Consider the following 72,089-nt stretch of genomic DNA (forward strand, 5'->3'; position numbering starts at 1 on the left):
TCAAATTATAGTACAAAGCGATAGTAATCAAAACAGCATGATACTGGCACAAACACAGACACTTAGACCAATGGAACAGAATACAGAAGTCAATCCATGTCTGTACAGCCATTTGATTTTCAACAAAGGAGCCAGGAACATTCACTGGGAAAAGGACAGTCTCTTCAATAAATGGTGCTTGGAAAACTGGAGATCCATATGCAGAAGAATAAAATTAGACCCCTATCCCTCACCATGTACAAAAATGAACTAAAAATGGATTAAAGACTTAAATGTAAGACCTGAAACTATAAAAGTTCTACAAGAAAATATAGGGGAAATGCTTCTGGACATAGGATTGGGCAAAAATTTTATGAATAAGAACTCAAAAGCATAGGCTACAAAACCAAAAATAGACAAATGAGATTATATAAAACTAAAAAGCCTCTGCACAGCAAAGGAAACAATCAACAGAACAAAAAGACAACATTCAGAGTGGGAGAAAATATTTGCAAACTATGCATTTGGCAAGGAATGAATATCCAGGATATACAAGGAACTCAAACAACTCAATAGTAAAAAGAAAGCCCAAATAATCCAATTAGAAAATGAGCAAAGGAGCTGACCAGACATTTCTCAATAGAAGACATATGAATGGCCCACAGATATATGAAAAAATGCTCAACATCATCAATCATCAGAGAAATGCAAATTGGAAAACAGTATGGAGGTTTCTCAAGCAACTACAGATAGAACTACCTTATGGTCCAGCAATCTTACTACTGGGCATATATCCAAAGAAATAGAAATAAACATGTTAAAGGGACACCTGCACTCTCATGTTTATCTTGGGTCTATTCATAATACCCAGGATTTGTAACCAACCTAAATGTCCATCAACGAATGACTGAATATATAAACAATGGAATACTACTCAGCAGTGAAAAAGTGTGAAATTCTGCCATTCATATCATGGATGAGCTTGGAGAAAATTGCGTTAAGTGAAATAAGCCAAATGCAGAAAGAGAAATACCACATGTCCTCCCCCATGTGGAAGCTAAAAAAGTTGGTCTCACAGAAATGGAGAGTAGAATAGTGGTTACTTGAGACTGGTAAGGGGACCAAGGAGACTGGGTGATCAGTGGATACAAAATTGTAGAGAGATAGGAAGAATAAGATCTAGTATTCTATAGCAACATTGGAAGATAGCAATCAACAACAAATTACTGTGTAACTGCAAGTAGATAATTGAGAGTATTTTGAATGTTCCCAACACAGAGTGACGGAAATGTTTGAGGTGATGGATATGGTAAGTACCTTTATATGATCATTGCACACTATATAAACATACCCAAATATCACACTGTATTCCATAAATATATACAATCATCATGAGTCAATTAACAAAGAAAAATTAAAAAGAAAAAAAGAGAGAGAGAGAATAGTGGTTACCAAAAGCTGGGGAGGGAAGGGAAGAGGGGGAAATCAGGAGAGGTTGGTAAAATGATACAAAGTTCCAGTTAGATAGGAAGAATAAGTTCTGGTGCTCTAGGGAGACCATAGCTAATAATATTGTATTGCGTATTTCAAGATAGCCAGAAAAAAAGATCTTGAATATTATAACCACAAAGAAATGATAAATGTTTAGGTGACAAATGTGCTAACTATTCTAATTTGATGATCATACAATATATGCATGTATTGAAACAGTGCTTTCTACCCTGTAAAAATGTACAATTTTAAAAAATTTTAGAATGGCCCCAAACTGGAAACAATCAAATGTTCATCAACAAGAAAATGTGTAAGAAAATTTTGGCATATGTACACAATGGAACACTCTTCAACAATAAAAAAGAATTTGCTATTCTGATACATGTAACAGAATAGATGAACCTCAGAAATATTATGCTGTGAGACAGAAGCCAGACACAAAAGAGAACATACTGTATGTCCCATTTATATGAAGTTCTAGTACAGGCCAAACTAATCAAAGACGATAGAAATCAGAACAGAGGTTGCCTCTAGGGGTTGGATGGAGTTGATTGAGAAGAGGCATGAAGGAATTTTCTAGGAGAATGGAAATGTTCTCTACGTTGATGGGGTGGGTGCTGCATGGTGTGGTGGGCAGAATAATGGCTTCCAAAGATGTTCATGTTCTAATGCTCTGGACCTGTCAACATTACTTTATATAGCAAAAAGGACTTTGCAGATGTGACTAAGGTTAAGGACCTTGAGCTTCAGAGATTATCTGCATGAGCCCAATTGAATTATATGAGCACTTAACAGCAGAGAACCTTTCTCGACTGTGGTCAGAGAGAGAGATTGACACTAGAAGAAAGGGCAGAGAGATGTAATTTTGCTGGCTTTGAAGATGGAGGAAGGGATCGTGAGTCTTAATTCCCAGTAGTTCAGAAAGACTTTATTTGGAAATAGGGTCCTTGCAGATATAATTAGTTAAGATGAGGCTGTACTAGAGTAGAATGAGCCCTTAATCCAAAATGACTAATGTGATTATAAGAAGAAGAGAAGGCAGAGAAACACAGTGAAAAGGCCATGTGATGGCAGAGGTAGAGACCGGAGTGACACAGCCACAAGACAAGGAATGCCAAGGATTGACAGTCACCACCAGAAGCTAGGAAGAGTCAAGAAAGGATTCCACCTAGTGTCTCACAAAGAAATGCCCTACTGACACCTCAGTTTCAGATTTTTGGCCTCCCAAACTGTGGGAGAAAAAAATTTCTATTGCTTAAAGCCACCCGGTTTGTGGTACTTTGTTATAGGGAGCAGCCCTAGGAAATTAATACATGCCTCAAATTTTAAAAAAAATCTGCACTAAGAAAAAGAAATAAAATCTTACAGATATAGTTGATGCCCCCTCCTTAATCCTCCCCACTAAATTTCCTTCCTCTCTCCACAGAGGTAACCACTATCCTTAATTACTTATTTATCTTTTCATTGTTTATTTTTATACATTTGCTATGTATTTATGAATCATAAGCTTTTCTTCATGTTTTTCCTTTTTTAAATTTATTGAGCCAAAAATGGAAACTTCTCTTTCTTTCTCTTTTTTTGATACATAAAAATTGTATGTATTTAAAGTGTACAGCATATGGTTTAATATACGTATACACTGTGAAATGATTACCACAATCAAGCTAATGAACATTTTCATCACCTCACATAGTTAGCCTTTTTGTGTGTGTGGTGTGAACTTTTAAGATCTACTCTCTTAGCAAATTTCAGGTATACAATACAGTTGATTAACTATAGTCACCATACTGTACATTAGACTCCTAGAACTTATCCATACTCTATCTGAAGATTTGTACCCTTTGACCAACAACTCCCCATTTCCCACAGCTCCCAGCCCTTAACAACCATCATTCAACTGTTTTTATGAGTTCTATTTTTTTACATTCCACATATAAGTTACATCATGCAGTATTTTTCTGTGTCTGGCTTATTACACTTAGCATAATGTCATCTAGTTTCATTCATGTTGTTGCAAATGGCAGGACTTCCTTCTTGTTTATGGATAAGTAATAGTCCATTGTGTGTATATACTACATTTTCTTTATCCATCTCTCCGTCAATGGATACTTGGGTAGTTCCCATATCTTGGCTATTGTCAATAATGCTGCTATGAACATGGGAGTGCAGATATCTCTTCAAGACACTGATTTAGTTTCTTTGGATATATACACAGATGTGATATTGTTGTAAATTGGTACAAAAATTATGGAAATTGGTACAGCTGTTATGGAATGTAAATTGGTACAGCCATTATAGGAAGTAGTATGGAGACTCCTATGTTAAAATATACCCCAAAGAACAGACAAAACAGAACTCTCTGTAGCTAAAGGAGACATTCATATTGTTAAACAGAACCAAAGGACTACAGCAGGGTAGAGGGGGCAGACACATATCTCTCATCTTGCAAATATATGTTGTTATGTTCCTGACTGCTGTGAAGTTTTCCTTTCCTTGTTACTGAGTAAAAGGCAACTCTCAGAAAATAACACCAGACTTCCGATCAAGATGGCAGAAGATATGGTCCCCAGCATCACTCTCTCCCACAATGAACCAATTTACAACTATGAAAAAGCATGATGGCTAAGATGGGGCCGCTAGAGCTCCGGGGAAGAGGAGGAGAGACCTGCAGAGCTCATGAAGGTGGGAAAAACCACGATGAGAGAGAACCACTCTGACTGTTTCGAGCTCCAGCTGCTTCAAAGCTGGCTCTGGTGAGCACACAGAGCAGGAGCTGGCAAAAGCCGCAGCTGTGCCCTTCACATGAAGTTGCTTGGAGGCAGCAGGGGAGAAGATGGCCTTGGTGGTTCCCATGCCAGCAAGACCACTAACAGGGTTCCTGTGGACCCACATAGGAGCAAAGGGCCACAGACAACTGAAAAGGAGGAACCACTCAGAGGCCAGTGAGTCATTGCAAGGGACCGACCCACAGCTCACCCCATGTGAAGCATTTGGAGTATGGGCAGTGGGGGAGATGGGCCCACCAGGGGAACATGGGCTCAGCACGGACAACTGATCTGCCCACCAATCAGCACAGGACCACTCAGTGGAGACTGGTCAGGAACATAGAACTTCAGGGGGTGCAGTTTGCTGAAGAGACTCAGGCCCAGACCAGAGATTCCACACAACCCAGGTGCACCACACCTCACAAGACCTGGAAGTAAGTACTTACAAGGTCAACAATTAAAACCTGAGCTGAGGGCCGGCCCGGTGGCGCACTGCTACAGTGCGCTGCTTGAGAGCGCGGCGGCGCTCCCGCCGAGGGTTTGGATCCCACATACAGACCGGTTCCCGCTCACTGGCTGAGCGAGGTGCGGGCGCAGCGCCGAGGGTTGCGATCCTGTTGCCAGTCCCAGTCCGGTACGGGCGCGACACTGAGGGTTGCGATCCGTTGCCGGACACGAAAAAGACAAAAAGGGAAAAAAATAAAAAAATAAATAAATAAAACCTGAGCTGCACAAAAAGCCTTCCCCAGGGAATCAGCAGCAAAGCAGCAATTTAGCTCAACCACAGGCTCAAGTGCTGGTTCCATTAGGAAGTTCACCCATTATAGAAGTAACCAAAGGGCAACAGATTAGTTCCAGTGCAGAGTTTAAGTGGTGGGGAGAGCAAATAATCCAACACAGAACTGAAAGAAAAAACAAAAACCCCACAGATCAGAGACAAAGTTTGATATTAACCAATAAAGGTCTAACACCACCAAAGAACACCTATAAACCTAGAAGGACTGGAAGCTCCCCAAGCCAGGGTGGGGGGACTGAGGGCCTCAGCCATGCCCCACCAATATCTGCATCCACCCCAGCCATGACTGACCCATCACTAGAAGCCTCCTGGGCTTCCCTGCCAGAATGAGAGGGGTGCCACGGGCCTCAACCATGCCCCTTCCTTCCTCTTCATCATACCCATCCTCCTCCCCTTTTGCCTCTCCCCCTCCCTCTCAACTGCTCCACAACATCTTAGAATGTAAAATAATAATTAATTAATTAATTAATTTAAAAAGAAGATAAGGCCAAATCAGCTACAGCTGGGAATTCTCCATTGACCTTCAACAAATCCACCTGGCACCAGTTATTGACCCCCTTTTTCTCACTCTTGGGGCCCACTATGACTTCAATTAAACAGATTTCATGGACAATCTTCTCTGGATAAGAGAGGCCATATCAAAACCAGCCACAGCCAGTCTACGGAGTCTATGTAGTAACACACCTTGGTGTCTTATAATTAAATATATGTTCACTCACTGCACACATGAGTAGCCTTCCCATAAATATTCATAGCATTCCTCTGTGCTCACTGAATATGCCTGTAAACCTGCTCCCAGGAGCATAAATACCAGTCTACTCCCCTCCCTTGGTGGAGCATATACTTTCAGTTTGTCCAGAGGTCGTATTTTCCCAATCTGCAGATTGTTTCTTTCCTGGAAAATAAAGTCTCCCTTTTTCTCTTTAGCTGATCCTGTGGTCCTTTTTGTCAAAAAATTAAAAATAGAACTACCGTGTGATCCAGCAATCCCACTCCTGTTTACTTTCTGTAAACAGAATCATATCGTATTTATCCTTTAACAAGTTGTTTTTTCACTCGATTTGTGTTTGTGGGATGAGTTCATGTTGTTATGTGATGTTCATCATTGTATGGAATTCCATTTTATGAACAAAGCATAATTTCTTTATCCTCTCTCCTGTTAATAGACATTTAGGAGATACACACACACACACACACACACACACACACACACACACACACACATTTTTTTTTTTTTTTTGACAGCTGGCCAGTACAGGAATCTGAATCCTTGACCTTGGTGTTATACCTTCAAGTATATTTGCTTCTGGCGTGTATGGGGACCCGAACACCTGACATTGGTGTTACCAGCACCACACTCTCTCAGGTGAGCTAAATGGCCAGCCCAGTGAACATTCTTGAATACATGTCAACATTCCTTAAGGATATATACTTAACAGTGGAATTGCCAGGTCTTAGAAGATGTGTCTCTTCAACTTGACAAGACAGTGCCAGTGTGCTCACAGAAATGATTGCCCCAATTTTAACTCACAGCAGTAACATAAGAGTTCCCATTGCTCCACATCCTCTGTGACCCTTAGCATTTTCAATTTTTACTACCTGATAAGCAAAAGCAGATTCAACATGAAGAAAATGAAGTTTAAGCTTCAGGACCCTTCATTTCAATGGACCCCTTTGAAGGCCCTGTAGCTAATTTTGTATTTAAAATTTGTGTTCTTTTTCTTAAAATGAGATTCACAAACTACATCAGTTTCAAGCCCCACCAAATCTAGTTATACACCGCTGATGATGGGTATAAAATGTATCTCATTGTGGTTTTAATTTACTTTTCCCTGATTACTAGTGAAATCGAAAATTTTTTCATATGTTAATGCACTTCAAGTTTTCCGTGAATTTTGCCTTTTGTCTTATTGATTTTTAGGCCTTCTTTGTATCTTGTGGATATAAGTTTGTTTTAAGACTTAATTGGGGGAAATATTTTATCCAGTCTGGATAAAATATTGTCTTCACTTTTGTGATAGTGTCTTTCATGTTTTAATTTTTTTTTTTTCCTTTTTGTCTTTTTTACTGACCGGTAACGGGATCGCAAACCTCGGTGTCACGCCCGTACCGGGGACCGGCAACGGGATCGCAACCCTCGGTGTTGCGCCCGCACCGCACTCAGCCAGTGAGCGGGAACCGGTCTCCACATGGGATCCGAACCCTCGGTGGGAGCACCACTGCACTCGGGATCGCAACCCTCGGTGTTGCGCCCGCACCGCACTCAGCCAGTGAGCGGGAACCGGTCTCCACATGGGATCCGAACCCTCGGTGGGAGCACCACTGCACTCCCAAACGGCGCACTCTCCAGTGCGCAACCGGGCCGGCCCTCATGTTTTAATTTTAATGAAGTTGGATTTATCAATCTTTTCCTTTATGAAATATACATTTTTGTGACTTGTTTAAGAAATACTTTTATTCCAAGGTTATAATGGTAATTTTTTTCATCTAAAAATTTAAAATTTTTGCTTTTTATATTTAGGTTTTTAGTCAACTTGAAAATTTTTTTCTGTGTATGACAAAATACAGATCTAAATTTTATTTGTTCTACATGGATGGCCATGTTGTCTTGGCACAATTTATTGAATAGTTCACCCTTTCTCTACTGCCTTGTAACCTCTATCATATGTCAAGTTTCAATACATGTTTCTGGGCCTTCTGTTCCATTGGTATATTTATCTCCCATGGCACAAACAGCACTGTCATAATTACTACAGCTTTACATCAGCAGAGAAAGTCTCCCCCTTTTTTCTTCAAAATTGTCTTGACTTTTCTTTGCCTTTTGTGCTTCCATACAAGTGTTAGGACAAATTCCATTTTATGAACAAAGCATAATTTCTTTATTTTAAAAAAAGCATTAAAAAAACCTTTAGATTTTTATTGCAATAGCCTTTAAGCAATAGATTAATTTGAACAAAACATTTTTAAGAGATTGAGCCTTTACATTCATGATGATATATAGCTTTATATTTTCTCAGATTCTCTTTTTGTCCTTTAATGATGTTTTGCAATTTTCTCCATAAAGTTCTTATGTATCTTTAGATAAGATTTATTCCTACTAATCTTTGTAGCTTTTGTTACTATTACCAATGGTGTCTTTCTATTACATTTCCTATTTGGTCATTGTTAGTATATAGGAATACTATTAATTTGTCTTTGTTTAACTTGTATCCATCAACCTTGCAAAACTCTTATTTGTCCTAAAATAAATCATTTTAAGTCTGATCAATTGTTCTGAGACTCTATCATTATGTGAAATATTTTCCAGTTCTTTTAGCAACCAAACCTACATGCATCATTTGACCAATGCACAGTGGCTCTGAATAAATGTACTGTACATTTGTTAAAATGATCAAAAGCAGTATTATATGGTAGCTAAAGACATAACAATTAAAGTTAGGCTTCTTGGGTTCTAACTGGCTCCACTACTTAGAGCAAATCTCAATATACTCATCTGTAAAATAGAAATAAATATACTATGCTGTATATGGTTCTTGTGAGGATTAAATAAACCCAGTAAAGTATGTTGCACAGTTCCCTGTCCATAGTAATTAAAGTTAGCTATTATTAATAAAAGCATGAGAAAAATGATACCACAGCTAATTCAATTACATAATTAATACATGTGTGAGCCAGATTAAAAAACACAGTTAGATTAATTTTGAATAAATGATAGTGACCTGTCCAAATTCTTTTGGAATTATATCTAATATAACTCATTCATTTAAGTCACTCAATCAATGTTTATTGAGTGGTTGTTTTGTGATAGATTTATTCTAGGTACTGGGGTTACAGTAATGAATAAGACAGTCAAGGACTCTGCCTGCATGGAGCTTTCATTCTAATGAAGAAGCAAAACATTACACAGCGTATAATTGTTTTTTTTTTTTCAATTTTTATTGAATCAAAATTGATTGTACATATTTTTGGGGTTCAACATTGAGATATGTTGATCAAATCAATATTATTAGCATATATATTGCTACAAATCATAATTATTCTTTATGCCCCTTGTCCAGTCTCTCCCCATCCTCCTCACCCTCCCCTCACCCCCCCTAATTACCCTAGACTGCTACTCTCCTTCTGAAAGAGTAATGGTTACTCTGTTAATTTGTTGCCTAGATGATCTGTCTGATGCTGAGAGGTGTGTTCAGGTCCCCCAATACTATCATAGAGCAGATGCTTCTTCTGTCACTCTGAAATGGGCTTTGTGGAGAGAGATGTCCTCTTCTTTTCTTTATCTCTGCTGGCAACTCTCCTTGTGTCAATGCACACCATCTGCGTGGTGGTTGCGGTGTCCAGCCACTTTTGCGGCAGCCAAGGTTATTGTGGTGGCTGTGGTGGGCTACCCACATACAGGTGATGTTTTTGGCATGCTCCTCTGTGCTGGCAGTGTGCCTGGTTGTGGGAGGGGGTCCAGTCCCCAGCCCCATACCCCAGGCCCCCATACAGGGCCCTGAGATGCTGGCAGTGTGCCTGGTTGTGGGCAGGGGGGTCTGGTCCCCTTCTCCATGCCTTGGGTCCCTGGGAAGGCCCTGAGGTGCTGGCGCAGTGTGCCTGGTTGTGGGAGGGAGGTCTGGTCCATTTCTCCATAACCTAGGTCCCCAAGTGGGCCCAAAGGTGCTGATGCTGTGTGCCTGGTTGTAGAAGGGGAGCCTGGTCCCCTTTTCCATGCCTTGGCTCCCCAGGTGGGTCCTGAGGCACTGGCACAGTGTGCCTGGTTGTGGGCAAGGGGTCTGGTCTCTGGCTGCATGCCCCAGGCCCCTGGGCAGGCCCCAAGGTGCTGGCGGTATGCCTGGTTCTGGGAGGGGGGTCCAGTCCACTGCTCCATGCCTCCTGTCTCCTGGCAGGCCCCAAGGCACTGGTGGTATGCCTGGGCTAGAACTAATTTTTTGTCCTTTGCTTACTTCTAACATGGGGGAACTTCCTGGGGGAACCAGTACTTGAGCTGTGTGGTTGAGGCTCACAAAATTGCTGCTTTGCTGCTGTTTCCCTAAGGAAGACTTTTTGTGCAGCTCAGGGTTTAGTGGTTGATCTTATAGGTACTTCCAACTCTCCAGGGACCTGGTGCACCAGGGTTGTATAGAAACTCTGATCTGGGCCTTAGTTTTTTCATCAAAGTGCACCCCATGCAATTCTGCATTCCCGACCAGTCTCCTCTGAGTGGTCCTGAGCTGATTGGGGGGTGGATCAGCTGTCCTTGCTGTTTCCCAGTGTTCTCCCAGTGGGCCCGACTCCCACTTCCATGCTCCAAACACTTCCCATGGGATGGGCCCTGTGCCAGTCCTTTGTGATGACTCACTGGCCTCTGAATGGCTCCCCTTTTTCAGCTGTTCTGGCTCCTCTCCTGCATGGGGTCCACGGGAACCCTATTAGTGGTCTTGCTGTCCTGGGAGCCACCAAGGCCCTCTTCTCCCCTGTCGCCTCCAACTAACTCCATCTGAAGGGCACAGCTGCAGCTTCTGCTGGTTCCTGCTCCCTGTGCTCAGCAGCTTGAGCCTTAAAGCAGCCATAGCCCAAAATGCTCAGAGCAGCTTTTTCTTTCTCTTGTTGTGGCTTCTCCCACCTTCATGAACTCCATAGGTCTCTCCTCCTCTTCCCCTGAGCTCCAGCTGCCCTGGCTTGGCTGATGTTACATTTTTATAGTCATAAATTGGTTGACTTGTGGGAGAGAGTGACTCTGGGGATGGCATATCCCACCATCTTGACTGGAAGCCTGTAATTGTGTATTTTTAAATTATGATGCTATCTTTTAAAGTACAGGATTCTATGACAGAATACCACAAGAGGGGCTGATGGAGATTGAGAAGTCAAAATGGAGTCTCTCTGAGGAAATGACATCGAAGCAAAGTGACAACCAAACAGAGGGGGAAGGAGAAATGCATTTAAGCAGAGGAATCAATGTCTAAAAGGGGCTGGCAAGCTCGGGGACAAAAAGAGGCCATTTGAGTGGGAGGAGAGCAATGGTGAGAGCAGGCCCAGATGAGGCTGGAGAGTTGGGCAGGGGTGTCATGCCAGGCATTGGAGTCCTCTTATCCTGAGTATAGTCACTGGCCCCACGAAGAGGACTAGCGTAAAAAGATCATTCCAACTCTTGGGTAATAAAGAGACTGGGAGGGTGAGGAGAGGAAGCTGGAAGCTCTTGTGAAGGGTGGTGTGGCTCAGGAGTGGAAGGTGAGAGTGGAGATGAAGAAAATGCACGGTCTGTGATATATTTTGGAAGCAGACTCATGGAACTTGGTGATGGATTGGCTGAGGGTGGGGAGAGTGTCTGCAAGAGGAAGTGGCAGGGATGGTTCCCCAGTTTCTGACAGGAGCAGAGGGGAGTGTTCTTAATGAAGTGGGGAAGACTAGAGATGGCACAGATTTAGGAGAAAAGATCAAGAGTTCGGATTTGTCTTGGTTTTGGTGGCCGGCCAGCATGGGGATCTGAACCGTTGACCTTGGTGTTATAACACTGCACTCTAACCAACTGAGCTCACCAGCCAGCCCAAGAGTTTGGATTTGGATGTGTCAGGTTTGAGATACCTACAAGGCATCCAAGCAGAGATTTTGAGTACACAGTTAAATATGTGGATCTAGAGGGCTGAAGTTAGAAATCCGAAGGTCACTGGGAGCCATGGGACTCTTATTTAGGGTAAGAGGGTTGTGACAGAGGAGAGAAGGGAGTTCAGGACATGAACCTTGGGGATTGCCAATGAAAGAGCTGGATAGAGGAGGAGTTAGCAAAGAAGTGTGAAGTAAAAAATAAAGTGTGGTTAAAAAAAATTTTTTTAACAGTTTAAAAAGAGGAGTTTTTAAGGAGGAGTAGTCAAGAGGGTCACATGCTAAGAGGTTAAGAAAGATGGAGACTGAATGTATTCACGGGCTTTAGCAACACTGGGTTTATTGCTCTCAGCAAGAGCAGTGGTGGGAGCAGACATTAAAGTGCACATAGAGACCTGCTGCCCAGAGTAGCAAGACCATTTCTAAGCAGGCACCTTTATCACAGTAGGAGTTAACCTGTACACCACTCTTTTGCAGCTCATGAAAGTTCCATGGAGTTATCCAGCCAAGAAACACACCTCTGAACACCTATCTGAACTGGTAGGTAAAATGTCAGGGAGATAACCCTTGCGAAGATTTTTTTTTTTTTTTTACTTTCACAAGCACATCTGCTGTGCAAATCTCTGCAAACCAATGAAATCCACACACTTGTAAGTACAATGGGTGGTTTAATCTCACAAGGAACTTGAGGAAACTGTTGTCATCATCGCTTCTGCTGATCGAAGTCTAAAAGGTCAAGATCACACTGGAGTCTTTCTATTGTTGTAAAAGTTAATGGAAGTTAATTATTAAAGCTGACAGAAAGGGCCCATTGCCTTATATAACTTATATATAGACATCCCTATACATATGGAGGTATGAAGAGCATATAGACCCCAGTTGATGGGCCCTGTGTCTTAGAACGGGGCTACTTTATCTTAAAATTTTCCCACTGTTGCTGAAGTTTCTTGCTGAGTATCAGGTAGGAACCAAATTTATAATCACTTTACTAAAACTGGTTTTCTATTTCTTAAAAATGGTATTTTTTCTGATCAAAGTCTATTTAGAAGTTACTGTTATATCCTCGAGTTTATTCCATGAGCATGAATATTTTAAATGATTTCACTAATAGGCTAAAAATGTGTGTCTGGAGCACTAGCAATGTGAATTGTATGCCTTGTTAAGACTTAAATAGTTTTTTAAAAGATAGCAGTGGTTTTTGTCTTAATTATTCAGATAATTCCTTTAATTCTCCACCCAAATCTGACTTTATAGGTAGATCATTTGTTAGGAAGGTTGGCAAATAAAGCAAGCTTTTAGAAAAGGGTTTCTCCAGGAGATAGAATCATCTGTTAGAAGAGATTTAGAAAGAACATCTGGTCCAGATATGAGAGATATATCTGCCAGAGAACCCAGAAAGAAGACCAGGATAAAGGAAAGTGGGAGAAGAGAAAAGGGAATTGAAGCAAGAGGAAAAGAGATTGACAAAGGGAGAGGGACAGAGAAAATAAATTGTCATTGGAGAGTAGCAGAGTGCCCTATGCCACAAGTAATATTATGCCATGCAGGGATACCTATCCCATAGATTACCAACCCCACCAAGATAAAATCTATTTCATTCTTTTAAATGTCAGGAAAAGATTACACAACATTCTTGAAATGTAAAGTGAGAAACAATTTATTAAATCATTGAACTAAATTCTCTTATCCTTAGTAAATTTGTCATTCAGAGAAACCATGTAATGAAAGTTGGACACATGTGGATTAGGAAACAACTATTTGATTTCAGAAACAAGTTGTTTATAACTGTGTCATACATCCTTTGCCTCCTCCCTCTGGATAAGTGAATAAGTATACAAATAAATGAACAAATGCATAAATACCTATTAAATAGTTCATTTTTGACTAAGAAACAGAAGAGTTTATAAAATGAAAATGGATATTTCTAAATTACTGGAATAAATAAATAGTAATGTAGTCTAGCTCATCTACACAATGAAGGTCTTTGGTTCTCCGAAGAGTAAAGAATCGCCTCTTCTAGCTTTTGTTTCACTTTGTTGAGAAATAAAGGGGAGAATAAACCTGGTCACTTGAAGGGGATTGAGCCCCAGGCTACCCAGGTTCACATTTTGTGTGCACAATGTTTAGAATACGGCTGTGGGGTGAGGGGCTCTCACTCTCAAGGGCAAAGGCACTGAGGATACCTCACCTGGAGCTCTATTTTCTTGCCTTGTCTCTCTTGGGCATAAGGGCTGACAGGCCCACCACATCCACATGTCAGAACATAGCTGAGAAGATTGTGTAATGGAGAGTTATTTATTCATTCACAAGATCTGGCTTTTTGTCCTGGCTCTGTCACTTGTTAGCTGAGACTTGTAAAAGTCATTTATATTCTGTCATTTCAATTTCCTCTTCCGTAAGTCGGTGATAATAATGCCTACCTTCTCTGCCTACTTCGCAGGGTAATGCTCAAGGAAGAAAAGTGAAAGAGTTTAGAAAACCTCAAAGCCTTATAGAAATGGCCAGGGCTTCTTTTTATTCTGTGAGCCTACTGCATCAGAAACTCCTTGCTATGGCGCCTCCCAATATTTCTCTAATGGTTTAGCCTTTTGGCTAACAAAGCCTTCTGTTACAGCTGTTGGGTCTCTCTCTGTCCTCCGAACATGATTTTTTCATTCCTCACTGCTTTCTCATCACCTCTCCCAAATTTATCTGTTCCTTAAGGTTTAACTCAAGACCCACATTTCCATCATGAAAACTTCTTCAACTTCAGCTCACATCCACACCCCTTCTTTCAATTTATCATCTGAACCAATCATTTTGGGCACTTCTCCTGTGAACGTAAACTTTGGAGTTCAGGACTACATCATTCGTATATCTTTGTTCACAGTTCAGTTTATCTCAACAAACCTTCATGCATACTTACTATGTAACAGGACTATGCAAAAGGGAAAAAAATGATTAATCTTTGGGCTGGTCAGTTAGCTCAGTTTGTTAGAAAATGGTGCTGATAACACCAAGGTCAAGGATTCGGATCCCCGTACCAGCCAGATGCCAAAACAAAAAAAAATGAAACACAACAAATCAAGATTTGGGTCTTGCCCTCGGGAAACTCAGTATTAGAGAGGAGAGAAACATAAGTAATGACAATACAGTACAATATGGAATAGAAATATGTACAAGGTGCTTACAAAAAGGAAATGATTAACTATCTGAGGGGTTCCGTGAAGGCTTTCCAGCATCTTCTTATATTATAGAACTGTGTAAGGAACTGAGTTCCTGACAAACAATAGGCCAGTAAATGCTTGTTGAAGAAATGAAGAAACAAACCAATGGTCAGGGACAGCTGAATATTTTTAAGGATGAATTGAAATTTACCAGGTGTTGGAGGACAAGAACACGGATAAAGGAAATAATGGGTGCAAAGACATGGAGATGTGAAATACCACAGTGTGTTAGAGACCTCCTATAACTGTGAAGATGCTTGTAAGACAGGCCGGAGCCAAAATATGAAGGACCTTGTAGGCCATACTGAGAAGCTTAGACAGGTAAATTCTTTTAAAATTATGTTAAAATAAACTGTAGTGAGAATGAAAAACTGCTATTTCTGGAGATAAGCTCAGGGCGAACGTGACATCAAAGAAAATCTGGCAGCACTAGCATTTTCCAACCGGGTCCAGTTGACGTTTGTCATGTAGTCACAGTTGTAAATTGGGTCTACAAGTCAATATTAAACTCAGTCCTAAGGCTGGAAATGAAGGCCGAGAAGTCTCTCTCTGTACACTTTACCTTCAGTCTTGACAACAGCCCTACGAGGAAGATCATGACCTCCTCTTTTGCCATTACAGAAACTGAGGCTTCGATCACTTGTCCACAGCAGATGCAGGGAAGCCACAGCAAAGCAAGGATTTGAAGCCAGGTCTACTTCGTTGGCACATTCCCACTCTTCTGCTGCATCTCCTAACCCCATCAGGGCTGACTTAGTTTTTCAGCATTATGGGCAATGTAGTGACTAAAAACAATAATGAGGTTAGTGCCTAAACTAAAGTTAAGCAAAAACTGAGCTAAGTTCCTAAAAGATGTTATAAATTAAATAAGACACATAAACAGACTTCTTGAATTAGCAACTCAAGTATATGTTATATTCTTGCCCACTATGGACACTGAACTAGAGTTGTGTGACTCACCCATGTAGTTTTGGGGAAAAAAAAAAAATCAAGAACATTTTCCTTTAGCCACCTTGTCTTGGACATCTGGAGGAACTGCCTCCACTTTGGCTACTGATTGGGATCCCTCTCAAGGTACTCATGGAGCAATTATTCTGTTTTTTCTCCCATCTCTCACTCCTCCCCCAAGTACAGTAATCAGATCTCTGCTGTATTTCCCATTGTCCAAGGACTAATTCATGACACAGGGCTGACTTACCTCTGGCTCTTCCTCTCTCAGGAGCTTCACCCCAATGCCTTCAGTGTCAGCTCATCCCTCCTCTCCAGGGAATGACTCTGGCTTCAAAAACAATCTGGAAGTGTTTTCAAAAAGCTAATAGCTTTCAAATGATCATCACTAAATGGCAGGAGAAAACAGGAGTGTTTTTTATGTTCTAAATGATAACGAACCCATTTATTTCTTCCAAAGAAATAGCTCAGGTGCACATCTATAGCATGGCTTAATTAATTAATTACCCTGTTGTGTTTCAAAAGTGACTGAAGCACACGAGAATCGCCACATTTAACTGAAAATTGTTGTCTGGCCCAGCTTCTGACCCCTTCTGACCTCTCTTCACCAACATCGGTTCTGAGACCTCCTCCCCACCAGTTGCTCCTAATCGCCACTCTGGCCCTCTCCAATTCTGATGCCATCATCTCCCTGCTTCCATCCAGCTTGACACCAACCAGAAGGTGGGGCTTTTTGTGCCCTCAATTTCTGGTTCTTCTTTGGCTACTGATTGGGATCCCTCTCAAGGTGCTCACTGGAGCAATTATTCTGCTTGTTCTCCCATCTCTCTCCCCTCTCCCAAGTACAGTAATCAGATCACTGTTGTATTTCCCATTGTCCCAGGACTAATTCATGAAATAGGGCTGACTTACCTTTGGCTTGTCCACTGAGTGGCACAGGGGTATTTTGATATCCATGAAAGGAGTAGAGTTTTCAGCGGATTTTATGCATGGTATGGTATTCTCAGTGATGTCTCCATGAAGACCCTCCTTAACTTGAATATCTATTGAGGGGAGGTGTTGTTAAGAGCTGCCTTGTGCAAGAGTAGAAGCATCTAATGTGACTGGGGACGGGCTGGGAAATGCCCTGCATACCTGCTTGCCTCCTGGTTTCAAATTACCACTAATTAAAGATAAATCCCAGCATTGCTAATGAGTATCTTGTTTCAAATTAATTGTTTCCCAACAGAAAGAGCAGATTCCTAAAATACTAGATGGATAAATGCTGAGCTGAGGAAATGTCAGGGCCATAAGATACTTCTCAGTGGAGTGGGGCAAGCAGAGTGGAGGTTCCCAGGTAAGTGGAGTCTAGAGGTGACACTCAGTGCTTAGGTTGCAGGTTGGAAATTAGTGGACCTTGGAGGGTTGGGGGAGAGGCATGTGCATGACGATCCCTAGAAATATCAAAAAGTCATTAACAAATCAGAAGAGTTAAATTGAGAAATTGAACTATAGAAATTAATGTCAGGAATCAATTTCTGCTCAAAATAAAAAAGCAGAGAATGCCAAATGGCATGACTGAGACATAGCATCAAGGTATGTAGGTATATGTATATATACATGTGTGTGTGTCTATGTATGTAATCTATATATCATAAAAGCAAAAAAATTAAAAAGAACACAACATAGGAGAGTAAATAAATGTGGAAATAGATACAAATAAGGCACAGAGTTCTAAAATTATTAGGAGAAAGGGCCATTGACACCCTAAGGAACCCGTAGAGAAATTGAGCCCCTGAAATAAAGCAAAACACAAAAAGGCATATATTAATATGGGTGTGATATTTGGAACTGCCAATTGTAATTCCAGGAACCAAAAAAAATGTTTTCCAAGAATTTCTGGGGGAAACAAAATTTGTTCTGATGGAAAAAAGTTAAGAAAATCACTTTTGAATTCCTAACTAAAGTAGGTCATTCTCAAGAATCTCAGAAATGATGAAATGGAGATTGACATTAATTTATGACTACCTGGAACATCTCTTCAGCAGAGGCATCAGCAGGGTTGGTTTGGGGACTCACATCATTACATGTGGAATGATAGGAGGCAGCAGCTTTTGGGAGCAGAGAAGGGAGGAAGAAAAAAAAAAGGGGGGCCGGCCCGGTGGCGCACTGCTACAGTGCACTGCTTGGGAGCACGGCGGCGCTCCCGCCGAGGGTTCGGATCCCACATACAGATCGGTTCCCGCTCACTGGCTGAGCGAGGTGCGGGAGCAACACCGAGGGTTGCAATCCCATTGCTGGTCCCGGTCTGGTACAGGCATGACACTGAGGGTTGCGATCCATTGCCGGACATGAAAAAAGACAAAAAGGGGAAAAAAAAAAAAAAAACCCACAAAAACCAAGACTGGAACGTGGCCCTTAAGGTCTCTCTGTAAATTCTGGAAAGATTTCTTAACCTGCCCTAATTCCTTGAGCACTCCCCATGTAGGCAGTGCTTGGGTGTGAGGAGTCTTTTCTAATCTGCAGCAGGATGGCTAGAGTTCAGGCTCTTGATCCAGTGGCAGATACGAAGAAGCCCATTAAAGAACCAGCCATGGTCATCCTCAGGAAAAGAAGCTGAATAGAAATGAAGTTATTCCTGCCATCATTGTCACTGGCAAAAAATAAATAAATAAAAAAGACTATAACTTAGCAGAGGGAAAATATACAACAGCCAAAAGAAGAAAAGAAATATCTTCAGGATATTTTTAAAAGAAGAGAACTACTGAGTTTCTGTAAACTCTTGGATGAAAACATGAGTAAAGCAACCAAAGAGCAGGATTTTTTTTTTCTGTCCATGGCAGCATCTGACAGAAGTAAAAATACACAGGGCTTGAGTCTTCTTTACCCCAAGGCTGACTAGGTTGGATCCCTCACAGGATTAAAGCTGTTCCCTAAAGACACTCCAGACAGCCTTTGTGAGAGATCCAAGATGTCAGAAATCGTTGGCCATCGATTAGATCTTACACATTAATGCCCCAGCCATACTGTTGGTAATTGGCAAAAAAGGACAAAAATCCATGCTATGCATAGCTATGAGCAGGCCAACTCCACTTTGTAGCAAGTTCTTCTGATAATGGGAAGTAGTGTATAGTTAGTGGGGTCTGACACTTGCAACAGCAGGTGAGGAGACGTAAGAGGAACAGAGACAAAAGACAGGAGGGAAGATAAGCAGCTTGGGAGTGGAGGGGTGAGGAGTCTCCAAGAGAATAGCAAAGGGGCACCTAAAAGTCATAGCCAAGTTAAAAGGGACTCACATCCAGGGGGGTCAGGCCAGAGGGTGGAGCAGAAGCACTGTACTGTGGCCGGAGAGAGGACGCTAGAAGAGGCTAGGGAATGGGATGGATGAGAGAAATGGGTGGTCAAAGAGAGATCACGCGAGGCCAGGAGCTGAGGTCAGCATCTGATTCCTGGTTATAAATCGAGTTCTGCAAACATGCTGGAAATCCCTTGAGGTATGAGAGTGCACCATGTAACAATTTACAATCTACTGAGATAATTTAATTCATCACTGTGATTGAAGTTAAGGAACAAAACTTGGGCATTATGGTAGTAATACAGAAACAAGACTAGGAGGGAAAACGGTAAGTTAGTTGGAATGTTCTTCAATTATATTTATATTGGACAATAAGGAAGCTGCATGTAATAGAAGAAATAGCCAAGAAATCTGGAAACGGAAGTCCCATTTTTGACACTCTACTAGCTGTATGACCTGAGAAAACGTACTTAGATTTTGGCTGGAGTCAGGAGTGTGTGTGATCATCTTATCATTTTAAGAAGAGAAGAAAAAGAAGAAGAAGATAATAGTAATAATAGTAAGTGCCTCAAAAATCGTGAGGGCTAACTTGGTAATGTGCATTAAAAGTTTCATAAAATTGGTCCTTTAAGTATAACAGAAACATAATTGAGAGAAGAATGAAAAATTTAAACATCTTGCACAGAAAATACTAATAGTTAAAATAACTATCATTTAGTGAAGACTTATGGTGTCCTGGGCACAATACTAGATGCTTCACGTTTAATCTCCACGATCACCTTGAAACTTAAGTATCATTATCCCAATTATACAGAAAAGGCTCAAAGAGGTTACCACCAAGATTTTCCTTAAAAAAGAGCTTATGACTCATAACTAAGTAACCTAGTTAATAGTTTGTGCCATGGACAATATCTTTGAATTTCACAAATTAAAAATACTTTATAAGGTATTATAAAAATTCTGATGGGTAAATTGGAACAGCCTTGACTGGAGTTAGGGGCAATAAATAAATTTTAAATATAATCTGTTCCAGTACTCTGATGCCATAACTTTGGAGACATTTCTAGGGAAAAGAAAACTGACAAGATCTCACTTTGCTAGTAAAACATGGACTCACTGATTAGTAAACCGAGTCAATTATTATTGCTTTCTGGCAATCTTTTTAAAAATTTTTTTAAAAAGCTCTTGTTTACTTATCCAAAGGAACCATGTCCAGCTCATTGGAGTAAAAAGTGGTATCACTGTCGCAAAACACAATCTAGGTCCCTTAATCTTGCTTCTTTTGATCTCAAAAGGTGGTAACATTCAGTTCGGAGCTCACTCATCTGTAAATTGCATCACATTATCTCTGAGTTATTTAAGAAGCAAGTTATGTTTGGTTTCAGGCATTTTAACCTGCTAAAGGCAAGAAGAAGCGTTCACCACACAGTCCCAAAGTCCTTCCACTTGTCACAGCCACCAGAGAAAGCAAAATGATCGAGCCCATCGGGAATCAGTATGTGGTGGCCAGGCAAGTGTATTCTTCCAGTGCTTTTGGGGAAGAACATAAGAAGAAATACAGACATCATAAGACATTTCTGGATCATCTCAAAGTGTGTTGTAGGTAAGATATTTTTTAAGGTGCTGGCATTGGGAGTAAATGAAGCAATTTCTTCTACATTTTCTAGCTTTCAAGCTCTCTTTTCTGGCTCTAGTTCATAGCTTACAGAGTCCTTTCATCTTTGGTCTCCAAACCTCCTACTCCCTGCCAGAGTTGGAAAGGTAGTGTCTAAAATGAACATCATCTCAGCTATCAGCACAGTCTTTCCAAATCAGACAACTAACACGTGGGGGCAGAGGCAAATTCTCAACTGAAATGTCACGCAGTTCAAGCTGAGGATGACAAATAAGTTCTACTATGACTAAAGAAAAGCAGTCACTTTTAAAAAAATAAAATCCTCTGGTGGTGACCAGGGAGCAGTTGATATGGGAAAAGAGGTGAATGCTAGTGGGAGTAAAATTGCTAGTTTAATCTTTAATATATTGTGATCTTTGCCAATTTTCCACCAACGATTAGATGCTAAACTTAAAATGTGATATTAATGGACTGACCTGTGGCTTTCATGTTTTCAGCTGTTCCACACAGAAGGCCAAGAGAATTGCCTTCTCTTTGTTCCCCATAGCATCTTGGTTACCAGCATACAAGCTAAGGAGATGGCTGCTCAGTGACATCTGTTCTGGTATCAGCACAGGGATAGTGGCTGTATTGCAAGGTAACTTTTTTTTAAGATATAATTCATATTTTATAAAATTCACCCTTTTAATATGTGTAATTCAGTGGTTATTAGGATATTCACTTGGTTGTGCATCTATCACCACTATTTAATACCAGAACATTTTCACCACCACCACCCCTCAAATATTCCTTACTTGTTAACAGTCACTTCACATTCCCTCCTTCACCTATCCCTGAGCAATGACTTTCTGTCTCTATGGATTTGCTTTTTCTGAATATTTCATATAAATGGACATATGTAGCATCCTAGTTACCAGCATAGGAGCTCCAGAAATGTACAATATGTAGCACTTTGTGTCTGGTTTCTTTCACTTAGCATAATGTTTTCAAGGTCCATCCATGTTGTAGCATGTGTCGGTACTTCATTCCATTCTATGGACAAATAATATTCTGTTGTATGGATATACCACATTCTGTTTATCCTTTCATCATTTGACGGACAGTTGAGTTGTTTTCCATTTTGAGACTGTTATGAATAATGCTATTATGAACATTTGTGTACAAGTTTTTGTGTGAACATATGTTTCAATTTTCTTGGGTATATACCTAAGAGTGTAATTGATGGGTCATACGGTAACTCTATGTTTAATCATTTGTGGAAGTGCCAAATCATTTTCTAAGGTAGCTGCACCATTTTCCATTCCCAATAGCAACATATGAGGGTTCAGATTTCTCCACATCCCTAGCACTTGTTATTGCCCGTCTTTTTGTTTTATGTATCCTAGTGGGTAGGAAGTGGCATTTCATTATGGTTTGATTTGCATTTCTCTAGTGACTAATTATGCTGAGTATCTTTTTGAGTGCATACTGGCCTTTTGTATATCTTTGGAGAAAATGTCTATTCAAATTCTTTGCCCATCTTTTGATTGGTTGTCTTTTTGTTGTGGAGTCACATGAGTTATTTATATATTCTGGATACTAGACCCTTATCTGGCAGTTTGCAAATAATCTCTTCCATTCTGTAGGTTGTCATTTCACTTTCTTGGTAGTATCCTTTGCAGTACACATTTTTAATTTCGATGAACTCCAATTTATCTGTTTTTTCTTTGGTTGCTTATGCTGTCAGTGTTATCTCTAAGAAATCATTGGGTAGTCCAAGGTCACAAAATTCATACCTATGTTTTCTTCTAAGAGTTTTATAGTTTTAGTTCTTACATTTACATACTTGATACATTTTGAGTTATTTTAAGGTCTAATCTTAAACACCAGAAGAAGCTAATGTGAGCTTCTATGGTTCCTCTTGCACAAAGTAAGGACCTTGCTGCTTGTGTGTTTACAGGTTTATCGTTTGCTCTGCTGGTCAACATCCCCGCAGGCTATGGGTTGTATGCAGCCTTTTTCCCAATCATAGTATACTTCTTCTTGGGCACTTCTAGACACATATCTGTAGGTAAGTCAGTTACTGGGTTGATTAATGCTCACATTTCTTTTTCTTTATGAAATCTATTAGACACATATTGTATCAATTCCAAATTAAGCACAATCCAGAAGAGTCATAGTTTCCTGTAAGAATAAGGACTGGAGTTTGGGAAGGAGGACAGTGCTACAGATGGCAGTCTTTTTATCTGCTACACTATGGTTGAAAGACAGTTATGCTTTAGGAAGGCACATAGTGACATAATTCACCCTCTGTTAATTAGGTCCATTTCCAGTTCTGAGCGCAATGTTGGGAGCAGTAGTTTCAAGAATAGTGTCAACTGCCAATACAAATTCTATGCAACTGTCTAATGATACCTCAGTGATTGATGATGATACGAAGGCAGTGTTGGCAGCTACAACAATTACAGTCCTTTCTGGAATCATACAGGTGAGCACTTTCTCATGGAATCAGTCTGCCCCAATCTGCTTATCTTTACTGGCACACATCTTTCAGGGGTTTTTCCCCTTCTGCTTACCTCTCCTCATCTTGCCTTTGGTTTGTATCCCTCTTTTGGTGGCCCACAGGAAATAATTTAAGAAGGTCATTTGCTACAACCAGAGGTAGAGCAAGAACAGATCCACATTGCAAAATAAGTGAATGTGGGTCTAGATAAAAGGAAAAATGGGAACAGGGAGGCATAAGTGGCAAGGAGTGGAATGTTTAATTCAATAAATACCTAGGAAGTGAACAACTATAGGCAAGTAATAGTGACCCTGGTGGCTTTGGAATTTTTTTTATAATTACTCAGTGACTATAATATTGTTGGAAGGGATGGGGGCTTTGTACTGTGAACTGTCCATTTAAAAGATTTTGGTAAAGCTGAAGAGGATTATGGTGGGGCCTAAAGTGTCAATCCCAAGACATATCCTATTAGGGATATGTGGTATACCATGGCGGTATAGTGAAAATGTCGTGGAATTTTCAAGATGTTGCGTAATTTTATGGTTAGTGATATTATTGGTTAAGACCATTTCTTAAAGAAAGAAAAAGTCAATTTCTACTGGAATATAACTGTGGATCCTATTGACAACATGGTCAGTTGTTTCTAATATATTTCTGAACCTAGTACAGAAATGGAAGCCAACTGACTTTGTGCACCCACCGCTCTGGCTACACTCTAGAGACATTAGTGGAAAGGCAGACCAAGTATCCAAGGGAAGTAGAATCCATCCAATTCACTTTATTGCAAAACACTGATCACTGATGCTTTGGGGCAGGGATATGGGGAGATTAACTTCCTTTATCCCCCAGCTAAAACTGAGCACTTCTGATGTCTAGTACACCATTATGTATTTCTTAAGCAAGTTGAGCAACTTGTTTGAGGGAATATGAATGGACACTAGCCCATGCATGCTACAGCAGCTAGAAAGTGAAACTTAAAGTCACATCAGCGAATTTATGAGAGCTAATGCTAGATGAGATGCTACTTAAAGGTGAATGGGTGAGTCTTCTAAAGACACTGCACCTAAAAATAAAGGGGTGGGTCAGGGAGAGGGAATAAGCCTGTTACTTCTTGGGAGCATGCTAGACTTACATCCTATTTAAACACTCTGTAGCTTTCAACCTGGGAGGTGCAGTAGGAGGGAAGGAGAGGGAGAAGCCCTGGATGGAATGTGTTCTAGGAGGCAGGGACATCTGCTTCTTCAAGGCATATACATGCAGGCTGAGCCTTTACATTTTGAATCATTTCAGTTGCCGGTCCTTTAGTTTGCTGAGGTGTACTCCTAGTCTACACTTAACAAAGCTCTCATCTTTCTCTTTCCAGCTTGCCTTGGGAGCTCTGCGGGTCGGATTTGTAGTGATATACCTATCTGAGCCCCTAATCAGTGGCTTCACCACTGCTGCCGCTGTTCATGTTTTGATTTCTCAACTCAAATTCCTTCTTCAGCTGACAGTCCCGTCATATACTGATCCATTTTCATTTTTCAAAGTAAGTACTTCTTTCACTTAAAAAATATTGAAATATATCAAACTCACTATTACGTTTCTTGGAAAACTTCCCCTTCATGCCTTTGCCATGGGGCTCACCTACAACTTCTAAGAAACTAATGAATTGTGAAATTTATTCACATTAAGAAAAAGTTAGTGGCAAAGAGAACAACACTGAAAATCAACCACATCTACCATACAGCTAATGTGAACAGCAGAGATTATGTAACACTTGTCTTGGATTTTACTCTAAGTATTTCCAAAAGAAAAAAAAATCAAAGTATATTATTCAAAGCTTTACTCTTTTGTTCTGGGTTTTAAAATTTTTCTCAAGGGCCGGCCTGTGGTTCACTTGGGAGAGTGTGGTGCTGACCACACCAAGTCAAGGGTTAAGATCCCCTGACTGATCATCTTTTTTTTTTTTTTCACTTTTTTGTGACCAGTAAGGGGATTGCAACCCTTGGCTTGGTGTCGCCCGCACCACGCTCAGCCAGTGAGCGCACTGGCCATCCCTATATAGGATCCGAACCCATGGCCGCGATGCTCCCAGCGCCGCACTCTCCCGAGTGAGCTATGGGGTCGGCCCCTGATCATCTTTTTTAAAAAAAATTCTCAAAATCTTATTTTGAAAGAATTTTGCTAGAGTTATGATGTCTTCCTATTTCTTTAAAAGCAGGTCTCATTCTTTTAGATTTGAAGTTCTTGAGTCTTTTATGCATTCCTGTTTATAAAGCAAAAGGAACTTGTCCAATATGTAGATATTCTTCCCTCCTCCAGAAGATGCAAGGTGGAACAGATAGTGTTGTTGGTACTTCTATCAAAACAGTCTTTGGGAGTCTGAAACAGAAACTGCTCCAAATCGGAACCAACACTCTCTCACTCCCCTCTGGAGCTACTCCTAAAGCAGAGTGTACTAAGAGTAATTTAGGATCCACTTTGGGCTCGTGGGTATGGAACCAAGATGGCTTCAAGAAGTAGAACTAGGCACTGTGCACAGTTAGCTAGGAAATTATTTTCCAAAAGTGACACTGAGGGTCAGCTATGAAATGAGAGGTCTGAACTTTAAAAAGGCCAGAAATTAAGGAGAGACATGCTAAGAAAAACTATCAGGGATTAGGAGTTATTCCCTGGACAGAACAGTAGTGATAACTATGAAACAAACAAACAAACAACAACAACAAAAAAATGATGTCCAAAGAGGCATCTAGGGGCAGAAGAGACCAGTTGTAAAAATGTGAAAAGTATCCAACAAAATTTGACACTAGCCAAAGAGATTCCCAGCAAAAATGCCAGAAGCATTCCTAAACTAGTGTTTTGCCTATACTGTGCTAACTTACCTTTCTCATGTCTCCATGCTAGTCTCTGTAATTTCACAGTCATTGTTAACACAAGCAGAACAAAGAATTGCTATCAATGTATGTCAGTCCTTTCACTTCAATGTTTATTTTTGTATTTGGAGATAAGTGTTGGATACAAATTATAAACTAATATAGAACTTTGATGTGTTTTGCTTGTTTGTTTTTATAATGCAGGTACTAATTTCCGTATTCTCACAAATACAGAAGACTAATATTGCAGACCTTGTGACATCTTTGATTGTTATAGTTATTGTATCTGTGTTTAAAGAAATAAATGACCACTTCAAAGCCAAACTTCCAGTGCCTATCCCAATCGAATTCATCGTGGTAACTGATCATCTTAAGACTTTTCTTCATAGTTAGTCTAGTGTTTTTATGTTGAAAGCCCTTCACCACCCGTAGAGCAGGACGTTTTAGTGGGGCATGTGCCATTTCTGTAGTTTCTTGGTGTAATATTTAGTAAGATTTGCTCTTCACCCAGAATTTAATAGCTTCCTCTTATTATTTTGGGCTTATTCCATCCATGTAAGACAAAGAGGGTGCAGAGAGCAAGGCCTCTAAGAAGACTTGGCAATAGACCCATCTGAATTAGAGCTGTGGCTCTCAACCCTGATGTCACGTTAGAATTGCCTCATGACTTTTTAGAATGTAACAGAGCCTGGGCTGGAGATTCTTATTAAACAGGTCTAGGGGTGGGTCCAGGCAATAGTATTTTTTTTTTTCAAAGCAATCATCTCACATTTCTAACTTGGGCAATTTGCAACTTTGCAGACTGTGATCGCAACAGGCCTGTCCTATGGCTTTGACTTCCAGAACAGGTTTAATGTGTCTGTGGTTGGGAGTATGCCAACTGGGTAAGTGCATCTTCTATAATGCCATCTCCAAGCACTAAACAGAGCATGCGGTGGTTACAGGAGACATACAATCTGAAATGCATCAACCGTTGTCAGAATCCTCCCTGCACCCCGCATCCGTGAGGAAGGCTCGCTACTCCTCTTCTAGGAAGGAGCCACAAAGAAAGCCAGGGTCCACAGTTCTTACTATCAGAAAGTTTCTCCTGTGGAAGAACTCACAAACCAGACCAGCAGGGACTCACATGAAAGTAAAAGTTAGCAAAGTAGTGAAAGTTGAAAAATTGGCAAAACAAACTACTTCTTCTCATAAAGAAGCAACGACTGAAACCAGCTTTCCTTGTTCATAAATTACTACAAACAACATGTGGTGCTTTGTTTGAGGTTACTGGAGCTAAGTTCTGAAAGTTCAAAAGAGACACTGAAGGAATACCGGCACACTGCTTGAACAATCCAGATAGGCACACGCTGTCCTTTCTCATGATCAAATTCAAAGTAAGGCCAGAGTGACTTTTACCATTGCAAAAGGATGAGAAGCCCAGTTTGTACAAAGAATTTGAAATTTTTTTTTTCCTTTTTGTCTTTTTTCGTGACCGGCAATGGATCGCAACCCTCCGTGTCACGCCTGTACCGGATCGGGACCAATAACGGGATCGCAACCCTCAGTGTTGCGCCCGCACCTCGCTCAGCCAGTGAGCGGGAACCGGTCTGTATGTGGGATCCGAACCCTCGGCAGGAGCGCCGCTGCGCTCCCAAGCGGTGCACTGTAGCAGTGCGCCACCGGACCAGCCAAAGAATTTGAAATTTTATTCCACTACATTTAGTGGGTTGAAAAGGGAGATCCAGTTTTGTACTCTCTTTCCTCTTTCTGCCCTCTGACCATAGCATTAGTTTCCTCCAACTTACCAAGGAAAGTTTTCCTGTTTTTTTAAAAAAGACCTCTCTCCTTCCCCATGCTTCCCAAGTATTTGAGAATTCCAGAAATCAGCATTTATATGTATCGTTGACTTAAAAATAGCCAAATTCTTTTAAAAGTAAATATATGTATATTTTTAAGGCAAAAACAATTATTACCAGATCTTCATGTGTTACACTTAATGAAACTCAAACATCACTTTGAATTTTTAAAGTTTTTAAGTAGAAATTAGGCTGAAGGACTATTTCTAAGGTTTCCCTTCACCCTGGAACTTTCAAGTCATTACACTTTATTTGTCTTGGGAGACATAAACCAAATAGAAAGATAAATAAGGAAATAAATAGAAAATCAAAGAGGACCTTGTTGGGAGAGTTTTGAAAATAAAAAGTAAAGTTAAGATCACTGAGTTACAATCTTAGAGACCTTATTTAGTAAATATATTTTAAATGTTAGTGGACCTCCCTCCACAAGGTGTGTTTTGTGGGGGAAGGGGGTAACTCACATTTATTAACCATTACACTCCACAGAGAGGCAGTGTAACTAGTAGGTAAGCTCAGGTGCTCTAGAGGCGGAGTGCCTGAGATTTACTTCTGGTTCACTTCTTGACCTTGGGGAAATCACCAAACTCTGTGCCTCAATGTCCTTGGCTGTAAAAATAGGGCTAAAAAATAATACCTATCACATAGGATTCTTCTAAGGATTAAGTGAGTTAATACATGTGACATGTGTAAGTGCCTGGCCTATATCCATGTTCAAACTACGTTACTACTATTACTAATTTAGCACCTCAGTTAAGTACTAGCCACTTGACATGCTCTTTAAATTCCAATTTTTTCTGGGTGGCGACTGACTGGGCTTTTTAAATTTCTGTTCATCACAAATAGAATATAATTGTAAGCAAATGATTATTAATTATTGCTAATCTGCTATTAATGAGTATGCCACCTTAATAGTTATTTTGTGAAGTCTCACACACTAAATGCAATAACTTGTCTGAAAGCAGGTGCTCATTGAAATAGTAAACGAAGCATAAAGGATATATTCAGATTCAGAGAGATCCTACAATAATAGCTAACCGGCACTTTGTATTTTACAGTGTGTAAATAGTATTTGCCTTTATTATTTTATTTGACCCTCCCACAAAACTACGAAGAATAGAGAATAAGTCTTATTATCCTCACTTTACAAATGAAGAAACCCTGGCTCAAGGAGGGTAAATGGCATAACTGGGAAATGAACCCATGCCTTTAGACTGTAAATCTTCATCACACTGCTCTATGGTGTCCAAAGTCCAGGACAAAAGAATAACAGTAGGGTCCTGGTTATTAAAAAACGAAACATTCCGGGCCGGCCCGGTGGCGCACTGCTACAGTGCGCCGCTTGGGAGTGTGGCGGCGCTCCCGCCGAGGGTTCGGATCCCACATACAGACTGGTTCCCGCTCACTGGCTGAGCAAGGTGCGGGTGCGACACTGAGGGTTGCGATCCCGTGGCCGGTCCCGGTCCGGTACGGGCGCGACACTGAGGGTTGCGATCCGTTGCCGGACACGAAAAAAGACAAAAAGGAAAAAAATAAAATAAAATAAAATAAAATAAAAAACGAAACATTCCAAGCTAATTTTCCAACTTATGGTGGTAGCACAGTATGGGATAATAGTACTTCATAATTATGCTGGAATGTATAATTACCATTTTACCTATTTTACCATAGATATTCGCAAAACATAGAACAAAACAGCAATTCCGAAAGAGTGGACTGGATCCAATTAATACACTTCCAAAAATTTTTAGGTCAGAAACAGATGTTTGTAGGAGCTAAGCATTTTAGTAAATAAATGCTGAGTTCGAGGTATGTATACTTCTTATAATACAGTTAGTAAGTATGATTTAACTGCTCTAAGTGTATGAGGCATAAGCACAGAAGTGTCCCCTCTGAGTTAATAGTTTATCTGATATTATATCACTTCAGCTGAAATCACTCTCCAGCAGGGCCATGGTTGGCTCCAGCATTCTATGGAGTGCAGGGCAGAGTCCAAGGCCCATCTCTTTGCCAGGGGGTTGAAAAGTTATTGTTATCAATGGAAAGAAGACTTTTTTGCTTTCCTTGTCTCAGAATTGTGTTTATTCAAAGAGCCTTCATCCATGGATAACTATCAGAGGCATTGTGGGTGATGCTTGAAACCCAGTGTAACAATATAAGTGGAATCTAAGAAGTTCAGCATGAAGCTTTAGGGATGTAAGTGTACATTATAATGTGGTTATACTGGCAAAATCATATCAAACTTACCACAATCATTGGACTGGATTTACAATGTTTTTATCAAATTCAGGGAGCATTGCTTTTCAATGATAAGATAGCAGATTCCGAAGTTTTCAGTGGAGCTAAATTCTTGTAAGCCGTGCTCTGAAGTGAGGCACTACCCAGCCTAGATTGCATTCATTAATTGATTTGCTCAAAAATTACATGAGTTTCTAAGCAAATTGGTGACATTCAAACTTGCCTAATTTCAATTTTAGATTCCAGCCTCCTACTACACCTGATGTGCAAATTCTTCAAGACACCATAGGAGATAGCTTCAGCATTGCAATTGTTGGCTTTGCAGTGGCCTTTTCAGTTGCCCGTTTCTATTCCCTCAAACATGATTATAAGATTGATGGCAATCAGGTAAGCATACACCTTATGCTGGGTCTGATTAGGCAACTTTACAAAATATTTTGTCCACATAATATCAATAGTACCACTTCTAAAAAAGATCCCTCCTTGTTCTCCTGTCAGGAGTTAATAGCCTTGGGATTGGGTAATATACTATGTGGATCATTCGGAGGATTTTCCGGGAGCACCGCCCTCTCCAGATCAGCAATTCAGGAGAGCACAGGAGGCAAAACACAGGTATTTGGAGATCTTTGCGGCAAGGGTCATCCTAGCATTAGTAACTGGGCAATCCAAGCCAGGGAGAAAGTCGTGTTCGAGCTGGAAATTTTTTTATCTTCACAGATTGCTGGGATTATCTCTGCTGTCATTGTGCTGATTGTCATAGTTGGCATTGGATTTCTTCTGGAGCCCCTGCAGAAGGTAACACGCCTCTCTCTGTGGATAACATCTCTCACTTCTGGTTCTTAAACTCTGAAAGCACAAACTAAGAAAACTGAAGTAACTACAAACTCTCCAGTACTCTTCTTAGACAATGCTCCATTAGCCAAAAATATTTATTTTCCCTAGCAGCATTTTATGAATGTGAGGAATGCAGATGCCCAAACTACCTTATCTATTCTACTTACTCTTTGCATGTGCGTACCCCAAATATAATTAATGTTTAGACAGGAAGGCACCCTGGCACTACAGCTTCAACATGGACTGATCAAAGTGAATATTTTCTTAAAGGCTGATGTAATCCGGCCCCCTATCTAACTCAGAGAACGGTGCTACCAGCCACACACCTGTTCTTAGGAATATGCCCAGCAGCTCCTAGAGATTTGTTTTGACTGCAAGACCAACACTGTCAGATCGCAGGAATGGACGGAACAGCCAGACACAGACCTCGCATCTTTACCCCCCTGCTCCTCTGTCTGTAATTTTGAGTGTTTAGTTTAATGCTTTCTAACCTGCTACAGCACCCGGATTTTAAAAATAACTTCAGACTCTGAAAAACACAGGATCTCTAGGGAACCAGACAATGGTGAATACATTGTTGTTTGTGATTTTTATATGATTTGAAGGTGGTAGGTGGAGCACTGTCTCTGGAGAATTGTACACTACTTCAAATCCTGGCTCTTCCACTTATTATCTGTGTGCATTGGAGCAAATTTCTTAACCTCTCTTAACTTCAATTCCCCATTTATTAAATAAGGAGGGGAATAATACCCACCACACAGAGTTGCTGCCAAAACTAAATGAGATAATGCACATGAAGTATTTAGCCCTGGGCCTCGCATATAAAAAGTATTTGATAAGTGATAGTCATTATTGTTAACATGACTATTGCAATTATTATTCTACAGACATTCTATTGCACTTCTGACTATACAGGACATAGAGACATGATACAGCCCACCAGTGTCTATTGTTTGTTATCTATGCTTTTTTTTCTTGTTGGTTGGTAGCAGAAATGTGAATTTGGTCCCAAGTTTCTGGACTTCCAGTGTGGTCATCCCAGAGAGCCTTACAGGCCAAATCTGTCTTAAAGCAGTGCAGAGTACTGCTTGCCAAAAATATGTGTTCTCCATACACTAAACTACTGATTTCAAAATGAATGGCATGAAATGAGTCAAAAAATCAACACTAAAAAAATGGAAGAATACATATCTCAACAAAAATACCTGCGCACACACTCATCCCAACACAAAGAAGAATTCTGCCCTACTGTACTTCTTCCCAGGTATAAACTTGGGTTCTACTTTGCCCACATCAAGTTGGAGATGACAAACAAACAATTACCTTTTAAAATCCTCTCTCTCCCAAATAAACCACATTCAAGAATATCGTTTTTCAGGATGTTAGTCGAAGTCCCTCCTAGAAAGGATCCATGCAATAAATTATCTTTAGACCATTGTGTCAGGAATCTTTGTTTCACCTGAATAGCTACTTTGGTTCTTTTTATTATACAAAGGCAAAATAACTCACAATAATAGCTGATAATGAATATTTGTTGAGTGCTTACTAAGCATCAGCAGAGTTCTAAGCATCTTATATGTATTTAATCCTTTATATCAAATGCAAGTTTGGATACCACGTTTCTAGTAAAATTATCCTTTTTTCCTTTCTATGATTTCTCAATACTCTGTAATCTTAATTTTAAAAAGTACTCTTTTGTGTATGTATTCCATTACAAATTATTTCAAATTGTTTTTCCATGGTGTACCTACCAGATGGGAAGTAATGCCTAATGAAAAAAAAAAGTCTGTTCTAAAAAGTGGCACTTGATATATTTTATACTCATACTAAAGTCCTGCAAAAGGGGGAAGCTTATTGTAGAGAGTCCTATGAACCCTTCACCCAGCTGCCACAATGGAAACTTCTACAGCTGCAGTACATTATCAAAACCAGTACATTACAAAACATTTGTACAGTACTGTTAAGTAGATTACAAACTTTATTCCGTTTTCACCATTTTTTTAACGCTCATTTATTTATGTGCTATTTCCTTTTTAAATTCACTAAAGACCATATTTCTGCTAAACAATGACCTCTGTTCTCACAGTGAGTAAAATTAACTGCTTAGATATTAAATTATAGAAGTTTCTTGTGAAAATTAAAATTATCTAGATCAGTTAAACGGTCTCCAAGATATGAAAATAAAAACTGTTTGGTTTTTCTTTGTACACTGTGCTTTCATGGTATGAAAGCAGTCAGTATACAAATTTCATACTCCCTTCAGAATAGAACAGCTGGAATGGGGAGAGGGGAAGGAAATGTTTTTATCATTGTGTTAAAATTCAAATAAAGAAGAGTGTATACTTAGTTATTTAGCATTTTTCACCCTAACTATCACAATTCTGGCAAGACAAGTGATTGCATTCTGGCATGTGAAGAATCAGAAGCCTGAAGCGTTGCTGTAGCAGGGCTGAGTTTATAGCCCGGAGCACTCAGTGAATCTGCCATTCAGTGGTGTCAACATCTCTTCAAAAGAGGCCGTGTTCAGGGTGGTTAGTACTGACTTGGGAAATACTAATTCATTAGCTCATTCACTCATTCATTAAATAATTATTAAGCCCCTCCTACAAGCATTTACCATAGTAGATTCTGGAAAAATAGCAGGAACAAGACAGATATGGGTCCTACTGTCCCAGTTTGCCTCAAGTCATTGCTAACTTTTTGTGATCTTTAGCCTTCTCTTACAAAATGGCATGATTCCTGGTCATCATCAAAGGTTTGAATTCTCATTCCAGGACCTCAAGCTCCCCAAGCTATTTTTTTTTTTTTTACAGAGAGCAACCTCTGTCTCCTAGACTCCAATAAACAGACACACGTTAGACTGTGTTTGCTTGTGAAGAAGTTATTCCAGTGCCATAGGTCTTAAGATCTGCCTTTCTCTATCCCAAGGTGCTGGCTAAGTGCCATCAGATCACTTATGACATAATTACAAAGAGAAGTTCATCCCTTGCAACTGTGGTGGGGACAAAGCCATGCTTGGGGCCATGTCAGAGTCCCAGTCTGGTGTGTCTTGCATGGCATTGCACACCAGAAAAGGGTAAATCCCTTTACATGCTTTGAGGCCCTTTAAAAGATTCACTTATCTCCAGCCTTCACCTTAGCTTCTATGTGGTTTATTTGATTAACTTAAAGTACATCTGGTGTTTATGTTTTTTACAGTCTGTCCTGTCGGCTTTAGCCCTTGGAAACTTAAAGGGAATGCTGATGCAGTTTACTGAAATAGGCAGATTATGGCGAAAGGATAAATATGATTGTGTAAGTAGAGGCAATGGTATTTGAAAGAGATAAAAAAAGGATGGGCTTTTAATGCTGATGTAAAAATGCATATTTATATTGTAAATTAAGTGAAATTTTGTTTCTATATATCTGTTCAAAATAACCTTAGTTTGTTTTATTTACTATCTAAATTGCATACTCTAATGATCATTCTCTGGGATTTTAATTTAAAAGCATGGGCTACTTGCAAGCAGGAAATGCTCCGTGAAACGCTAGTGCAGAACTTCCTTAGATCTATTCTAAAAGTTCTTGCAGTCATCCCAAATGCCACAGAAACTCTGAACTTTAGGGTATGCATTTCTTCTGTTCTTCATTACGTAATGTGTTGGTTTCCAGAAAAAAATCTGTGAAGAACTTAAATTCTCATCATTCCTTTTGGAAATATTTTCTATTTTGGAAAAGCTCTCCCTTGCTCTCAACATTCCCCACTAAGAGAAGCAGAGTCCATAATGTTATCAGGGTCAAAGTCTGTGGTGTAAAAATGCTTAACATACCCTATGGTATACTTATAGAGCATAAAGTAATAAGCTACACTTGGTTTACTTTTGGTTCTGATAGATAATTGGGGGGTATTTTAATACCCTTTGGCATGCTAAAATTCTTGTAGAGATAGTAGCCTTTAATTAAATAACAGACCAAAAGTAAGAGATTCGTTCTACCGGTTAATGGATTAATTTTAATGAACAGCAGCTGGTTCTGGGATTGTCGCTATGACAGACTCGATCCCATTTCCTTAACTGGTCCAGGGATGGGATTAGAAATGGATACACTCTCTTTGGATCTTCTTGTATTTTCTTGTGCTTCTGTGGCCCAACATGTGGGCCAGCAGAAATGACCTCTTGAGACAGGTGTCTTGTGTGCACTTTGCTCCCTTGGCCCAAGATGACAACTTCCAACCTCTGCCTTGGGCCCTAGATGTTTGTGCTTTTTCCATAGCTTAGGACTAAGGCACTGTTCTTTAATCAAAGTAAATTGTTTCTATATGTTGCTTTCTTTTTACAGTTAGTTTGGATCATGACCTTCACCTTGACCATTGTCCTGGGACTCGCGTTAGGCCTGGCAGCTAGTGTGGCGTTTGAGCTCCTGACCATCGTGTGGAGGACCCAATTGTGAGTGTTCATTGCACTGAGCATCCTGGCAGGACTTGTCACTGGTTAAGAGAAAAGTAGTTTGGTTGAGAGGCATGCATATCTATCAGGATTGGCCACTATATCCTTCTTCAGGTTGCTCACATCAAGGCCTGAAAGGCAAGAGAATGGCCCAGCTTTAGAGTGTCAGCCCAGGCAGAAGACCTGCTGTTGATATGCTCCTTGCTTTGATGCCAGTTCAAAGAAATCATAAAGCTTCTGAGTCTATTTGTCCAGCTGTAAACTAGAAGTAATTCTACTCTGAGTGGGTTTATTGTCTTTGCCTTAGATGTGTTAAACATGGGAATGTGTTACTGAGAAGAGTGTGAGATTCTCCGTGTCTAATGGAGGGCTCTCCCCTTCACAGGTTGTTAGATTGTACTCCCACCTTAAAAGCATGGAGCTGGCCCCTCTCATCCAAAAATTCCACAAAAGCCGCTCAGGATTTTTGATTCTTAATAGTCATCAAGTCCAAGTGTCTTTGATTTTTAAATCTCTGCCATATAATATGACTACCATGTGGTCACCCAGTCTGTGCTGGATTACATGGTATGATGGAGAAATAAGGCTCCTTGGGAACTAAGGAGCTCGAGAACAGAAGTTGTTAAAGTTAATCCCTGACTGATAGAACATACCATTATCAAAATGCTCCTACACTCTTTTATTTATTTATATTTTCATTCGATTCTTTACTGGGGAATAGAGTCAAACTGATTGGTCGTTGCCAAGTTATTATGCTTCTCCTATGTCCTCATCCATACAAGTCATAACTGCCTTACCTCGCTGAATAACTGTGATATTCAGAATCAGAATGGTAAATGTATATGGAAGTGCTCTGGAAACTAAAGTGGCAGATGGGAGACACTGTTTTAGGAGCTGTGGGAGGACACAAAAATAAGTAAAACAAGGTGTTTGCCCTCCAGGGCCTCTAATGGCATGATGATTCCTCAACCTTTAAAATTTTAAAAGGTGGACCGGCCCGGTGGCGCACTGCTACAGTGCGCCGCTTGGGAAGCGCTACGGCGCTCCCGCCAAGGGTTCAGATCCCACATACAGACCGGCCGCTCACTGGCTGAGCGAGATGCGGGAGCAACAATGAGGGTTGCGATCCCATTGCCGGTCCCGGTCCGGTACGGGCGCGACACTGAGGGTTGCGATCCGTTGCCGGTCACGAAAAAAGACAAAAAGGAAAAAAAAAATTTTTTTAAAGGTGAGCCTGCTTTGGTATGCTAGAAAAATAATCAGTTAGCCTTTTAGAGCTAACAAACATGAATAAATGATTTACTTGGTGTTGTTTTTCCCTACAGTCCAAAATGCAGCACACTGGCTAATGTCGGAAGGAGCAACATCTATAAGAATAGAAAAGATTATCCTGACGTAAGGGAGATTTTTCCTTTGACTTGCTAAATGATATTAATATGAATCTAATGGGCACCATCTAATATTTCTTCTCTGCCTTACAGATGTATGAGCCGGAAGGAGTGAAAATTTTCAGATGTCCATCGCCCATCTACTTTGCAAACATTAATTTCTTTAAGCAGAAAGTTATCAACGCTGTAAGGTTTGGGGTTATTTAACTTTTTTTTTTTTTAATTCTACTGAATTTCTGGGAATGAAATATTTGTTTTTTTAACAAGAAGGTCATTGACTTTACATGTACTGAGGCTGGGTTTTCAGTGTTTTTGTGTCTCAAGTCCCAGAACGGGTGAAACTACCTCACAAGCAGTCCATTAATATGTTGGGAAATAAGCCTTTTGGATGAGATCCAACATAGAATCATTTTATCAAATTCTGCTGTAAAGCAAAAAGATTTCCACAAGGTTTGGGGCTGCTGGTTTTTAATAGATATTATCGTACAGATTTTCTTTGGGCATCAACTTCAGAAACAACAAGGGAGCATTTAATATTTGACCACATCATTGAAGAGATTCAGGATAGCAGTTGTAAATGAATATTTAACACTAGCAGTAAATACTGGTGTCCCTGGTAAACTAGGGAGAAGATGATGAGGAAGCAGTCTTTAAGGTTAAAAAACAATTCAGTACTCAATCTTGAGACATGCCTTTTGGTCTACTCCGCACCTTGCATCGACCTTCTGCTTAAGCCCTCACTATTATTTTTAGTTTGCATCAGATATTTTTCTACCTAACTACTTTTTTTTTTTTTACAAAAATGGGACTATACTGTATACATGACTTTCTATACTGCCCTTTTCATTTAATCTATTATCTTTCCATTGTAATGTCTTTCCTTGACATTTTTTGTCAAGGATTTTTTTATTACATAATTTGATCCTCCTTTCTTATTACTCTGGAGCTAAGTATTGCAGCAATAGGAACACATTTGTGTTGAAAAGAGTGAAATAAAAGTTAGCCCCAAATCTAATACTAAAATTAAAAATAAAATCATGTTATAATACATATTATAAAATATAATCATATAAATTTTAATAGAATAAAAATCACATAGAAGAAGAATACTAATTAGGTGCCACCCATACTCAACAAATAGAAAATAAAATAAAATTCCCTAAGAGTTGTGTAGGCCCAAAATATAAACAGATTCAAAGAGGGTTTAGATCCATTTGTGAATAATTTTTGCATAAATCCTGGGCTGTACAGAGGTTTCTGAATGTTGATAACTGCATACAGGCTGAGCAGACCATAGGTCTGACACAGTGTTGTTGCTGATGTTGTTTAGACCACTTTTAAATTTTACTACAAATGTCTTTATTATGTGTCCCAATTCCTCAACCCATACCAGCTGAAGTTATAATTATGCTACATAAATAGCAGAATATTCAGTACTCTTGTAACACAGCAATGGTATTTTCAGATTGGCTTTAGTCCACTTCGAATTCTACGCAAACGCAACAAAGCTTTGAAGAAAATCCGAAAACTGCAGAAGGAAGGCCTGCTACAAGTGACACCAGTAAGTTTCTAGACCACAGTTCTGTGCATTATAGCTAAAAGCTTAGTAAAAATATAATTCAAGGTGTTAGTTCCAATTCTTTAAATAAACTGCCAGATAAACAAGGTATTTCTTGTGTCAATTAATGTCATATTTTTAAATGACATCTTTGAGAGGCTCCTTAAAATTTTCTCCTGGGAAAAATACCAAAGACAAGGGTCCATAATCCCATTGTTTGACTCAACTTTCAGAAACTCACTGGTTATCCTTAACATCCACAGTGTTTTTCTTGGTCAGGGTTAACATGCTTGTTATCTTTTCCTGCAGAAAGGATTCATATGTACCGTTGATAGCATAAGAGATTCTGAGGAAGAGGTGGACAACAATCAGATAGAAGAACTGGATCAGCCGGTCAACACTACAGATCTGCCCTTCCAGATAGACTGGAATGCTGATCTTCCTTTCAACATTGTAGTCCCCAAAATCAGCCTGCACAGCCTCATTCTCGATTTTTCAGCAGTGTCCTTTCTTGATGTTTCTTCAATGTCTGGTCTCAAAAAGGTAATTTCTTTTTTCTTAATGGAAACAACCAATCAGTAACTAAAGGTAAAAAAAAATTGTATTTGTGGGAGGATACTCCTTCAGATAACTACACTTAATTACAAGTAAATTATAACCTTAGAATATTCCATGGAATAATGTGGGGAGGAAGGTGGGAAGTGTTCAGTGGATTCTTTAAAAGTGCACTTCCCAGGAGACTGCATATAATTTTTAAGGCAATCAAACCTACAATTCTAATGTCTGCTGAACCTGCTGACAACTATGCTCACACTCTTATCGAATTTCAATTCTGTAGTGCTTTTAAAGCCTTGTGGGCATTGTATCTAAATTATCTTGAAATCAGAGAATATGTGGAAAGGTCCTGGGAAAAAGTGGAATAGTGGATCCTTTTGTTTTTATTCTCATCCATTATAAACGGGTGAAATTTCACTTGGCTATCTAAAAATACATCTAAAAAATAGATATATAAAACAAACATCATTTAAAATAAGGATTGAAACAATCAGGTTGCAGTCCATTTTGTTTCCATACTTTTGTTAGCATTTCTAAAACAAATCAGTTTCTAACAGAAATGCATAAGAAACACATAAAGAAAATTTAAGAAACTTTATATTTCCCTCCCTTTTTCTTGGATTTTCACAGAAATCTGCCTAGGAAAGTGCTGACCTAAGAAAAGATCTATTAAGTATGAGTGAACTGGTCACAAAATAAGAAAATGGAATCAATTTAGTTTCCTTCAAACTTAAAAAAAAATTTGTAACATCACAAAACTCTCAAGACTGCTTGCTTTTTCTTTTCTTTCTTGGCTTTTGTTTGTTTGTTAACTTTAGCTTAGGAGAAAAACAATACACACACATCTGCAGCATTTACTTTGATCCTAGCAGTATAGCACAAAAGACAGGGACTCTGACTTAGGTTTCTTTAAAGCCATAATTCTTAGTTCAGTGCCTACCAGAGGTTATAAAAGTGTTTATTGATGATGGTGATGATATTAATAACCTGATCAACAGTATAAGCTACTTTTCCTACCTTATAGCTGTTACTCATATCACTACTGGTATTTGTTCTTAGCCTAGAGACCAGGAAAATGGATGAAGATTTGTTGATACTAGAAACATCTAGTAACTGTGAACAGGAATAATGAACAACTTATGGGCCACAGGGCTTTTTTTGCTTTTTGTATTTTTGTTTTTGTTTTTTTACTTTTATGTTGATAGAAAGCTCTGGTCAAGATCATCACATATAAGTTACCATTTTAAAATTAAATCAGAGTTGATCTTGTGAGTTTGAAGCAGAACATTTTCCCATAATACTTCCTACAATAATGATCATTTGGAATTTCTTACTAAAGAGGAGGGCACTTTCCTTTGAGTTTATTTCTTTCTGTCATGGAGACTTATTTTTAACTTTAATATCTCTCTCTTTTTTTTTTTCTTTTTTTTTTTCTTTTTTACTGACTGGTAACGGGATCGCAACCCTCGGTGTCGCGCCCGTACCGGGGACCGGCAACGGGATCGCAACCCTTGGTGTTGCGTCCACACCGTGCTCAGCCAGTGAGCAGGAACCGGTCTCCACATGGGATCTGAACCCTCGTCGGGAGCGCCACCACACTCCCAAGCGGCGCACTCTCCAGTGCGCCACCGGGCCGGCCCATAACTTTAATATCTCTTTATACTGTTATCTCTTTGCAAAATGTAAGAGGTTCTGAAAGCAATAATCACCTGTAAGATATAATTACCGTAGTTTTATGTTTCTGACAAGTAAAACTCTTTCCTAAGGAAGACGTACTTTCTTTTTAACAGATGTTTCAAGAATTTATCAGGATCAAGGTAGATGTGTATATTGTTGGAACTGATGGTAAGTTGTTTTATTTTTATTTTATGTTAAGGCTCATTGCCAACTCTCAATCTATACAGCCTCTCCAAAGAACGGGTATTTATGTGATCATCAAGAAGGAAGCCTAACTTGTAACTGAGCCAATAGAAATCCCTATAGAAACAGCATCTTTACATTTAGTTGTGTTGATGTGCAATTAAATGAATTTTATGTGTTAAACCCTAATTTAACAGGCAGCAAAGAGGTAAATATGTTAGCCATCTTTTATTCTAAACTTTCTGAAAAAGTAGCCTTGTTTTCAGTCTCTCTTCTTCCCCTTCATGCATTCCTCAGCCCATAACAACTTGGTTTCTGCTTCACCTTGCTGATGAGGCTGTCCTTGCCAAGATTATCAATGATGTCCGGATTGTCAGATTAATTGCCTCTGTCTCAGCCTCCTTCAGCTGGAGTTTACTTTAGCATTTGGCCATTTCTTTAGCATTTGTCTTTGAAACTCTCTCCCCAATTGACTCCTGCAAGACCTTTCTTCTGATTCACCTCCTACCTCTCTAACAGCTCCTCAATTTCTGACATTGGCTTCTCTCCCACCCCTTAACAGTTGGTCTTCAAGCTTCAACCTTAAATTCTATAGCTCTAATTCCATGGACTCTTTCTAGTCAATCTCCCACATGCTTATGACTTCAAGTATATCTGCCTGTTAATGGATCCCCAAACTATGCCTCCAGCCCAGACCTTTCTTCTGAGCTGCAGACCCATGTAGTCAACTGTCTAGATGTCCCCCAGGCACCTCAGATACACACATTCCAAACTAAATAGATGACCCTCCCTCCCAAAACTACTTCTTCTTTCCTATCTCAGTTACTGAATCTCTACCAGTTGCCAAAAGTGGAAACCCCAGAACCATCTTTCATTTCTCTTTCTCTCCTTCCCTGTACAGTCAGTGAGCCACCAGATCCCATAAATATTTCCTCCTGAATCAGTCCCTTCCTCTCCATTTCCACAGCCTTAATCCAGACCCTTATCGTTTCTCACCTAGGCCTTTCTAGAAGAACTTTCTAAGGAGTGTCCTTGTCCATCCTGAGAATGCTCTTCCATCCCATTTTCTGACTAGAAAATTCCTTCAAGAATTTTTCCTCCAATAACTGTGAAAACTTCCTTGTTTCCCCAGGCAGAGCACTGAGTCTTCAGACTGTGTGCATCTGCAGAATATACACATATCACATTATTCTGTAGTTGTGTGTGTGTCCCCATTAGATTATATAATCTCTTCCAGGGCAGGTATTTGTCTTGTTTATCTTCTTATGCCCTGTTCCTTGCCTACTTCTTAGGACACAACAGACATTCAATAAAGACTTACTGAGCACCTGTTTGTCAGGTGCTGTTCTGGGTGCTGGGTACGCAGCAGTTTGACAAGCCCCTACCCTCATGAAGCTTATAGTTTCATAGGAAAGCCACATAATAAGCAAATAAAAACATATTTCAGGTAGTGATAAGTGGTGTGAAGAAAAAAACAGGGTTGAGAGACAGAGAGCGACAGCAAAGGTGCTATTTTAGACTGGCGATCAGGGATGTCCAGTCATGTGACACTTAAGCAGACCCTGGAATGAAGTGAGGGAGTCATCCTTGACAGTATCTTAAGGGACAGCATTTTAGGGAGAGAGGACAACTGGTAGACAGGTCCTCAGAGAGGCATGAAATTGGCATCTTTAATTTCTCCCTCTCTACTGGCTCCTATCCCTAAAATCTATAGATATATATATTCTAGTTTCAAGGCTTCCTTATAATTAAAGATATTCTCTTGATCCCAGCAACCCCTTAATCTACTAAATTATTTTACTCCGCCCCATCATCCCAGATCTTTTTGAAAATGTCTGTTCCTGCTGCCTCTACCGCCTGGCATCCCTCTCAGTGTTTAACTGAGATCATCACATTTCTTACCATCCCAGGTTCCACTGACCACAATGCCCTCCCCTCTCTCTCTCCCTTGGTCACTGGTAGGTCCTGTCTATGTTGACAGCTTGCCTGTGAACAGAATTTCCCGCCTGTGTGCTTCTGTACCTTCTCTTCCCCTGCCCTTCTCCAAATTCTAGGCAATTTTAAATGTTATCAGCTCAGTTAAGTTTTCACAGATGCCCACCAAGAGCAAACGATCTTTACCTCCTGTCTTAGAATTTCCATAGTATATGATTTATACCTCTCCTATTTATTGAACAATAAAATGTGAAGACCTACTAATGTACTGGGCATTATTTTAAAAACAAAGAAAACAATGAAGGAGAAAATTAGATTGCTCCTTGCCCTCATTATTGTACAATACTTTTCCTTTCAGTACTACAGTTATACTCATGGATAAATGTTCTATCTTCCTTGAGGGCAAGATTCAGGTCTAATTTATCTTTTGATCCTTCTTATTACTCAGCCAGAGCTTTGCACATAGTAGACATGAGGTAATATTTGGTTGAGTGATCTGTGCAAGCATTGTTGGTTAGTGCCTACAAGAATGGGATTTCTCAATGATTGGAGAGGTAATGTGGAATGCTAAGGAAGATGTTTTCTGATAAAATCCATCAGCTTCAGAAAAATGGGCTACAGTTAAGTAATCAAGAACCACAGCATATCGCTGGTCCATAAGCACATGCTCTATTTTGAAAAATCCCATTTTTAATAACAGGTCACACTTGATGTTCCAATCATTAAGTATGGAGATTAACTCATTAGGCTCCTGCCTAAATGAAAATGGATTAATTTTCTTCTAGGAATTACTCAAGTTTTTCTCATTTATATGTTTTCTTTCTTCCTTTTTACATTAGGGCATTAAATATATTTTTTTATTAGAAAGGTGTGCTTTAGTTCCAGAAGACAATGTACTAATGATACACCAGAATCGTACCATTGCAACCCACAAACAGCCAAACATCATTGAAACGTACATTTGCAAATGGAAGTTTAAATTACCAGCCTCAAGGGGAAACATATGGCCAAACAATTATTTCTTCCTAAGTGTTATTGCATCTTTTCTTTCTTCAGATGATTTCATTGAGAAGCTTGCTCAGTGTGAGTTTTTTGATGATGAAATCAAGGACTCAATGTTTTTCTTAACAATTCATGATGCTGTTTTGCATATTTTGATGAAGAAGGATTACAATACTTCAAAGTTTAATTCCAGTCAGGTATGGCTCTTTGATGACTTTCACATTTGTGTAACCAACCGTCAACACTAAAATTCCCTTTATTTTTAAACATTAAAAAAAAATTTGTCCCTAATCCATATTGCCATTCTCTCTTCCTCAGGAAAAAGAAATAAAATATGATTTTACCATAAACACAAATGGAAGTTTACGTAATCGGGAATGTCTGGTAAGGCTCTTCAACAGGTTTATCTTTATGTAGACATCACAGCAAATAAACCTTAAAAGTAGTGAGGCCTCTTCCAGCGTGCTGCAGAAAGTCCAGCACTTGCTTAAGCCTCTGTGCCTCATTCCTAGAAAACTGAAGCAATGCCAACCAATCTCATAAGGAATTTTGAGGAAAATAAACTCAGATCAGTACAAAAAAGGATGGAAAATAGTGGTAGCAGATCTCTATTAATGCAATATTGAGCATATATTTTTATTTTTCAAAATACTTACAGCCATGATCTTATTCTGGTCCTGTAGTAATCCTTGAGGCAGGGAAGGTATTGCTGTTTCCATTTACAGATGAATTAGTGATGGAGCTGAGAAGCTAATACACATCTCCCGACCTCCAGGTACACAGGAAGTTGCTAGCACAGTGCCTAGCTCAGCAATGAAAGTTGTTCTTTCCTTCCTTACTAGAATGAGTTGCCAATTCAATTCATCATTTAACGGGATAGTTCCATTTCATTCTAGAACACTCACGTCTACAACATTCAATCCTTTAAGACAATGTCTGTAGTTTGGGAAAGGCAGAATCACAAACCAAAACAGGTTTCTGCTGTAGGTGAGGAATGTGATAGGTGCATTACATTCATTATAACAATATACAAAGAAAATATCTTCATTTTACAAATGAGGAAATTAGGAAACAGGCTCCAAAAGCTTAACTAATTTGCTTAAGATTACACACCAAGTGACAGCATCAGGATCTGAATTAAGATCTGTCTGATGACAAGACCTGTGTTCTGTGCACTATAGTACACGACCTCTATATCTTGGTGGAAAACTAATAGATTGAGGGTCCTGACAAAGACTCTAATGATTGTTTTCAAGTATGGGAGGTGGCTGGTGGCATTTCACTTGTTGAAGAATGGTCTAAGAACAGCAAAAAGGAATTTAGATTAGAAATGAAGAAGAAATGTATGGCATAGGATAACCCTTGACCATTATCAAGAGTGCTATCAGGTAGCAAAGGTCAGATGAAAAAGACATTCCAGAGAACTAGATAGAACTGAGGTAAGAGGAGAGGTTAGATGACTACCATGATTGTTTCCCAGAATGATTCTGTTTCCCAGTGCTGGATTCCAGGGAAACCCAAGTCTAGCACCTTTCCTGAGTACCCTATAAGGAAAGCCTCATACCAGAAACCCTCTCCTCAGTAGTTGGATTCAAAATTGTCTCTAAGTATTAGGGGATAAAGCATAGGAACAGCATGTAAACCTGATGTCTGATCTAAGCTTTAGAACTACTTGTCTGACGGAATGTAGTCAGCACCATGTTGGACCTTGGCTTCCCCACATTAAAAAAAGAAACATTCAACACCAGCTCCTTGCCTTGCTTAGAGGAAGACAGATAAATCAGCAATTGAAAACAGGCTACCATTGGTGACTGGAGTGAAAGCCGAATGTGCCTGACCAGCACACATAGCCCTTGGAGCTTGTGTGGCCCCTGAAACAAATATGAAGAAATATATTGCTATAACACATTGTATCATTATTTTGATTAAGTTAAATTAGGCTGTTGAAAAACACACATATTACAACATGTAGATCTGTGTTAAACAAGTAGGAGTGAAAGGCATTTCATCATTAAAATTCAAAACAAAATTTGTTGATGACTCTGGTAAATTCTAGATCCTAAAATATGATTATTGAAAGGGTCAGAACTTAACAAATATTTTAAAACAAGAACTTTCTGTCTTCCAGATACCACTTGAAACGAAATTCTAATCAAAACCTAATTCAGAGGGATCCTCATCTGACTGTCACTTAAAGAACAACTTTACACCCAGAAAGTTACTGATAAGTTCATACATTGTATGAAGAATATTTTTATTTCACAGATTTATGTTTAAGACTTTGGAATGATATTGTTCTATCATGGTATATTTTTCACATGTCTACTATAAAATTATGTAAATACTCTTAATTTTATACTTTGTAAATTTATCAAAGGAAGAAAATTGCTTTGTTTATATGTATTTTTGTAGCACTGGCAGATTTCCATCCAAGTCACCATCTTCATGTGTATGTTTTACAGTATATTTACTTTGCTTTGAATCTCTTAATTTATACAGGTCACACTAATATATCTCCATTCAAAGAAATTCAGTTGTACAGTGGTTGTGTCTTGTTTTGTTCAATTTCTTGGTGGCTTTCTTTTTTCACTGGTAGTCATTATTTGTAACTCCCAGGGCAGAATAACAGCTCTAGAGTTCAATTTTAGCTGGACAATGAGATTCAGTACACATGCTTCTTGAGTTCCAGTCAAGAAGGCAGAATAGACGGTCCCCAGCGTCACTCTTTCTCACAAATCAACCAATTTACAACTATAAAAATGTAACATCAGCCAAGTTGAGGCTGCTGGAGCTCAGGGGAAGATGAGGAGAGACCTACAGGGTTAATGAAAGTGGGAGAAACCATGATGACAGAAAGAAAAAACTGCTCTGTGTTTCGGGCCATGCCCGCTTTAATGCTGAAACTGCTGAGTACATGGAGCAGGAGCCGGCAGAAGCCACAGCTGTGCCCTTCAGATGGAGTTACTTGGAGGGACAGGGGAGAAGAAGACCTTGGTGGCCCCCAGGACAGCAAGACCACTAATAGGGTTCCCGTGGACCAATGCAGGAGCAAGGAGCCAAAACAGCTGAAAAAGGGGAGCCATTCTGAGGCCAGTGAGTCAATGCAAGGGACCAGTGCAGGGCCCATCCCATGCAAAGTGTTTGGAGCATGGGTGGTGGGTGAGACAAGCCCACCAGGAGAACACTGGGACACAGCAAGGACAGCCAATCCACCCCCCAATCAGCACAGGACCACTCAGAGGACACTGGTCAGGAATGCAGAATTGCATGGGGTGCACTTTGATGAAAAAACTAAGGCCCAGATCAGAGTTTCTATACAACCCAGGTGCACTTAGTCTCTGGAGAGCCAGAAGTACCTATAAGGTCAACCATTAAACCCTGAGCTGCACAAAAAGCCTTCCCTAGGGAAACAGCAGCAAAGCAGCAATTTAGCTCAACAACACAGTTCAAGTACTGGTTCCCACAGGAAGTTCCCCCGTGTTAGAAGTAAGCAAAGGACAGAAAATTAGTTCCAGCCCAGGCACAACACCAGTACCTTGGGGTCTACCAGGAGACAGGAGGCATGGAGCCAGGGACAGGACCCCCACCCACAACCACTCAGACTGCCAGTGCCTTGGGGCCCATCCAGGGAACCCACAATGTGGAGAGGGGGACAAGACCCCCTCCCACAACCAGGCATACTGCACCAGTGCCTCAGGGCCCACCTGGGGACCTGAGGTATGGAGCCAGAGACTGTATACTCCCCACAACCAGGCACACTGACAGCACCAAGGAGTGTGCCAAAAACATCACCTCCATGCGGCTGGCCCACCACAGCCATCACAATAACCATGGCTGCCGCAAAAGCAGCTAGATGCCACAACCACCATGCAGATGGTCCACCAGCCACTGGAGTGCGTTGATGCAAGGAGAGTCACAAGTAAAGAAAAGAAGAGGACGTCTCTCTCCACAAAGCCCATTTCAGAGTGACAGAAGAAGCATCTGCTCTATGATAATATTGGGGGACCTGATCACACCTTTCAGCATTGGACAGGTCATCTAGGCAACAACCCAACAGAGTAACCATTACTCTTTCAGAAGGAGAAATCTAGGGTAATTAGAGGGGGGAGGGGGGAGGGAGAGGGGGATGGGAAGAGATTGGACAAGGGGCATAAAGAATAATTACGATTTGTAAAAATATATATGCTAGTAATGATTTAAGATAGCTCAATGTTGAACCCCCAAAATATGTATAATAAATTTTGATTCAATAAAATTTTTTTTAAAAAAAGGATACACAGGTTAGCTCCCCCCTGCCCCACAGAGCATCTTCTGAGATGCAAAGCCTGAGCATATTTCACTCATTAATTCATTTCAACTAGTATTTACTGGGTTATGTTACATTAATGTGCTATTCTATGTGTTGGGGAAAAAGATGAATGAAACTAGGCCTCTGTAGTGAAGTAGTTCACGGTCCAATAAACCAATAATCATGGTTCCACACAGTAAGCTTTTGAGTGCACTATGGCAATCCTGCAGTTTGAAGTAAGAAAAGTGCCTGGAGATAAAGGGGCCCCATCTATGCTTCTGTGAATACCTGCCCAAAAAGGATGTGGCAATCTCTGAAATTCCAATCACTCTAAAATTCAGATGTGCAGAAAAATGTTGTCTCTTAGATTATTATCAATCTGGCCTTTCCATCAGCATTGAGCAAATGAAAAATAATTAAATGTCTGATTCAGTTTAAATTTTAGTCCAACCCCCAAATGTAAATATTCCATGTAAGTAAAGTTCAGTCGTTCCAAAAAAAAAAAAAAAAAGGACACATGCTTCTCTTCTTCACTGGCATTGTTCTTGGTATAAATTTGTATTTTCTCATGTAATAGAAATTAAACAATAGCACCAACAAAAAAAGATCCAGTGCCTCTATTAAACATCCATCCATTTTGTCAATGGGAAAAGCTGTCCTAATTGTTTTAGATCTTGCCTCTAAATGTTATTGTCAAAGTTCCCTTCCATCCTTTGTTAGTGTCTTTACTGAAAGAGCTTGTCTACTGTATTTACTTAAAACCAAGTATAGAAAAGTAGAATAAAGGTTGTTTACATAGCTAATCTTTAACCCTAGAATATCAGCACTCTTTATAGCAATATTTCTTAAGCTTTTTGAGTCATGGGCACCTTACAGAGTCTTACACACCCTATGGACTTTAGGGGGAAAAAAACATACACACACACATTATACACGATGCCCAAGTCTCAGGTTAAGTAAGAGCTTTTCCTTTACAGAAGGTAGTGAGTAGAAACTGAAAATAGGAGTCTATTTAATTGACCATTTAACTTCAGATTGGGGCAAAACCTTCATATAAGATTGTTGCTGCTGTCTGCATCTCCTTGAGCAAAGGTGCCCTTTACATTCTTCTCGCCAACCAAAATAACAGGGAAGAGGCACAAGCAATTCCTGTGCCCACATTACATTCAACCTTAACATCTTAGAGGTTCACTTATCCTCATCCCTAAATGTTTTTTTTCTCCTAGGTCTCTAAAGTAGATATGCTTTGAGTAATGGAATACATGGGGCTGGGCCTTTACTTGGCTGCCTCAGAGCAAATATTGGAAATTGACTTGTATAAAAATCTGATCCCTGATATGGAAGAGATCAAGAGACCATGTTGGAAGATAAAAATAAACTTATATAAACCAAAGCAAGATTGGAGGGGAGAAGATGCAACTGGGAGACAGAATAACTTAGGAAGAGACAAAATACCTTACTGAAATTACGAAAGTTTGAAGCTAATACATATTGAGCAGCTGATCTTTAAAATCATTTTATAGTAATTATTTAAGCATTTGATACATATTCTTGTCTAAACACAGTAATTTACCTCTTAGAAATGTAAATAAAATACTTTAAACACAAGCCTGACTCCACGCACAAGAAAAAGTGTAAAGAAGGATATTTAATTCATTTTTCTGGCATCTCCATCTGGATTTCAACATGTCAGAACTGATCTATTGATCTTCTCCCCTTAATCTATTCTAGCAGCATCTTTTCCACCTCATTAATGACAACTCTGTTCTTCCTCTGTTCTTCAAGCTACTCACACTGAAAAATCTGTCAGGAAATCCTACTGACTCTACCTTTAAAATATAGAATCTTATAATTCTCAAAATGGCCCCTATAAGGTAGGTACTATCACTACCCCCATTTCTTACAAAAGCAAAGTAAACCAAGGATCCAAGAGGATAAGGAACTAGTCTAAGTTATACAGTTGCAAGTGGTAGAGCTAGAAATCCATCTAGACTCCAGAGCCCAGGCTTCTAATTATCAGGAAATATTATTTCCAAAAAGAAATTAAAACCTGTCTAAAAACTGCTCTATTACAAGGCAGGACAAAACTCAGCAATAATATAGATGCATTCTACAGATTTGTTCCAAAGTCACAATTCAGCATTATACAATATATCCAGAAAATGTATTAGGAGATATATTAATGTTCAGGATGAAGTACAATTAATATTTCTCTCTCATTATGGTTTTGTGTGTATGTGTTTTTACCAACTGAGCTAAACAGCCTGTGTGTGTGTACTTTGATAATACATTTTTAAACATAAAAATTTTTTCCTGGCCACCATACTCTGAAAAAGAATGCAGGAAAAATTTTTGAGGAAAATTTAGGGATGACTATCAAGCACAATTCCTAGATAAGTTAGAATGTAAGCTCCTAAAAAGCAGGGACCATATGTAGTTTGTTCATTATTATATACCCACATCTAACATATAGCAGGTGTTTAATTTTATAAATATATATATATTTATATTGATATGCGTGTGTATACGTCCTTCCACAAATCACCCACTTCTTGATACCAATGTTACCACTATCTTCTGTATAAATTATTAAAATACCCACCTGACTGGTCTGCTTCCATCTGTCTCCCTTTGCATCTTTGCTCAACACACAGCCAGAATAATCCTTTTACAAGGAGCCAGATCAGTCCGTTCCTTTGCCCAGAATGCCACGATGGTTTGCCAAGTCTATCAGAGCAAGGTCAGTCTTCATGACCTAGAAGGCCTGTGATCTCCCTTTGTTATTACCTCTCTGACCTCTTACTACTTGTTTCATTCATTCCACTCCAGTCTCTGCTATTCCTCAGATATTCCAGGTGCAATCTTCAGACCTTTGCAGACTGTGCTTTCTGCTTGGAAAGCTGTCCCACATTATCAACATGGCTTTCATCTATTTCATACCTTTGCTCAAACGTCATCTTTCCTATGAGTTTTACCCTGACCACTCTATTTTAAGTTTCAAACCTACTACTACCCCAGTTATCCTTAGTTTTCCTTCTTTCTATAGGACTTTACCACTATATCAATTGTACAACATGGTATATCCTTTAATGTTTATGAATATCCTTTCTCTAAAGACTGGTGCATCCCAAGTGCTTAGAACTGTGTCTAGCATATAAATAATTGAATAAATCTTTATATCCCACATAATAGGTACCCATTATATAATTATTGTACATAGGGTCACTAAACACTACACTTAGAATGGATTAGGATGCTTACCAGAGCACGGAGCCTATTTAGTTATCAGATATGTAATTAAAATGATTAGCTATACACACCAAAGTTACAACAGTACTTATCCCCAAGTAGGAGACAGTTCATTGGGATAGTGAATGAGAGGAACCATTGTTTGTAATATTAAATTTTTCCCTACAACATTTAATGCCTGTGTTAATAAAAAGGAGTACAAATTTAGAAACAAAAAAGTAAAGGTTTTCAAAGTAAGAGGAAGAAGTAAAAGGGAGCAGGATTTTTCAATCTAAAGGAAGGCAAAAGGAGAACAATTTTAAAGGCAGAGTAATAGGAAAAGGGCTTCTTACAAATACTTAGCATAGAAATGGGACATATTCAGGTCACAGAATAGTTTAACATTTTAGAATGAATGAATGGTTTTTTTTAAAAGATGGTCTTGCTCAAGTGTGAGAATTAAACCCATGGTTTATCATTATTCGTTTCAATCCTGTGATTTGGCAATGCCTAAAAATTCATAACTTTTAAAGATAGGGAGATGGAAAATTAAACTTTAACACTAAAGTGTTATTTTTGGAAATCCAGATCAGTATTTACTGATAACACTACTAAGTATTTTATCTGGCTTACCCCCACTTCCCTTTGAGCCTAGTACATCCAACACTGCTTTATTAGATTGTGGATATAGTATAATAAGCAAGTTCTTTTTGGTTTCTATGCCATAATTTAACAAATTAGTTACAAACCAGTGAAGAAAAACAGATCCACTTCAATCAGAATATAGTGTGCTTGAGTATGATTATGTCAAACTTCTTTTAACATCAATACACTAATTTAAAGACTAATCTAATAAAGAAATGTTTTGTTTTAGGTACTCATGAATTTTTTCATATACTTATAATATAGGGCTTTAAAAAAAAAAAAAAGTTAAGATGGGACTGTAAGATTTTCCAAAAAGATGTATAAAAGATATTCTTCCAATATACTAATCAGAACAAAGCCCAAAGTGGTTCTGTATAACTCACAGTAAACAGCCACTTACTTGAGTTTTAAAAATATGTTCAAATATCTTTTCCGTTTATATTTCAGTGGTATCTAAATAGTATTTACACAATAATTTTGAACAAGTGGTTTCTATAGGGCAAAATGGATATAAAGTAGTATAGTCTTTGTTACCTATCTTTCCCCAAGAACTATATTACACTCTGAACCTTCCCCCAAGTACTATATTACACTCTGAACACACATACCACTGAAGATATGTAACATTCAACTTGCTATTTTTAATCTTTAAAAAAGTGAACCTAATTTTAGTGTAGAACATTGTATCAACATAAGCATGGAAAATTCTGCATTCTCTCAATGTGTCATCATTAGGTAAAAATTCACCTAGGCAAAATAGTATTTATGCTTCCATTTTATTGTTTTTAAGAATTAAACTGCCACCTCAGTAGTCTTAAGAGCAATATAATGAAACATACATACATTTAATTAGACTTATGTCCATCATAGCTTCAAAGGTTTCCCTGAAATAAGGCTGGAATTCACATCTTTTTCCTTAAGGAAAGAAACACTAACAATAATTTTGTAATCCTTCTACCCACCTGCCCTCATTCAATCAACTGATGAATTCAAGTCTAACACCATTTAAAAATTTTGTCTGTTACAACACATTCATCTGATCTGCCTCCCTGCACAACATACATTTCTTAAACCAAACTGAAATGAAATCATTTTTTTAAAAGTCTACAATTCTCTTAACATGTGGAATTTTATCATGATACCAATTTTTTTGTCCAATACTCAGGCTAAGCGGTTTCTTATCACATTCAACTAGTGAATTTCAATAAAAGCAGGAGAGCTCTTCATAAATAGTTCAGAAACTCTAAAGTAATTTGGCTATTTTCTTATTACATGAAATAATGGTTTGGATTTGTAACAGCAATATTTTAACAGCTCCTAAACAGGGGCATGAAAAGGAATCAAGTTCGCACCAGTCCAAGTACCTACAGTAATATGATAGAAGTACTCACCAACATTTCATACTATTTCACTCCCATGCTTCTAATAACAAGCATTTCCCACTAGAAATATTGCATTAACAATGGACTCTCAGACTGCTAAGAGTGAAAAATCACTTGCTTAACTTAAAGGAAAAAGTGTTTTATTTATTTTTGGCCAGTCAAGGTTGAATGGCCATTATTTCTAACTTCTGTGCTAAGTTCAGAAATGGTTTTGCATCTGATCATCCAGGATGAGAATTTGTTTTGCCTGTACCTGACATATTAAAATGGTAAATTAGCAATCAGTTCACCCTTTGTCAAAAAGAAATATGTTCTAAATGTATACACTACAAACTATCTGATAAATGATATCTGCATACTACACATTTCATGTTTATATTATGCACCATTTTAGGAGGGAAGAAAAAACTTCACAGGGGTTTATTCAAAGGATATATGATAATATCCCAAGAATGTTGATTTATACATATGAGTTCTATATAAACTGTAAGTGGTCATCTTAGCTGGACTGTAACAAGCCCCTATAATGCAAAAGCTGACTCTAAAGGCACCTTATAAAGCACTGAAATTCACAATTTAGTCATTACTTTTCTCTTTTCCAATACAAAATTATCTGGTAGTCTTCACTATTGACTCCATGCTAATATGTTACAAGTTTAGACTGCTTTATCAACAAAAGGAATAGGAAATAATAGTTTTTAAATTTCAAGTTAGAGGAAAAACACTTATCACATAGCCATGAAACCTGAGCAAATGCAAGTTTGTGATTACAAAAAAAAGTCCTTCATTAATACATTATCCAAATTCCTCCGCAGCATTCAAATTGTAGTTTAAAATCCAATAAACAAGAACCCACTGAAGCACAGGATCAAACTCTACCATGAAATGAGGAATTAAATAAAGACTATTCAGCCCTCAATATTTAGTTTAAGACAGTAAACAGAGTAGAACACACTTCATCTAAATAACACCATTTAAACAGTTCTATAAAATAATGTTACTTAAGATTAGTAAGTGTGGTGCAACATGTGACTCCAACCATTCAGTAAAAAAGCATTAACGAGTAACAGCATCCCCCCACCAGCCTGGAGCCTGCAGAGTCGATTACTTTGGCCATATCTTTCCAAATAATCAGTAATACCTTTTAATATTACAAATATAAATATATCTTAGTACTGGAATTCCAATGTATTTTGGTGCTCCTGAGGCTGCCTAAAAATGAAAAGGCATCCAAGTGAAGTGCATTATATACCTCAAATTTTCAGTGCCTGAAGTGTGAAATAATTCTCTATCATTTAACAGTCTGCCTTACAGCAAATTCTAGTAGATTTTTACTTTTAGGATTTTATTGTAACTTTGGGAAATTAGTGGTAAAACATATGGTTTAAAAAACAGTATGTGGCTGCCCTTAAATTCACATAAAAATAGCATTTTACAACCATATTGAAATTTAATTCATTTACACAGGTTAACAAAATGTATCACAAGAAAAACTAAACATCGGGTTTAACAAAAGCAATACTTTTAAAAGTGGAACAATGAAAAATCTTTCCAAATTCTTTACAAATGGTCACCTCTGGGTCAATTTACCATACTAGGGGAACAAAATTATTAAAATATAACCATGCTCAACTGAGCCACTTATCTGCACTACAGTATAGTACTTGAAATCCATCCTAAGGTCAAGATTTAAAACCATTTTAAGAGACAAGACCCTCTGTGTTTTATAGCCACCTCGGTAAGAGGTACTTTTCTTTCCCCAGTCAAAGGTCTATTAAAAGACTGACTATACATAAGCTTTTTTCCTCATCAAATCTTCAGTTCAAAACACTATTATCATTGGTAATACGGTCTATATCTTGTCTGATCTGGATGATGTGGTCCAGGAAGTGGGGTTTGAGAAGGCGGACCCTGCATTCGTGGAGGAGGAGGTGGCCCTCTTGGTGCAGGCCATATACCAGGACTCATTCCCCCTGGTTGTGTAAATGGAGGGCTCAGAGTTCCTTGATCTTCAGTGAACTGGGGTAAAGAGTTAGGATTATAATGGTGAGGAGGGGGTGCAGTTACAGGTGGACCACCATGTTGAGGTGGGGGAGGTCCTGGAGGAGGATGATTCATGTAAGGTGGCATCTGGGCAATAATATGTCCAGGGGGAGGGGTTATTGGTGGTGGAGCTGAGGTCATTGGTGGAGGTGGAGCTTGGCTGTATACCAAGTGAGGAGTACCTGCAGCCTGGGGAGGATGTGGCATTGGATGGCTTATTGGTGGTGGAGGAGGTGGGGGTGGTGCATAATGTTGCTGTGGAGGCATAATATGATGAGGGTGCGATACCACTGGTTGACCCTGATATTCAGGATGATGGTGAGCAGGTGCTGGGGCAGGAGGTGGTGGTTCTCTAGCACCTGAATTTGAGTCATCCTGAATGGGGACAGTTATTAAATTGCTGTGTTTTCTTGTTGATATACGAAAGGTTTCCTGACTGACCGAACGAGGTGGAGGTGGAGCCATGGACAATTCTGCAGGAGGAGCACGAATATCCTCATGTGGCTGATTATAGTGCTCATGTGGCACATGTTGCAAAGGAGGTGGTGGCATCATGATGTGCTGCTTTGGCGGAATATGGCTCATATGATGCTTGTCTGGTGGCATTATAAAACGATCAGGAATTTCAGTTGGTGGTGGGGCAATAGGAGGATGAACATTTTCAAGTGAAGCACGGGTAACAGGTTTCCCAGCTCTCATATGGCGATGGTTGATATGAGCCTGTAAGTCTCTCTGAGACAAATATGTTCTCTTGCAGCCTTGAACAATGCTACACATGAAGAGAGAGCCTCGTGTACACTGCTCAATTCGCTGTACAGGATCATTACAGCTATATTAGAAGGGAAAAAATGTGATTTACTCAAAAGAACATAAAAATAATGTACTTGTTTTCAAAAATATGCCTATTTTAAAAATTTGATTGTTACATAAAATATAGCAAAAGTTCATAATTAAAATTTACAGTTACTCTAAGTGAACCTTCAACCTTGTTCGTTTTGTTGTCTATACTATTAAACACCAGCATTTCTCTCAACATTAGAACTCAAATCTAACAATAATTAAAAGCATTTATCAAACAGAATGTTTTAAGAAGAGACTTATTCTTTGCAAGACCTAGAATTTATCAAATTTTCTCAAACAATTCTTTTTTTGGCATTCATTTGCAAAAAAAATTCAGGAAGGACAAACCAAAAAATCTATCACTTACAATCATGGAATTCAAACTTGTATAATATTATTGAACAATAAGTATTTGTTGAGCAAATAATACTAAGTGGAAGATGCTGCAAACACTACAACAATGAGTAAGGCCTTCCAAATCATCAGGGTTCTTAACATTCAACAACATAAACTATTTAAATTCAATCCCTGACTATCAAGAGTCTGTGACGGCAGGGGTTTTTCTAAATTGTCAGACAAATTTACTACTAAAAGTAGCATACTTTCCATGGTATTACTAAAAAGCAGCACACTTTCCAACTTAGAAAGGTTGTGAACTCTAACTTAATATTTTCTTAATGCCTCAGGGTCAAAATTATAACTATTCTTCATTTCACTATATTTAACCCATTCTCGCCTTTAAAGTCTTCTTGATGTAGTAGAAAAAGGACTGAACTAGGAATCCAAAGTTCTGGGATCTAGTATTGACTCTGTAATTGGGAGAAGTCATTTAATTGTTTTGTTTCTTCATTTGTAAAATGAGGTTAAAATACGACTCTACCTAACTCACAATGTTTTTACATCTATTTCACCTCACTCAAAAGAGTATTCTTAAGATCAAATGAAACAAGGAAAGTGACAGTATTTAATCATTAGTTAAGGACTATGTATGTTTAGATATAAGCTACTGTCATTGAATGTGTGTGTTAGGCCATTTGATACTAATATTAAATGGCTCTATACTGTTGATTTTAAGTTGTGTCTGTTTTTCCATCTTTGCTATAGGCTGGAACTCTTTGTTGATGCTAATATACTTCCTTTTAGTGGCCATTTGGTATCCTTCTCATTTTTTGCTTCTAAGTTGCTGCAAACTCAGAAATATCTCCACATTAATAAGAATGTGAGGCACTTTCTTTTGGGTGGTGCTTAAAACAGTAGTATATAATATTCATATTAACTCTGGTTGCCATTTCTTCACTTCCTGATCTGTGTCTGTTAATCCAGATAGCCTTCTATCCTAAAATAGCTAAGGATCACACAAGTGAGGTGCTTTCTGGAGTTTCATTTAGTACCAGGAAATTAAATTACCTATTAAACATTAACATTAGAACACTTCTAGAAAAGATAAAGCCTCTTAATGTCCTCTTCATAGTGTTTCATCACATCTGAAATCCTTTATCCCAATGTAGCAATCAAATTTACTGTATAAAGTTAAAGTGATTATACACCGTGTTGGAAAATTAGGCAGTAGAGAAAATGCCCAAAACAAGTGATATACACTACTAAGTTCCTCACTCCTCTCACTTTCTTCTTCTACAGAAAAAAATAGTCTTTAAATTCACATTACAGATTTTATAATCTTACTTTAAAAAGCTAGTAAAAACATGCTAAGAGAATTAGTTGTCACTGGATTATCAATGAATCATCCCTTTCTCTCCCAGTGATGCCAATTTTCCAACACCATAAAAACAAATAAGGAATCTAGGAAGCCTATGGCTGTTCCACTGAAGTTTCTCTCACAGCCTTTCTCAAGCTTTATCAGGTGTTCTAAATTGATATCAAAATTCCTAGTTTATTCTGGTTCCATCAAGACCATTCCAAAATGAATCTAGACCCTCATAACTTGTTTGAGTCTATGTCATGATGATGTTCTAAGATATACTCAAAACATAATAATCAGATTTGAAGGTAATAAATAAGAGCTTATACTTACACAGTGCTTACTATATGCCAGGTACTATATATATCACACAAGTGAGATGCTTATATACTTATTTAATACATATACTAATATATACACTCATTTAATCCTAAAAATAAATACACTCATTTAATCCTAAAAATAACCCAGGGAAGTAGGTACCATTATCAGTCTCATTGTATAGACAAAGAAACAGCCTATGTCACATAGCTAATAAGCAGCAGCAGAAGGATTTGAACCCAGGAATTCTAATTCCAAGTCTTTGCTCTCCATTACTACACCATACTAATTCCCATCAAAAAAAGGAAATAACTGTTTTTGGTTTATAATACTAATTTTATGATGGCAAATAGATGTCATCATTTTGACCAACCTAAAGGGACTGATAGTGGCTACCTACACCTATCTTAAAGAGAAAGCTAAAAACAACTTTGGGCTTACAGAGAAAGATTAGCAGTGTCTACACATTTGATCTCCTGCCTGGTTTGCATCACACCCTGATCTTTAACCTAGTTTACAAATCATTACACTATAAACTTTATTATTTAAAAATGTAAGGATGATCTTATCTTACCCTGGACACATCTTATCTCCCTTTTTTTCATGTAAAATAGCACAATCATAGCAAAAAACATGCTTGCATGGAATCTGTAAACAAAGACATATTATAGTTAAGCATATTAGAACAGAAAATATTTCTGTAACAGTAAGCATAGTGACCTACACACAGAAGGCACTTGAGAACTATCTGTTAAAATGAACATTTATTAAGTACTAATTGTATAAAAGCAATAGTTTACCTGTTTCAATCACAAAGCCCTTTGAAAATGTGATGAAAACTTTGTCCATTTTGCCAATAAATGTATACATGCACATTTGCTTATACTTTCTGGAAGTGTACACCCTATAAATTTCACCCATGGTCTCTGCAAGTTAAAAGTGCCTGAAGAACACTATATCCATATTTTATCTCACCCAGTTTCTCCTGAAACTATTCCAAAGCAATAAACCAAATATCTCCTACATTTAATGTGAGTAGCATATTCCCCTGGTAGTCTTAGGGTAATGAACTCATAAAAATCTAAAAATAAATCAGAAGGACACAGTAAAATGATGTTAGAATGATATTTTTAAATTCATAGCCTTTTACTATTACTTTGCTATAAAACAAAGCAAAGCAACAGTGCATAATCCATGCCCTCTACCATCACAGATAGATTACTGAATTTAATTTTTTTCAAACACAAATACAAAACTATCTGTTTTTGAAGGAATATTAAAATGATTATAAAATTACCATTAGGCTGTAAAAAAAATTTTTTTTGGGGGGGGCAACTGGCCAGAATGGGGATCTGAACCTTTGACCTTGGTGCTATAAACACCACGCTCTACCCAATTGAGCTAACCAACTTGCCCCATAAATTTTTTTTTAATGATTAGAATTTAATTTTTAGAAATTATAAATATTACTTATGAATTCAGTTTTACATATAAAATTGTGGCCTTCAGAAAGAAAGAACTCATTTTATTCTGTATCAAGAAAAAATTTTCTTTAATAAACTAGAATAAATGAAACTAGTATGAAACAATCCAAAGAAATTTAGTTTTCAGAAGTTAGTGTCCTTAATTAGTAAATTAATGTTTTATAAGAATTCAAGAATTTGTCAAGATAATTATATTAAATTCATAGTATTCCAAAACTTCCCTTAGCTATTTAAAACTTACTTAAAATGTTTCAAACTTAGCCATTAAACAATAATAAACCTATCTACTTAAATTTCAGAATCCTACCTTTACATAAATGCTTATGTTTACAAAAACATGATTTTACTTACCATTCGCCCATAGATTTTAATAGGCAATCCACATTTGTCACAGAAATGAACTGGTGTATCATCCTTTTCACCTAAGATGTTTATCTGTTGAAATGATATAATTAAAATTCCCTTCTTAAGCAATTCTAAAAATAGTATCTATAATTTAAATTATAATTGTATCTATAATTTATAATGAATTGATTACTATTTCATAAAAGTTGTTAAAACAATCAGAAATAGAGGTTTCTTGGTATAATCCCAACATATTCCCCACCACTAACTATGCCACCATTATTTTGTTTTTCTTCTTAAATAGTGTTAATGATTGTTGATTTTATTTGTCTTTACTGAAAATTACTTCAAATTATTTTTGGAAACAGTTGGAAATACAGCATTAATAAACAAGCGATCTTTGTGTGCTGAAAGTCATAGCTATAATAAAAGTGTATACTAGACATTATGTATTATGCATTGCTCTTATAAAACATTTTAAACATTTAATGCTTAAAATATTTTATTGTTCTAATAAAATTTTTCATTTTTATTTATACCTGAAAGTCCCAAAAAAGGTGTCCAGGAAATCTTCGCTGATTTCCAAACAGTTCACCCCCTTTACAGTCATACCGTTCTTCTTCATTATAATCAAATCCTTCTGAGAAAAAAAAGTGTTACCCATTAACTTTTCAAATCTCAAAATTCATTTTGTAAATACATGTACATGGCAAAATAGGCCTATTTACTGAAAAGCTCATCTGTAAGAGCCTTTCAAAGCTCTTCTAACAACAAGATAATGAAGACTAGTTTAAGACATCAGCTAGAAGAGATCCTGGTGATCATCTAGTCTGACTCTTACTACTTCATTATTGAGAATATTACAGTATGGATACCCACAATAACTCAACACATAAATTAGTGACAGAGCCGGCAACAGACCTCAGATCTCTTGACTCCCATTCAAGTGCTCTTATCAATTCACCAGATTATCTCTAGTATAAAACTTCACTGATTAACATAATCATGCTTGTTGCACAAGTTTTTAAGATGCTGGTCACCATTTATTCTAGTCTATCCACAAAAATGGTATCATGCTGCGAGACTAAATTTATTGACAAAAGAATATAACAAAAACAAAGAATTCTGCAGATTTTCTTCTTATGACTTAGTAAATCATGTATCCTCTTTGTCAGCCCTAAACTGAGTGTGATTTTAGAAACATCTACATATTCCTACTTCATCCTTTCAATTAAAACCTCTCCCTGGTTAATCACCCAAACAACAGGAGCCATATCATATCTTCTTACAAGTATCCTCTCCTACACTGCATATATCAATACCAATAAACTCAAGACAATATGAAGATCACTGGGCTCAATTTCTCTGGTCTAATTAAAAAGTTGATGGCGATCCTCTATCTTATATGAAAATACAGAAAACCAATGAACAGTCTGATGAGAATTCTAGATAGAATCCAATTACCTAATGTAAAGCTGAGAACACAATTATATCCTTCCAAGGTGTCAGGCTTCTCATGACTCTTTTGGCCCTAGAACTCGTATAGAGTAGCCAAAGCACACAAGTTTTAACTTTACCCACATCACTAAATTACAGCATCTGTTTACAAACACAGACAGAGACACACACAGGCACGCGCGCACACACACACACACACACAAACGGTGATGCAAGAATTTTCTGAAGCTGATACAGACACTTTGGTGTACTTCTATTTTATTACCTCCAATACAAATGTATAGTTCAAAGTCAAGGTGTTCTTATAAGTTACACTGAGTGTCCCTAGGCTCTTATATGGCCCATTTATACCTTATAAAAACTGGTGTGATTTAAAATTCAAAATAAGAAAAATCAACTTTTCAAACCCAGAAAATAACTGAGATCTACAGTCAGGGACATTAGAAGCACATGATCTTTATTCAGAGTAGTTCATCCTGTATTCCCATCATTAAACTTTTATATAGATACCATACTGGCACTGAAAACTCTACATTTTGATCAATGCCTAGAAAAAAACCAATCAATTTTTTAAAAATTCAAATAGGTGAATCTAAAGCATCCAATTATTATCTTCAGCCTCAGTTTGCTCTACTGAGAGAGAAACTAGTAACAGTAATTCCCTCTAGAAAGGTTTGTGGGCTTGGGGGCAAGGGAAGGGAATATCTGAGGGGAAAGGGGTAGAAGGGGGATTTTAGCCTTTTTGCGTTGTTTGAATTATTACAACAAGAATATATTTGTACATTACTGTGTAGTTTTAAAAAATTAGTTTTAAAAAAAAAAGGCAAAGCGGGTAGAATGACTCTAGATTACAGATAGTGCAGCAGCAGCCTTAGGTAGCTACTACCACCATTTATAACATTTTGACTTCAAATATACTTGTTTAGATGGGGAGAGAAACCTTACAATAAAAGAAACCATAGTATAAGGTATAATTAAAGCAATCTGTTTCTGAAAAAGAAATATAGACAGATTGCTGGAATAGAACAGTCTAAAAATAAACACAGATACATGTTAAAACTTTAATATACGTTAATGGTAGGATTTCTATTCAGCAAGGAAAACGATTACTCAGTAGTTGGGACAATGGCTAGCCGATTTGGAGAAAGAATAAAGCCAGACCCCACTTTTTTTTTCTTTAATAACCAAATATATATCCATAAATGTTCCAAAGCAGGGGTCAACAAACTTTTCTGTAAAAGTCCAGATAGTAAATGTTTTACACATTGTGGCTATGTGGTTGCTATCACAATCACTCAACTGTGCCACTGCAGTGTGAAAACAGCCACAGAAAAATATTTAAATAAATGGGCATGGATGAGTTCCAATAAAACTGTATTTATAAAAATAAAGCCAGATTTGGCCCACAGGGCATAGTTTACTGACCTGTATTAAAAGGTAATATGGGAAAACTGCTTTATACTTATAAAATAGAGGAAAGCCTTTCTAAGAATGTTTTAAAACCCTGAAGTCAAAATAGCAAAGACTATATAGACTCTAACTATATAGAATCTTCAAACTTCCCTAAAATCGAAATTTTATATACAAAATTCAAAAGAAAAACCAGCATATATACAAGCCAATTTTATCAATTTACAAAAAACTTATAAAAATAAAAAACAAAGACAACCAAACAGAAAAATGGGAAAAAGATATGAACGGGAAGAACCTAGGCAAAAGAAATGACTAATACTATAAAAAGATTACAACCTCACTCATAAGTTTATATCAAAACAAAAATTTTAAAAGATTAATAATACTCAATATTGATGTGTGGAAGTATAAGCTAATGTACCTTTTCTGAAGAGCAATTTGACACTAAAATGTACACTATCCATTAAGTTTTAAAATGTCCAAATTTATGCAAAGTACAAATTCTTCAAAGTATATATTCCAACCTATATGTACAAGGATATTTACTGTAACATTGTTTGTAACAGCAAAAAGCTAGAAAAATTATTAAATAAATTATGATATAGCTAAACAAAATACCTAAACCTATTTTTTTAAATGAGTACACGTGTATGTACTGACAAAGCAAAATCTCAAATGCATATTACATGAAAAAAAGGCAGTTCTACATAAAAAATTAATACATCTGTATGAAAGTCTTAATTGAGATTATCTTTGGAGAGAAGGATTACGGGGGATGAGGGGCAAATTTTACTTTTAATGTCATGCTCTCTGTGATATTGTTTACATTTTTTTTTAAACAATGGGCAGTGTTACTTTCAACAACAAAAGAAACCAAACCAAAAATATTTATAGAAGAGAAAAGTACAACATGATGAAGTCAGAGGTCAAGCAAAAAGGTCAAAGAATGAATAGAGTACGAAAGATAAAAAAAGAGGTAGCTATAAGTAAATAAGATCACACGGATTATTTGATGCAATCACATAAAATGGAAAGACTGTCAGACCCATAAGTTTAAACAAATTACCTTCATCACCAGGAGGAGCCTTTGCAGGCATCCTGTTTATAGTTCTTTGAGTTCGAGGTGCAGGTTTGGCTTTGTTCGCTTGTTTGGAGATGAGCTTTATAGGAATTCGTCTGCGAACATCAAGACCACCCAACGATCCAGAACTGTTAGTGCCCTGCAACTCATTGTCTAAGTTAGAAAAAAAAGTTGTAATTGAAGATTATTCTGCCACAGGTACTAAAACAACATACCCAACATTATTAAGGGTTAAAGATCTGGGCTCTGATTTTAAATATTATATTGATATAAACAACTGCTAATTTTCTCTATTTTGGATAAACCCTTAAAGCAATGCCTTTTTTTTTTTTCCTTTTTGTCTTTTTTTTTTTCGTGTCCGGCAACGGATCGCAACCCTCAGTGTCACGCCCGTACCGGACCAGGACCGGCAACGGGATCGCAGCCCTCAGTGTTGCACCCGCACCTCGCTCAGCCAGTGAGCGGGAACCGGTCTGTATGTGGGATCCGAACCCTCGGCGGGAGCGCCGCCGCACTCCCAAGCGGCGCACTGTAGCAGTGCGCCACCGGGCCGGCCCAAAGCAATGCCTTTTAAACCTATTTGAGACATGGAACCCTTTAAGAAATTGATAAAAATTATGTAACTTCTCCCTAGAAAACTGAACAATGAAATTTTCCATATAATTCCAGAGGAGTTTACAGAAACATAAAACCCTTCATGAACCTTGTAGTAACTATAAGAGATTTTTTTTAAAAATGAGTAATAAGAAGGAGAAAAAGAAACAAAACATCCCTATCCCTAAGTCTGATGATCAAACATGCAAGGAAGGCACTCAGTAAATTTAGCAAACCAAATTTACATCAGGACAACCAAAAAAACTGGAAACACAAAGCTAACACTGACAAACACTAAATTAAATAATGCATCTGAGAATGAAGTTATTTTTAAGGAAGATGATTATTCCCTTAAGTATAAAATAGTTTTTCTAAAAAACATTCAGGAATATAGTAAAAATTGTTGTACCATTTAGTACTAGAAACATCAGTAATGTATTTGTGCTATAACATTTCTAGAGATACACATGTGACTGGGTTATTCTTGGCATTGTAAAGGAAAACTGTAATTTTAGAAGATGCAAGGTCCTATTAGATCTAAACTGACACTTTCTAGTCCCTGAAGTCTTTGCTTGTTATTATCTATGAAATAAATTAACTCATGTCCCCAAGAGTAACAAGAACATTATTTCACAGAACTGACTCCATCTAAAGCTTAAGAGTTACCTTTTCTCAAGTACATAAAAGATACTATATAATACAGAGAATATTCAACTCTACCTACAAAAGACAAAAAGGCAAACGCTCTAAAATAGGAAATGCAAACGAAGATTTATTTTAAACGGTAGTGTTTAAAACATGACAAGTTATTGAACAAGGCTGTGTCCCTGCAGGAAATATTACAATCAAGATTGATAATCAAACTGTCCACATTAAATTCAGTAAAGACAAATTTGGAAGTAATAAGCTAGTACTAATGGCCTCCAAAGCTATTAGGATTACAGACACATGTTAAATTCACATTCATTTGCACTTTTTCTGAACAATATATAAAACAAAATTCAAAATGGGTCCTTAATGATTATTTTAAATATCTTTCAGTCTAATAGCCAATACTCAAGAAAAATTTATGGAAAAGGGATTACATGGATAACTAAAATCTTGAGTTAGGATAAACCCAACTTGATCAACTTTCAACATCTCACTAAATGGACTAATTGATTAATGTATTTCATCTGTTTTCACTGTAGATGCTTATCTATGTAAAAGTAGTCATAAGCAATGCAATGGCCAAGACAGATAAGACAGAATAACTTTTTCTTGCTCAAAGAAAAAGAGCAAGAATAACTTTTTCAGAATAACTTTTTCTGCCCCTTAACACTTTGCTGTTTGCCTCACAGATTGCAAGTTTATAAAATACAGCATTTAGTAGTGATAACATGCTTCGTTTGGGGTTTTGTTTGTTTTTGGTTTTGCTTTTTTTAAAATTACGAACATACAACACTGTTCTTTTTGAATACAGTAACAAAACATAAATCCCATAACAAAAAGTCTTTGGATATCACCCAGAAAGTGAGAAACTAAGAATAATTGGCCATTTAAGGTGAATCCATTCTAAGGAGTAAAAGATTTATTTAGGATTATATCTTGAATAAGAGGAACCAAGAAATATTTTACAAAACTTAGGTTAAAGTTACAAAAGTGCTAATTGTTAGAATGGCCAAAGAATGAATCAAGTGTTAGCTGGGAGTTTCTCAGAGTCATTTTTCCAGCAAAATTCATTTTATGTTTGAATTTTTTGGCATGATCGTAAAACTAGTCACTTTTTGCATAATAGTGAAGGGATTCATCAATTTTCCCAAGGACTTCTTAATCCTTTGATATTAAAATCATTCTTCTCAGATGCCTATCCTGTCATGTCTTCAATTAACCAGCTAACTGGCATTTCCTCATTTGCCAGTGACTTTGTGATTCAAATAGTTATCAAATTGATGTTTATGAATTTCATGAAAACCTGAATCTTTTGCAAGGTTTGTAATTTTACCTCACAATCAATGCACAGCATTTCCATCTGTCTTCTGATATAAAACATCATGGATACTAACTCATGAAGAAATTAATAGAACAGAAAAGCTAGTGTTAAGCAGAAGGGATATCTGAGTGGCAACTAATTTTTTAAGTGGTCAGCTCATTTGTGAATATTTTCACATTAGGATGATTCTGACTTCCTTAGGCAACCTTTTAACTTCAAGAACCAGGGTAAGAAATACTCTTTTACACATCAGCCATATTATGATTTCCTAACATAACAGCTTTTAAACTGTGGCAGGGACTTGACTTCCAATTCCAGTAATAGGCTCAAATAAGAAATATTTTGCTAAAGTTGAATGTTTCCTACTGTGACATCAAGATCCTAGAGTTTTAGTTCTATAAAATTTCCAAACTCTGGAGTTCCTTACAGCCTGGTTCTAAGCCCTCTTCTGTACTCTCTCATTAAGTGATCACAACAATCCTCATACTTTAAAATAATCAGCTATAAGGTAGTAACTCACAAATATGTATTTTTCAGTCCAGATCATTCCTCTGTTTTCCACTTGACATCTCCCCTTCTATGTCTCAATACTTATCTCGTACTTAGTGGTCCAAAACCAAACTCTTGTTCCCAAATTCCCATGTCCCATCTGTATCCCTTCTAAAAAGCCTGTTTTCTCCCAAGTTTTCCCCAACTTAATAATGGGCACTACCCAGCTGCTCAAACCAGAAACACAGGCATTTCTCCTTTTTCTCACATACCTCCAAACCAATCCATCAGTACGTGTTTCAGTTCTACAACGAAAACATTTATTGAATCTCCCCATTCCCTTTCCTTTTAACTAAACCAAGCCTCCCTTCCTGTCTACTGCAATAACCTCCTAAATAATCTATTTTCTATTATTCTTGCCTCCCTCACTTACACCATTCTCCATAGAACAACCTATTTTATGAAGGTACTTCAAAAAGTTCGTGGAAAAATAGAATTAAAAGATAATACAAATCTTTCCATGAACTTTTTGGAGTACCCTCGTATTTTAAAAACAGATTATGTTCATCCTTTACTTCAGTGGCTTCATACTCACTTAAATTAATATTCAAAACTTCACCATGACTTTCAAAATAAACAACAAAATGACTTCTGCCTTCCTTCCCAATCTCATTTCAGGGCTCTTTTCCCTTTTGTAACTAGGCGACAGCCGATTCACTGGCCTTTTCTACACTTCCCTACCTCAGTGCTTTTGTACTTGCTGGAAAATTCTCTTCCTCCTGCTTTATTCCATGGCAGAATCCTCCTCATTCACCAGATCTCAGCTTAAATATTACCTTTCCAGAAAGACCTTCCTTGACCACTCTCTCTGAAACTTCCTATTAGTCTATCCACAGCACCTGCTTATTTTCTTCAAAGCACTCATCATAAACATACAAATTTTTAAAAAACTTGTTTATTGCCTGTCTTCCTCCACAGAATGTAATCTCCATGAGGACAGAAACTCAGTCTGTCTTGTTTACCAGTCCATCATTCCACCTCCAGGCCTAAAGTATCTGTAGGTAACTGGCATAAATAAATAAATATATTAAAATGCATGTATATACGTAATTATATAATTAAACAGATATTTGATGATTGCGAACATCCCAATCAATACTTAAAACAAGAAAAGGCCCTTTTCTCTATTTGTGCTATAGTCGATATAACTTTATGCAGCACTTTCTAAATCCAAGTGCGCTCATTCAATATCCAAGAACCACATGGAAGCAAAAGCTAAAATAATAAATAAATAAGTAAATAATAAAGGGTAGAGCCACCCTTACTTGGAGAAAGGGAAGAGAATATCTTGATTTTAAGCTCTTTGTAAGTGCCCCCAAATGATAATGAGTAAGGACCACAGCCGCAGCGCAGGCTTTGGGCTTAGGTAGAAAAGCTCCGAGTACGCTTCCAAAAACTATATCCGACTCCCTTCTCTCACGCCTAGTCCATGAAGGACCAGAGAGACAACAACAACAGCTGGTAACCAATGCAGCACCCGCCCAAAGCTGACTGAGACAGCAGAAGTCACCAACCCACTCTCGCCCATCCACTCCCAGCATAAAGAGACTTCCTCGACTCTGAAACTGGAATCTACCCTACAGTTCCCATAACGTAGGGTAGAGCAGCCTGGTTGAGGAAAAACAGAAGCCGGAGCTCTCTCCCCTTCCCACAAGGCGTGCGCCGCCCACCGTCCCGGCTAGGAGCTTAGCACGGCCAGAGAAGAAGCGGTTGTTGCCGGCACCGAGGATGTAGGTACCGCACCGGAGGGTAGGCCGGGAAACACCAGGCCCCTGCGGGGCTCGGGAAGGGATCTGGGAGATTTCTTTCTCACCGCCACACCCCAGTGTGGTGGGGCAAGCGTAACCCCTTTTGCCCGCTGGGCGATCAGTCCCAGGCCGGTAAGGGGCCATGGAACCAGGACCCCCACTGCCTCCGCCTCCTTACCAGTGTGATCCATGATTCGGCTCGCAGAGCACAGTGGGAGCGGAAGTCAACCGCACCGGAGTCGCAGCGTGCGCGTGCGCGCTACCTTCCGGAGCCCGGGAGGCGGAAGTACGACCTGGTTGCCTCAGCTTTGGCCTGCAAAGGCTTCCTTGTGTCTCCTCCACTAGCCTACTCCGGTGAGGGAGTCAGGCATAGTTCGGGCAGAGGCAGAAAGAGCGAGTACGCGAAGAGCTTCGGTGGCAAGGTTGCTAAGGCTTCTCATGTGCTTCGAGAGAAAGCAGTCTTCAACTGTGGAAAAGGACACCGACGGGAACGGGGGAGGGCGGAGTGATAGTAGCCAAAGGAATGAGCTCGCGCCAGGTAAGGCCCGCCCCCGCGGAGCGTTGCCTTCTGGGACTTGTAGTGCTGGGGTCCTGGAACTGGCCGGGTTGACTGCGCACGCTTAGCCGTTGGGCTGGCCCCACGCCGGCGGGCGGAGTAACGGTTTGGAATCCCCCAGAGTCCGCGAGAGCCTGTCTCCTCCACCAGAGCTGAGAAAAGTGTAAACACGCGCGCTCCGGAAGGCGTGCTCCAGTGGGAGGTTGCCTGGGGAATGGCTGAGCCGTGTGAAGCTCCCAGCTGGAGAGGAAGGCTCTATGCTTATTGTCTACATCTTGCTTGTCGTGACGAGCTACCTAGACCCACGCAGAGCAGGCTTGGTATATGCCCCCGTTCCCACCTCTTAAGTTTCTAACAGTTGAAACGCAGGTATAATACTTGACTACCACTCATTTTGTGGAGGAAACGCTTGTGGCGCTACGAACCCCTGGAACATGAAGGACCGGATAGAGGGTGGAGGCGAGTGCGCGCACAGAGGCTGCTCAAGGGGACACCTGGCAGTAATGTGCAGGGTGGAGCTGAAGGATGGGGACAGAAACGAGGGAGGCGAAGAGAGCGCTAGGGCTTGGCCGGAAGGGAGAGAGAAAAAAGGAAGGGCCTGAAAGAGGAAGAGAGAGTACAACAGGCTACGGTACCTAGTTCCAGTTCTTGGTCCCGGGGGTTTGTGGCTGCTGCTGCTTTCATCTTCCTCAGCCAGAACAAAAGGAGAGTGCCAGCGGGTGCTTCCTTAGGACCTGCAGTGCGGCCTCCGCCTCGCGGACTTGCCGCATTTGCGTCCGCTCCCTTCTCCAACCCTTTTACACTTGATGCTCTCACATGAGTAGAAAACGAGCACAATTAGTGGAAAACACAAGCTGGGGAGTCAAGGGATTTGGGTTCTATTCTTGTCGTCCCTTGGTGACGACATCATTACCTTGGGTTTTTCACACTTTCAGTGTCAGAGTTCCTAGATCAATAAAATATTATTACAATATGTAGACCTCTTATGGAAATGTTTTCACAGTACTGAATTCCGGGTAAAGTATGTGTAGCAGTGTGGTATATCTGTGTAGTTGTACAGTCACAGCCCTGGATAATACTGTGATGGTCATTACTATTTAAGTGCACCATGTTATTGGATGATTGTCTGACTGGGGTCTTTTAAGAAATCTTTTTACTGTATCTGCAACTTTATAAACAAGTTTTTAGGTACATTAATAAAGATTTGTGAATCAAAGTTATCCCTGCTTTTGTTAAAATGTAAAGTTCTGTATTACTAAGTGGTTTTCAAGATGCTCACAGTTGGTGGAATTGTTTGTGGCTTAGGGGAAGCTTAGCCCTTCTTCGTACCTCCCTGTTTGTCGAAATACAACGTCGATAGGATCGGGCATTTTTCACTAATTTGGGGTATAAAAGAAGGTACTTTTCACCTAGGATGTGCCCTTCCCCCCCATATTTAGCCTATCAGCTATACTTAAGAATGATGCAAATCTAGGCTCAGAATAATACTATTATTAGTGTCTGCTGATGCTAATATTTAAAGAATAAGAATTTTAAAAAGCTTTCAAATTGTATTTTATATCATTTAATCTGTAAATCAGAAGTTTTGTCAGCATTTTATGGTAATTAAGTTATGAAAATTCGTTGAGGGAAGATTCACTTACTTTACATTTGATAAAATGTTAAACATTTGTTGTTTGTGATTTGATTTGACATCTCTTATTTTCATGTATTGCTTTAACCTCTGTGCTCTTATGTTTATTTCCTCCCTTAATTGTGATTGCCTTGCTTTACCAACGCAGTAGCAGTGTGACAAATTAATCTCTTTGCCTAAATTGATAGGTGAGACTGTACATAGACTTCTGTTACTGTCCTCTAGTATCCCTTATTAGGGACCTGTGTGCTGTAATCCATCACAATTTATCAAGAGTTGACATTTATATTTATTTATATAGCATGGTACTGACCTAAGGTTTATAAAAATGAGAGTCATTGTAATGGACAGTCTGAAGCACTGAGATGCATATTTTCATTTTACTGACAGACATCTACTAACCTAAGACCACTTTAAGCCAGTGGTCTTAAAGATGTGACAGCCTTCTGTCATGGTTAATTTTAGGTGGCAACTTTACTAGATTAAGAATACTTGGAAACCTGGTAAAGCAATATTTCTGAGTGTGTCTGTGAAGTTGTTTCCAGAGGAGATTAGCATATAAGCATGAGTGGACTAGGTGGGAATGATCTGCCCTCAATATGGGCAGGCACCATCCAGTTTGCTGGGGGCCTGGAGAGAACAAAAACAGAGGAAAAGTCAAATGTATCACTCTATTCACTGGAGCTGGGATACATTCTTCTCTCTTGCACATGGACGTCGGAACTCCAGGCTCCCCCAGCCCTTGGGCGCCAGGACATACAGCAGTGGCACCCCCAGGCTCTCAGGCCTTTGGCCTCAGACTGAGAATTACACCATCAACTTCCCTGGTTCTGAGGCTTTCAGACTTGACTGAGCTATGCTGCTGGCATCCCAGGGCCTCCAGTTTGCAGACAGCCTATCGTGGAACTTCTCAGCCTTCATAATCACATGAGCCAACTCCCCTGGTAAATTTCCTCTCTTATATCTATATCTATATACATGGTATTGGTTCTGTCTCTCTGGAGAACACCGGCTAATACACCTTCCATTTGCATAGTACTGTTTATACTATGAGAAAAATAAAATGAGGATCAAAGAGCTTTTCCCTGAGAGTTTGTTTCAGACTCCTCAATACCAGGTCAGGACAATTTGTGTTTGTCCCTTAATGCTATTTCAGCTGTATTGTTGGAGTGAGCAGGACTGAAG

The 72,089-nt window shown here is 38.7% G+C and overlaps 2 protein-coding genes across 3 annotated transcripts; one reads left to right on the plus strand and one right to left on the minus strand.

The window, feature by feature from the left end:
* Positions 1-20,516: 20,516 nt before the first annotated feature.
* On the plus strand, positions 20,517-45,777 carry SLC26A3 (solute carrier family 26 (anion exchanger), member 3). The gene is given in 20 exon segments (XM_008567366.1): positions 20,517-20,647; positions 21,157-21,296; positions 22,599-22,709; positions 22,960-23,126; positions 24,505-24,669; positions 26,201-26,353; positions 26,798-26,880; positions 30,309-30,456; positions 30,568-30,681; positions 30,787-30,864; positions 34,102-34,197; positions 35,221-35,327; positions 36,653-36,722; positions 36,809-36,901; positions 38,181-38,276; positions 38,583-38,816; positions 40,619-40,673; positions 43,680-43,822; positions 43,944-44,004; positions 45,737-45,777. Coding segments are annotated over 20 exon segments (2,286 nt in total).
* A 6,766-nt stretch (positions 45,778-52,543) lies between these two features.
* Positions 52,544-69,375, minus strand: CBLL1 (Cbl proto-oncogene-like 1, E3 ubiquitin protein ligase). 2 transcript variants are annotated; one of them, XM_008567369.1, is made up of 6 exons: positions 68,894-69,375; positions 63,838-64,005; positions 60,440-60,537; positions 59,907-59,990; positions 58,646-58,719; positions 52,544-56,040 (listed from the first exon to the last, which is right to left on the minus strand). In XM_008567369.1, the coding sequence occupies exons 1-6, from the start codon at positions 68,904-68,906 to the stop codon at positions 55,005-55,007; spliced, it is 1,473 nt and encodes a 490-aa protein (XP_008565591.1). In that variant the 5' UTR covers positions 68,907-69,375; the 3' UTR covers positions 52,544-55,004. The 2 variants fall into 2 exon arrangements, with proteins under 2 accessions (XP_008565591.1, XP_008565590.1); XM_008567368.1 differs by having other exon boundaries at positions 60,440-60,540.
* Positions 69,376-72,089: the final 2,714 nt, after the last annotated feature.

Source organism: Galeopterus variegatus, unplaced genomic scaffold, assembly GCF_000696425.1.
Source record: "Galeopterus variegatus unplaced genomic scaffold, G_variegatus-3.0.2 Scaffold313, whole genome shotgun sequence".
Taxonomy (NCBI): Eukaryota; Metazoa; Chordata; class Mammalia; order Dermoptera; family Cynocephalidae; genus Galeopterus; species Galeopterus variegatus.

Coding starts and splice junctions, on each gene's coding strand:
- CBLL1 (XM_008567368.1), bottom strand. Junction 59,991..60,439: donor ACCTTTTTTGGGACTTTCAG/GTATAAATAAAA, acceptor TCATTTCAACAG/ATAAACATCTTAGGTGAAAA. Junction 58,720..59,906: donor TTAAAATCTATGGGCGAATG/GTAAGTAAAATC, acceptor CTTTGTTTACAG/ATTCCATGCAAGCATGTTTT.